This window comes from Procambarus clarkii, chromosome 5, assembly GCF_040958095.1.
Source record: "Procambarus clarkii isolate CNS0578487 chromosome 5, FALCON_Pclarkii_2.0, whole genome shotgun sequence".
Lineage (NCBI taxonomy): Eukaryota > Metazoa > Arthropoda > Malacostraca > Decapoda > Cambaridae > Procambarus > Procambarus clarkii.
Genome location: NC_091154.1, coordinates 5,548,450 through 5,620,538, shown reverse-complemented (window position 1 = coordinate 5,620,538; position 72,089 = coordinate 5,548,450). Strand labels below are relative to the sequence as shown.

Below are 72,089 nucleotides of genomic sequence, written 5' to 3'. Positions count from 1 at the left end.
TAGGCAGTGGAAACATTAGGCCAGACACAGGATACAGAATAGGAGATGAAGTACTTAATGAAACAGACAGAGAGAAAGATCTAGGAGTTGATATCACACCAAACCTGTCTCCTGAAGCCCACATAAAGAGAATAACGTCTGCGGCATATGCGAGGCTGGCTAACATCAGAACAGCGTTCAGGAACCTGTGTAAGGAATCATTCAGAATCTTGTATACCACATATGTAAGACCAATCCTGGAGTATGTGACCCCAGCATGGAGCCCGTACCTTGTCAAGCACAAGACGAAGCTTCAGATATGCCACTAGGCTAGTCCCAGAACTAAGAAGCATGAGTTACGAGGAAAGGCTGCGAGAAATGCACCTCACGACACTAGAAGACAGAAGAGTAAGGGAAGACATGATCACTAACTACAAAATTCTCAGAGGAATTGACAAGGTAGACAAGGATAAACTATTCAACACTGGTGGTACACGAACAAGGGGACACAGGTGGAAACTGAGTACCCACATGAGCCACAGGAACGTTAGAAAGAACTTTTTTCAGTGTCAGAGTAGTTAACAGGTGGAATGCATTAGGCAGTGATGTGGTGGAGGCTGATTCCATACACAGATTCAAACGTAGATATGATAGAGCCCAGTAGGCTCAGGAACCTGTACATCAGTTGATTGACAGTTGAGAGGCGGGACCAAAGAGACAGAGCTCAACCCCCGCCGCCAGCACAAATAGGTGAGTACAATTAGGTGAGTACACACACACACACACACACACACACACACACACACACACACACACACACACACACACACACACACACACACACACACACACACCTACCTGATTGAAGAAGGGTTATTGAACTCGAGGAGGGATACCGATACCGAAAGGGAAACTATGAGGAGATAAGAAAATTCCTAACAGATATAGCATGGGAAACAGAGCTCAGGGGAAAGACGGCCCAAGATATGATGAACTACATCACGCAAAAGTGCAAGGACGCAGCAAACAAGTTTGTCGTAGTCCAAAAGGAAAACAGAGAAATGAAGATGAGAAACCCATGGTTTAATCAGAGATGTAAGCTAGCTAAGCAGCAAAGTAAAAGGGCATGGAGAAACTATAGGAATAACAGGACACTGGAGAGCAGAGAAAGATACCAGAATGCCAGGATGAGAAGAGAGGCAGAAAGACAATACGAAAATGACATCGCAAGCAAGGCAAAGACTCAGCCTAAATTGCTGCATAGCCACATCAGGAGAAAAACAACAGTAAAGGAACAGGTTATGAAATTAAGGATAGGGGCAGAAGGATTCACTACAAACGACAAGGAAGTGAGTGAGGAACTGAATAAGAATTTCCAGGAGGTCTTCACCTTAGAGCAAGGAGAAATCCCAGAGATAAGAGAGAGAATAGCTAACCAGGAACCACTGGAAGAGTTTGAGATTACCAGCGGGGAAGTAAGGAAGTGTTTACTAGAGTTGGATGTGACAAAGTCTATAGGCCCAGATGGAATTTCCCCTTGGATACTAAAGGAAGGAGCAGAAGAACTGTGCCTACCACTCTCCATAGTGTATAACAAATCACTGGCAACAGGGGAACTCCCAGAAATTTGGAAAGCAGCTAACATAGTCCCGACATACAAGAAAGGGGATGGACAGGAGGTACTGAACTACAGGCCAGTGTCCCTAACCTGCATACCATGCAAGCTGATGGAGAAGATTGTGCGAAGAAAGCTAGTGGAACACCTGGAGCGAAAGAACTTTGTAACACAGCACCAACATGGATTCAGGGATGGCAGGTTCTGCCTCACAGGGTTACTTGAATTCCACGACCAGGCAACAAAAATAAGGCAAGAAAGAGTAGGGTGGGCAGACTGCATATTTTTGGATCGTCAGAAAGCCTTTGATACGGTCATACGGTCAACCGTATGATACGGTAAATGGTCAACCATATAAAATCTAGTCCAAGTGCAGTTAAAAGCTCTGTACCTCAGGGTACAGTTCTTGCACCGCTGCTTTTCCTTATTCTCATATCAGATATAGACAAAAATACAAGTCACAGCTTCGTATCATCCTATGCAGATGACACAAAAATCAGTATGAAAATTATCTCAGCTGAAGACACTGAAAAACTTCAAGCTGATATTAATAAAGTTTTCGACTGGGCATCAGAAAATAACATGATGTTTAACGGTGATAAATTCCAGGTACTCAGGTACGGTAAAAATGAGGACCTTAAACATAATACAGAGTACAAAACACAATCAAATGTACCCATAGTAGGAAAACAGCATGTAAAGGATTTGGGAATAATAATGTCTGACGACCTAACGTTTAAGGAGCATAACCAAGCAAATATTGCGTCAGCCAGAAAAATGATCGGATGGATTACGAGAACTTTCAAATCCAGGGACCCATCACAATGGTTGTACTCTTCAAGTCACTTGTGTTGTCCCGTCTTGAGTACTGCTCAGTACTCACTTCCCCCTTCAGAGCAGGAGAGATTGCTGAAATAGAGGGAATACAGAGAACATATACAGCACGCATAGACGAGATAAAGCACCTAAATTATTGGAATCGTCTCAAAGCCCTCCAAATGCACTAGAAAGAAGACGAGAGAGATATCAAATAATATACACCTGGAAGATACTGGAGGGCCAAGTACCAAATCTACACAGTAAAATAACAACGTACTGGAGTGAACGATATGGAAGAAAATGCAGAATAGAACCAGTGAAGAACAGAGGTGCCATAGGCACAATCATAGAACACAGTATAAACATCAGAGGTCCGCGGTTGTTCAACGTCCTCCCAGCGAGCATAAGAAATATTGCCGGAACAACCGTGGACATCTTCAAGAGGAAACTAGATTTATTCCTCCAAGGAGTGCCGGACCAACCGGGCTGTGGTGGGTATGTGGGCCTGCGGGCCGCTCCAAGCAACAGCCTAGTGGACCAAACTCTCACAAGTCAAGCCTGGCCTCGGGCCGGGCTTGGGGAGTAGAAGAACTCCCAGAACCCCATCAACCAGGTAGATACAGTACCACACAAGAGGCTAGTGAAAAAGCTGGAGATGCAGGCTGGAGTGAAAGGGAAGGTACTCCATTGGATAAAGGAGTACCTAAGCAACAGGAGACAACGAGTCAGTGTGAGGGGTGAGGTCTCAGATTGGCGAGACGTTACAAGTGGAGTCCCACAGGGGTCAGTCCTTGGACCTATACTGTTTCTGATATATGTAAATGATCTCCCAGAGGGTATAGAATCGTTTCTCTCAATGTTTGCCGATGATGCAAAAATTATGAGGAGGATTGAAACATAGGACGATAGTAGGAGGCTACAAGATGACCTAGACAGACTGAGTGAATGGTCCAACAAATGGCTGTTAAGTTCAACCCGAGTAAATGCAAAGTAATGAAACTAGGCAGTGGAAACAGGAGGCCAGACATAGGATACAGAATAGGAGATGAAGTACTTAATGAAACAGAGAGAAAGATCTAGGAGTTGATATCACACCAAACCTGTCTCCTGAAGCCCACATAAAAAGAATAACGTCTGCGGCATATGCGAGGCTGGCTAACATCAGAACAGCGTTCAGGAACCTGTGTAAGGAATCATTCAGTATCTTGTACACCACATATGTAAGACCAATCCTGGAGTATGCGGCCCCAGCATGGAACCCGTACCTTGTCAATCACAAGACGAAGCTGGAAAAAGTCCAAAGGTATGCCACTAGACTAGTCCCAGAACTAAGAGGCATGAGTTACGAGGAAAGGCTGCGGGAAATGCACCTTACGACACTGGAAGACAGAAGAGTAAAGGGAGACATGATCACAACCTACAAAATCCTCAGGGGAATCGACTGGGTAAACAAGGATAAACTATTCAACACTGATGGGACGCGAACAAGGGGACACAGGTGGAAACTGAGTGCCCAAATGAGCCACAGAGATATTAGAAAGAACTTTTTTAGTGTCAGAGTAGTTAACAAAGGGAATGCATTAGGCAGTAATGTGGTGGAGGCTGACTCCATACACAATTTCAAGTGTAGATATGATAGAGGCCAATAGGCTCAGAAACCTGTACACCACTTGATTGACGGTTGAGAGGCATGACCAAAGAACCAGAGCTCAACCCCTGCAAGCACAATTAGGTGAGTATACACACACACACACACACACACACACACACACACACACACACACACACACACACACACACACACACACACTGAACTGGCAGAAAGGGCGCAGGAAAAAACTCAGATGTAATAGGACTCACAGAAACAAAATTGTCAGGAGTCATAACAAATGCTGTGTTTTCAAAGGACTACTATATAGTAAGTAAAGAGAGGGAAGGGAGAGGAGGTGGAGGAGAGGCTCTATTAGCAAGGAAGGACTGGAGTTTTGATGAGATGGAAATTCCGGACTGTGACGGATTCAGAGATTACGTAACAGGAACTATAACAATGGGTGGACCTAAGATAATAGTGACAGTCATTTACAACCCTCCCCTAAATGACAGAAGGCCTAGACAGGAGTTTGATAGGAACAACATGGCAACCATTAATATAATAGAGAGAGCAGCTTCAGTTGCCTGCAGGAATGGATCCAGACTCTTAATCATGGGCGATTTCAACCATGGAAAGATAGACTGGGAGAATGGGGACCCACATGGTGGTGAAGATACATGGAGAGCTAAACTCTTGGAAGTGACTACAAGGAACTTTCTGAGCCAACATATCAGGGAATCCACAAGAATGAGAGGGAAAGACGAACCAGCTAGACTCGACCTGATATTCACATTGAATGAGTCAGATATGAGGGAAGTCAAATTTGAAGCCCCCCCCCCCCATAGAAATGAGTGACCACAGTGTATTGACATTTGAGTATCTGGTAGAGGTGGGGATAACCTGTCCAAGGATGGGATTGGAAGGAAAAAGACTAAATTACCGAAGAGGAAAATATGATGAGATGAGAAACTTCGTAATGGGAATACCATGGGAAACAAAACTCGAGAAAATTCTGTACAGGAAATGATGGATTGTGTCACCCAGAAAAGCCAGGAAGCTGCAGACGGTTTATTCCAGTCCAAAAAGAGAAAAATGAAAAGCAACAGAAGAATCCGTGGTTCAATCAGGAATTTGCGGCAGCGAACCAATTGAATAAAAGAACATGGAGAAACTACAGGAATAACAGAACACCAGAGAGCAGGGAGAGGTACCAGAGGGCCAGAAATGAGTACCTCAGAGTGAGGAGGGAAGCAGAGAGACAGTTTGAAAATGACATCGCGAGTAAAGCCAAGACCCAACCAAAACTGCTCCACACCCGCATCAGGAGGAAAACAGCAGTGAAGGAACAAGTGATGAAACAGAGAAAAGGGGAGAACAGATACACAGAGAATGACAAGGAAGTATGTGAAGAACTCAACAAGAGATTCCAGGAGGTCTTCACAGAAGAACAAGGAGAAGCCCCTGCACTAAATGAGGAGGCCGCAAACCAAACCTTGGAGGAATTTGACCTCACCAGTGATGAGGTCAAAAGGTGTCTGCTGGAGCTGGATGTGACAAAGGCTGTTGGGCCTGACAGACTCTCACCGTGGATACTAAAAGAAGGTGCAGAAACACTAAGTTTGCCACACTCTCTATGGTGTATAACAGGTCACTGGAAACGGAAGGCCTACGGAAAAGCTGGAAGACAGCTAATGTAGTCCCAATATACAAAAAGGGTGACAGGCAAGAGAAACTGAACTACAGGCCAGTTTCCCTAACTTGTATACCATGCAAGGTGATGGAGAATATCGTGAGGAAAAAGCTCGTAGAGCGTCTGGAGGGAGACAGCTTTGTAACACACCACCAGCATGGGTTCAGAGATGGTAAATCGTGCCTCACAGGTCTAATAGAATTCTATGACCAAGCAACACAAATTAGGCAAGAAAGAGAAGGGTAGGCAGACTGCATTTTCTTGGACTGTCAAAAAGCCTTTGACACAGTACCCCATAAATGGCTGTTACAAAAGTTGGAGCAACAGGCAGGAGTAAAAGGTAAGGTGCTCCAGTGGATAATAGAGTACCTAAGCAACACGAAACAGCAAGTAACAAAAGTTGTTACACCGAACCTATCCCCAGAGACCCACATCAAAAGGATATAATCAGCGGCATATGCTAGACCAGCCAACATAAGACCTGCCCTTAGAAACTTGTGAAAGGAACCGTTCAGAACCTTGTATATCAATGATGTAAGTCCAGTCCTGGAGTATGCCACTCCAGCCTGGAGTCCATACCTAATTAAACACAAGACGAAGTTAGAGAAGATTCCGAGGTATGCTACCAGACTGGTCCCAGAACTGAGAGGTATGAGCTACGAGGAAAGGCTAAGGGAGCTGAACCTCACATCCCTGGAAAACAGAAGAATAAGGGGAGACATGATAGCCACCTACAAAATTCTCAGGGAAATTGACAGGGTGGACAAAGACAAACTCTTTAGCACGGGTGGAACACGAACAAGGGGACGCAAGTGGAAACTTACCTTGAAGTTACCTTGAAGTGTTTCCGGGGCTTAGCATCCCCGCAGTCCGGTCATCGACCAGGCCTCCTCATTGCTAGACTGGTCAACCAGGCTATTAGACGCGGCTGCTCGCAGCCTGACATATGAATTACTGCCTGGTTGATCAGGTATCCTCGAAGGTGCTTATCCAGTTCTCTCTTGCAGACTGTGAGGGGTCGGCCAGTTATGCCCAGTACCCAGATGAGCCACAGAGACATTAGAAAGAATTTTTTCAATGTCAGAGTAGTTAACAAATGGAATGCATTAAGCAGTGATGTGGTGGAGGCTGACTCCATACACAGTTTACAATGTTGATACGATAGAGCCCAATAGGCTCATAAATCTGTACACCAGTTGTTGACAGTTGAGAGGCGAGACCAAAGAGCCAGAGCTCAACCCCCGCAAACACAACTAGGTGAATACAACTAGGTGAGCATACACTGATGTAACAGTTATGGAGAAGTTTAAAAAGAGTCATTGTAAAAATGTAAAGAGTCATTGTACAATTGGCCGCCCCGACGCAAGTGCTGAGGGAACACTTGTGATGGGAACAGGCACCAAGTCTGATAATATTAGGAAAAGACTAAATAGACTTGAATAGTAATTCTAGGGTTAGGTTGGGTTAACGTTTATGTAATGAAGTCCGTCATTAAGACGGACTCCGCAGTCTCCGCGGACTTCAGCAGTCTCCGTGGTGTAGTGGTAAGACACTCGCCTGGCATTCCGCGAGCGCTATGTCATGGGTTCGTATCCTGGCCGGGGAGGATTTACTGGGCGCAAATCCTTAACTGTAGCCTCTGTTTAACGCAACAGTAAAATGTGTACTTGGATGAAAAAACGATTCTTCGCGGCAGGGATCGTATTCCAGGGACCTGCCCGAAACGCTACGCGTACTAGTGGCTGTACAAGAATGTAACAACTCTTGTATATATCTAAAAAAAAAAAAAAAAAAAAAAAAAAAAAGACAGCTGTCAATACTGTCAATACCAAGTTGAAACTTCTGCTGTTACTCTCATTCAAAATTATTTATATGAAGATCTTAATAATGATAATTCAAAGTTTTAATGTTTGTGGGAAATATAAATAAAGCTGGTGGTAGTAGGGGCCTGACGGCTGAGTGGACAGTGCTCGGGATTCATAGTCCTAAGGTTCCGGATTCGATCCCAGCGGAGGCGGAAACAAATGGAGTTTCTTTCACCCCTGATGCCCCTGTTCACCTAGTAGTAAATAGGTAACTGGGAGTTAGACAGCTGCTACGAGCTTCTTCCTGGGGGTGTGTAACAAAAAGGAGGCCTGATCGAGGACCGGGCCACTGAGACGCTAAGCCCCGAAATCATCTCAAGATAACCAAGAAGATAGTACATGTACAAACCATTTTTAAATTGTTAAATTCTTAAAATTGCTTGAAGGAAATTCATCTAATTAGAAACTCCACATGATTGAGACTGAGGTCATCCTCACATGGTTGCAAGTAGCTAACATAATTCGGCAGTCCCCATGGTGTAGTGGTTAAGACAGTCGCCTGGCATTTTGCGAGCACTTTGTCCTGGGTTCGTATCCTGGCTCGAGGAGGATATACTGGGTGCCAATCTTTAACTGTAGCCTCTGTTTACTCAACAGTAAAATGGGTACCTGGTTGTTAAACGATTTGGCGGGTCGCATTCCATGGAAAAATTAGGATTAAGGACCCGCACGAAATGCTACGCATGCTAGTGGCTGAACAAGAATGTAAGTATGTATATCAATAAATAAAATAAAAAACATAGACATTAATGACGGCTTCTTTGCCACTATCAGTTGCAGTACTTCAAATATGCTTTTTAAAAAATTCAAGCAATGAATGTATTGAAAGGTCTGGTCCTGGTGAGTCCTTAACACCTTCCCAGCCTAAGATTAGCCTTACAAAGATGCAAACATACCCCCCCTCCTCCTCCCCACCACCACCACCTGATTGGCTGTTTGTATTATCTCTTGTAACCCTATTGGCAGTGATCCCCTTCACACCTTTTCATTGGCCGAAGCTTTCAACTCCTGTAACATATTGGCAGCAACATGACATTCTCTCCCCTTGAACCAGAAATGAGCCAAGTATATTCCAGAATCTTTGACAGCCCATCCTCTCCTCTCCCCCCCCCCCCACTACCTCCTTGGCCTTTTCTGTCAAAACTTGACCGCTTAAAGAGCTTTTCCATGTGCAGTTTTGGGTACAAACTTGAATGCCTTGGATGCCTGGAAGCCACCATTTTCACCTCCCTTTCTTGCTTGAAACTTTTGACAGGATTTCTATGCTTAGAAATGGACTTCTAAATGTAGGATTAAAGTGACAGGATTTCTACACTTATCTTGACTAGCAAAGTCATTTAATATAAGGGAAGCTGTCAGGCCCCAATCCCCACCAAATATCAAATGGCCTCTATTCAAGGCATAAACTTTCCACCACAACTTGACGTCTCAACTTAAGAGTGCAAACTCAAGTTCGAGATTCCACACAGGGGAGAGGGATGGGGTGTGTGGTCCCCAGCTCATGGACACAGCCTCCCAAGTGGTGGATCAAGTCCACCAGAGATTCTATCAAACTACCCAGAAGAGCCACGAGTTGTGGTACCAGGAACTGGCCAGATGTCCCCACCCGCCACAGCTCTGTCAAAAGGACAAACCACAAGAGGGTTGGAGTGAAGAATTCTGAGCAGAGCCACTTTTCCATAACATGTAGTTGGAATGTTGAGCAGAAGAGGCATCTGCCACATGAAGCACAAAGGCCCAGGCATCTGACTCAATTCGGGGCCTACCTCGACCAACAGCCGGTAAAGCCCCAACTGTGCTGAACCATCTTCAAGACAGAGAGGACAGAAGCCTCTTGTAGAAGAACCTAAGGGATTCAGATTCCAGAAGTCAAAATGAGCATAGGAACAGCCTCCTCAAGAAACAGGAGAGGGGAAAAAAGGGTGTTTACGGATAAAATGAGCAAGAACCAACTCAAATCGGAAAACTAAACCAGCACAGCCGGCTGAAATGTGAAACAAAGTAAAAAGCCACCAGTGCCTCTTCAAGGATGGGGTGAACAAATTGGGCAGCGCCACCAAAGCCAGAACTGCAGGGCAACAAAGCAGCCAAACCAGAGACAGGCACCAGAACATTCAGGCCACCACAGAACTGATCAGAGCTGAACAACTACCCAGACATGCAAAAAGGCTGCCACGTGGGTACGTGCCCCGTGATCCTCCACCAGTAAGGGCTCCAGACTGCACAGGCTGCTAGACATGGAGCTGCCACCTTCCCACGGCTTTGGGGAAAATAAGAGCAAACAAGCAATTCTCAAACAGCACAAAAAGAAGCATCACCCATGGACACCAGAAAGAAAGATGGAAGTCACTTTTCACCTTTCAAGCTAGAGTGAATCATTCAATAGTGAATCATTTGGGTCCAAGTGAATTGTTTGTGGAAGCTTGTAGTTGTTTGTACTGCTTTGATAACGTTCAGGATATTTTCTCTGTGATGGTGATTGTAACAATTCCCCAGCCCCTGTACCTCCTGGAGGGGTCCCCGAGTTTTGGCTCTGGGGGCCAGATTCCCGAAGCAGTTACGGAAGCACTTACGAACCTAAACATCTTTTCTCAATTTTTGGCGGCTTTGTTTACAATTATTAAACAGTTAATAAGCTCCATAGCACCAGGAGGCTGTTTATAACAATTACAACAGTTGACTGGGAAGTTTTCATGCTTGTAAACTGTTTAATAAATGTAACCAAAGCCGTCAAAGATTGAGGAAAGATGTACACGTTCGTAAGTACTTGCATAACTGCTTCAAGAATCTGGCCCCTGGTTCCCAGTAGGCCAAACAAGACTTCCATAACTGATGTAACACAACAGGGAAGCCTCACCCCTCCTCCTCCTCCTATAATCATATCTCTTCACTCTTCAAAAATTGTGAACTATGATGAACAAGGCAACTCTATTAATCTAAGTAAATAATATGCAGTATTTCTTATTTTATTTGCCCCCCAAAAAAATGAAATTTACATTTTGATTATTGGTGGCGCAGTTCTGTGCCCTCATTTACAGCTCTGTGCGTATAGGAAATCTAGTTCCGAATTACAAATGGGGACGACTTACAAACTTATTTTGCAAACACATTCTGTTTGTAAGTTGTGGCCTCCCTGAACGAACCTCCACACTATTTAACATGCCCATTTAACGTATGACCAACCATTTCTACTAGTGATAACTTCCATACCATTTAAGTATGGAAGTTCAGTAAACCTCTGCACTATTTAACACGCAACCCACCATCTCAAGTCGTGTACGAACCTCAATACTATTTAAGCACAAACCTGCAGACGATTTAACAGCTATAACAGGGACACAAAACTCTTGTGGCTCGTCAAGGTCTTCCCCTAACCAGGGGCAAAACTGCCTGCATCTTCTAAGCTAAGAACACTAAGTTCTTAAATTAAGCATGTTAAAGCCAATTGAGGTTTAACATGATAATGGGCCCAGCATTCCAAAATGTAATCAGGGAAAGTATACAAAACATATACAAGTTGTAACTGAACATAGTATTAACTTACCTGTAGTGAACAAAAGTAGAAATAAACAAAAATAGTAATATTAAAACATGTTAGCTTACCTGAGACGTGTCGACACATTATGGGAGTAGCTCGCCGTTTAATACTCATCCTTCTCACCCTGCAACAAATAAAAACATGAAAACATTTTTTACAGAAAGTCAGCATTGTATTATGACTAAAAAAAAATATCCTTAAAAATGTATGCTCTTGTAGCATAAATGAACAAAATTCATCATACACTGGAAACTAAAGGATATTCTTGACAAACCTATAGTATATTCTGACATGTAACTTACAGACATCATAAATCAAACATATTCTTACATTTTTATGAGTGTGGTGTATGCATATCAGAAGCCAAAAGACATACGAACATAAAAACGTAAGAATGAAGGTAACTGCAGAAGGCCTGTTGGTCCATACGAGGCAGCTCCTCTTTATATCCACCAAATCTCATTCATGTATACTGTACGTCTTACCTAAGCTTGAAACAATCAAGGGATCCTACTTCTATTATGTTATGCGGTAATTGGTTCCACAACATCAACAAATCAACAAAATTAGAATCAAAATATTAAAACAAAGTTAGAACATAAGCACACTAAAGAGTATCATTACCAAATAACACAGTTGTGTGTTTTGAATACAGTAAATGACATAAACAAAGCACTAAAAGCGTATTCCCACGAGAGTTGTATAGAGTGGCCACCAGAAACAATGTGAAACATATATATATGTGAAACCCCATGAATGAAAGTTAACAGCAAGGATACACACAAAGGCCAGTACCAAGAACATCAATATACAGTAGTACATCAAGTACATCATTGACCTGCCCAAAATGCTATGTGTGCTAGTGGCTTTACTAGGATGTAAAAACATCAATGCTATGTACCCTCATAAACCCAATGTACCTTCTTTTATATATATATATATATATATATATATATATATATATATATATATATATATATATATATATATATATATATATATATATATATATATATATATATAAAATAAATAAATAAATAAGAATAGATACACACAAGAGAGGCATTTTAGTAAGGTACACAAATGTCCTCAGCTCACAATCAAGAAACCCAGGATCAGTCCCCAGGCAGGACAGAAGCAGTTGGACACTTTTCCCCCTTCACCCGATGCCTCTGTTTACCTAGCAGTAAATAGGTACCTACAAGTTAGATACTGGTTGTGGGTTGCATCTTGGGGAAAACGACAGTAATTGGCCTAGGGAGACCTTGATAAGTCTAAAGACAGGATTCCTATACCTCTACCTCACAAATGGAAATTATACTGTCATATATAAGAATTAAATGTAAGGACATAAGAATGTTTAACCCTTAAAATACAATTATTGTCATGCGTTGATCCCTTAGGTATATATAAGGGAGCCGGTCGGCCGAGCGGACAGCACGCTGGTCTTGTGATCCTGTGGTCCTGGGGTCGATCCCAGGCGCCGGCGAGAAACAATGGGCAGAGTTTCTTTCGCCCTATGCTCCTGTTACCTAGCAGTAAAATAGGTACCTGGGTGTTAGTCAGCTGTCACGGGCTGCTTCCTGGGGGTGGAGGCCTGGTCGAGGACCGGGCCGCGGGGACACTAAAGCCCCGAAATCATCTCAAGATAACCTCAAGATAGGTAGTGCAGAGTAGTGCGGTTGGCTTCAGTTATCGCCACCCGGTTATCGTACAAATGAAGTACGCGTGGTTATAATACATGTATATGGATGTAATGGCATTATCATACTTTTATAAAGACAAATTATTTTTATTAGTATTATTATTACTGTATTATTACTATTATATTTTAGTACACAGGCAATGAGATGCCTTTGATCACAGCCGAGCTTCAAGGGTTAATGGTTGATGTAATGCAACATTCCTCTCATGGCAGCAGCATTTCACCTCATTGCAATATGGGAAAAAAAAACATCATCAATGATTGTTTTTGTCATCAATGCAAAATTGTTTGCTTTCTAATACATTGGAGAGGATATTATGATTAAGGCCTTTCGATATTCTGCAATTGAAAGAGTGGCAAATTAATCGCAGTTTACACTTAAAATACACATACGGTAACATAAAGGAGGATAGTTACACTGTGCTGAGCTGCCTTGGAATCTTGAGCACTTTTCTCTTGCTTTGGATATAGCAAGAATATCTTTGGATTCTTTGAATAAGAATCTGTATACATTCTTCATGGCATACACTTCCAATTCAACATTTCATCAACTTTATACATTTACACAATGAAATAAGAAATTCTCGACACACGTAAGAATGTGTAATGTGTATTACTCTATTGCATGTAATCATCAGAAAGTAATGTTAAATTTTATGATGAGATAATCAGAAAAAAATAGGGAGCAATATTTTTCATACATTTGAACTATATAAACTTATCATCCACAACAGTTAATTGAGACGGGAAATATTAAGTCATATTTTATCACAATAACAATAGAACAATTTTTTAAATTGTAATTAACTAAAGTTGATTGTAAAACTCAAGTGATTGTATCCACATATATTAATCATTTTATCAAGCATAAGTTCCCCTATATATCCTTCTTGCACCCTACAATATGTGCCTATAGATTATAATTTCTCCAAATATCTACATCATTATACACATTTATGAATATACAGTACAGTGGCACCTCGACATACAATTGCCCCGACTTTCGATAATTTCAAGTTACGGTGTAAATTTGATCGAAAAATGCGACTCGACTTATGATAGTGTCGTCGACTAACGATATTTGTTGGTACATGTTTGGGTCGACCGAGCGCGTGGTTCCCAGTCACACGTGCCGACCTGCCTCAGTTTACTAGAGCTGCCCGCTTAGTGACGATCACGCCTATAAGAAATTCCGTTTTTGTGTTGATTTTTTGCTTTTTGAACATAAAACTGATTATTATATATCACACCATGGTCCCAAGAAAGTCAGTGGTAAGGTTCAACCTAAGAAAATAGTTAAGTAGAGGCAGTAGAGGATGTCCCTTCCTCATTAACAAAATGTGTGAAATATGGGAAGAACTGCAACATTTTGTTAAAAAAACTCACCTAGATAAAGCTGTAGCAGGCCGTAGCATTGACCTTTAAATGACAATATGATGTCTTACTACAGACAAGTGTTAAAATGTAGGGAAAAACAAGTGTCTTTAGACAGATTCTTAGTAAGACAAGCAAGCAGTGAGGCACAAGCAGGTCCTAGTGGTATGCAGGCAAAACATGCCAGAGAGTGTATCCCAGAAAAGTCATCACTGCCTGATGTAATAATGGAAGGGGACTTCCCTTCCAAACAATAACACCTCTCCTCCTCCCTCCTCCTCACCAACTTCCATACGCCATCAAGAGTCCTCCATAAAGGTAAGATAAACATATGTACTGTATTGTAGTTAGAGAAAAAAAATTGTATTCAGTATAAAATGTATTTGTAAGTTAATATTTTGGAGGGTGGGGAACGGATTAATTCAATTCCCTTCATTTCTTATGGGAAAAATCGCTTCGACTTGCGATATTTCGACTTACGATACGTCTCTGGGAACGGATTACCATCGTAAATCGAGGCCCACTGTATTTTACTTATATATGCCCTCGCAATAGTATATTTGAACTTGAAATATTCTACATTGGTACAAATGTTCAAAAAAACAATATAACACATTAGTCAAAGATTAACTGAAAAAGCTGATGTAAGGTTAGTGTACACAGTTAATGGATTTTGGTGATGCAAGCTCTTCACTGTGGCAATCAGCCCTTGAACACTGGGGTACCCGGCACCAGTGTCGGCTACCACCGAACACTGGTCTCTGCATGCACACAGGGCCAAATATAACAGTTAACTGTTCATAGGAATTATGTATTATCTTGTATTAAAAGCTGGGTTTGTTAATTGTTGGATACGTGTGTGAGCGAGTGCGCACCCAGAGACCAGCTACGTTATGTTACTCCAGGAGTTTTGTGTAACACCAGTAGTATGCAAGTGAAGGGAGGCATGATATTGATCATAAAATAAATGGGTAGCCTGGCAAAACTCGTTTTTACAAATGAGGGATATGTCTCGTCGTTTGGAGCTCGGATGTGCGACGAAACACTAGACGCCATGCATTTTTGGTTAAAATTTTTGTGGGTATTGCATGGACAGAAGGCCTACAGTATCCATTACTATATAATTTTATAAAGCATCACCTCAGATTTTTATAAAGCATCACCTCATACCATAAATTTTGCAATAGACATAGTTATGATTATAATTTTGCAGGATAACCACAATTCATAACTTTAATTGCTAATGCATACTGAATAAAATATGATTTGTAAATAAATTATATCAGTGTTTTTATATTTTACTTAATGATTATATAATTTTGGAATTTGTTTTGGGCTTAGGTCAAATTACAAAACCTCCTGATGAAAAAGGAGAAAGAATATGCTTAAAAAATATACTTCGAGAGTTAATAATATTGTTATGTGTAATGACCATGACTGATCCACATTTGGCAATCTCTATTTAATTAAAGTTGGACCAACACTGTGCTTGTTGATTTGACATTAGTTCAGTGTTACCGAAGTTGAATTAGTGTTAATTTAACTGTGAATTTGCAGTGGTGTAGCATGGTCTAATACCCTTAATTAGGTTAAATTTACTAAATGTTTCATTAATTAGGGTTTACTATCCTCTAATTCATTTGCTAGTTGAAAATCTCAGCTCCTTTAATGTTACCTACCATATGACTTTTTTTTTCACAAACGTTGTCTATTCTATAGATAAAATTGGTAACAAAAATTATGTTCAGTAGCTATTTTTAAGAAAAATAAAGCAATTTCCATCATTGTTTCATATAAAAGCGATATATTATGCAATTACAATATATCACATACAGTAATATATTATAGTTTAATGCCCATATAGTCCCAAACAGAAACACTGGCCTATCAGGCCCAACTGAACTTTTCCTCATTATTTACACTTAATAAACAACAATTAAGTAAGCTCTAATGAAACAGACATCTCCTTTAACCCTTAAACTGCGCAATACATATATAGATGATTTCAGTAACAAAACCGAAACCGCGCAATACACTAATAGCTGTTTTAGTGTCTGCTGCCTTAATTTAAATGCCCCGCGTGGACTAGGGGCAGCTATAGTGCTGCCACGACCGATAGTTGACAGATGCCACCTAGAAAAAAAATCATGGCCAACATTCCTGGGTGTGAGAGCGTCAGTATTGAGTGAGCCACCATGGCTGATGCACGCACCATGAGTGCACAGCACTGCTGTTCAGCTTCTGACTACAGCATCGCCTAAAAATGTCAAAATATGTATGTTCATGCTATTATTTAGCGATGATAGTATTACAGAAGACCCCTGACTGTGATAAAACTGACCAGGATTCTGATAATAGCAGGATTGTGGAGATATTTAGTGCTGTGCTCCATGGAGGGAGGAGTAATGATGTGGGAGGGAGGATGGTGGCGTCGTCTTCTGTGTGTGGCCACCTTTTATTGACTGCACTCACCATACTTTATTTATTAATTTATTTATTTATTTATTTATGCATATACAAGAATGTACGTTGGGAATGTGAGGATACATAATATGGTAATTACAGTCTTGTAAAGCCACTAGTACGCGCAGCGTTTCGGGCAGGTCCTTAATCTAAGAAGATTTTAAGGAGGTAAATACTTGCAAATTTTATAAACAAAAAATGATAACAGTTACATGGAATGAAAAAAAGAAGATGAGAGAAAATTGTAGGTACAGTAAATTAAAGCACATAGGTAGCTAAGATTGATTGCAATGACAGCTTGAATGGTAGTTGACAAAAATTGGTAGGCACAATACAGCAGAAACAATATAAGATTGATTGCACTGACAGCTTGAATGGTAGTTGACAAAAATTGGTAGTCACAATACCAGCTGTTGTTCGCTATGGTGAACACAAATGTAGATACTTATATATAACGTGTGTATAGAGTGTAATAACAGCAATAGGAGTAGGTTGGGAGCCGCCATTTTGGTGAGGGAGGTGCGTCGTCTGCACAACTTGTCATGTTGTTTACTGGTGGCCATTATGGTCTTTGGGCACCATACCAGCTTATTTGTACAGGTATGGGGAATAAAAGAGGTAGATACTTATATATAATGTGTGTATGAAGTGTAATGACACCACAAACAATATTGTTGGAGGAGAAATATTAGTGTGTCTGGCCTTGAGGGCGGCCGCCAACAGCTGATTGTGTGAGTAGCTACGTCTTTGTGCCTTTACTCACCATACAAGCTTAGATGTACAGTTATGGTGAACAAAACACGTAAATACTTACATATAACGTCTGTGTATAGTGAATAAATGCAAAAAAGTATTGTGGGAGGAGAATGAGGGTGAGTAAGGTGTTGAGGGAGGGAGTGGCAGTGAGAGGCTCGCTGGTGTGTGGTGGTTACTCCTCGTTGCATTTTGACTCACAATGCCAACTGTGAATATACTTAGCTTATACTTAGTGGTTCGTTATGGTGAGCAAAACATGCAGATACTTATATATAACCTGTGTAATAACAGCAAAACTATTTGTTTATTGTTTTATGAACATAATTGAATCACTAATATGCACACCATAATTTTGAGTACAGCGATGGTTCACACATTTTATTATATAAATATATCACAATACACACTATTGAATAATATTACTGCAAGAAAACTAGGAAAAAATCAATCAGAGACATTGAAATAATTTGGTAATAATATGTTTGTGGCAACTAACACCTGACAGCTCAGGCGGAGTAGACCTCAGGTGATGAAGGCTCTGTCAACGCACCTTTTCTGCCAGACTTCCCTACCCTATTACGGCTAAAATATGCCACCTACGATTTTTTTTTTCCGTGATCAGGGAACACAAATGAACACTTTTATAAGACGAAAGAATTTTTTTTTGTTGCGCCTATGGGTGTTGAAGCCATTTGGACCCCTCGCGGTTTGAGGGTTAAGAAGACACGCAGCAGACAATACCGAGGCAATATGAAATCATGCTATTATTATGTACATGATGTTAAATTTTTACCAAATTTTAATCATAAATAAGAATGAAAATATTTTAAAATAATTATCTTATTCAATTTAGTAATAACCTTACTAATTCACACTTTTTCATGTGATTAGTCATTGGTTTCAATCCATCTTTCCAGAAGGCATGCCTAACATCAATACAAATTATTATGCTGACAAGAAAAAATTAACTGAACTAAATGTATATATATATATAATTATTTTGCATACTTGCTCATTAACTTATAATTCATAAAAGAGGAGGATTTTGAATATATCGCTCTTTGACAGAGCGAGATCCCTCATGACTGGTTCATTTTATATATAAATTTTTATACTGCAAACCAAGAGAGATCATACATTGATCTCCCAAATGAGAGCTAGTTTAAGTCTACTTGCCACAAATGGCTCATTTTATAAAAATAAAATAAAAAAATAAAGCACAGACACTTGGAACCAACACATTCCATATCTCAGTGAAATGAAATAAGTAATGAATAATAAGTAATGAAATAATAAGTAATGAAATAATAAGTAATGAAATCAGTACTCAATACTGAAATAAGACAAGTCCGCCACTTCCATCCACAATTTCAAGAACAAACAACAAGAGCTCTAACAACACACCATCTAAGTGGGGCAATAATGTGCTAACCTCCCTTCCTACAGATACTGGCTGGAAAACCCTTGTTGCATGCTACCTTGAAGTTACCTTCCTTGAGATGATTTTGGGGCTTAGCATCCCTGCGGCTTGGTCGTCGGCCAGGCCTCCTGCACCAGAAAACACGAGCTGCAAGAACTGAACCCTGTGGCACTCCACTAGTAACGCTCATCCAGTCAGATACATTGTCTTTGATTACTGCCCTCATCTGTCTGTCAAATAGAACATTTTTCATCCATGTCAAAAGTCTCCCCTGTCACCCCTCCAGCATGTTTCAGTTTCCAGAACAGCTTTTTGTGTGGGACTTTGTCAAAAGCCTTTTTTTTATGGCCAGATGGACACAGTCAACACAACCACCTCTTTCCTGTAGTATTTCTGTTGCTCTATCATAAAAATTAAGTAGATTTTTACACAGGATCTTCCTGTTTGGGTGTGGCTGGGTGGGTGTGGCTGGGTGGGTGTGGCTGGGTGGGTGTGGCTGGGTGGGTGGTGTGATGTGTGTAGGTGTGAACAGCACTTGGACAATAGTGAAATAAAAGAAATTTTCAGGATTAATGGATACAAGTCACATTATACACAAGGCAATTTGCCAATGAATTTTAAAACCAGGCAAATCTAACCCAACCCAAACCAGCCCGAGCCTCACAAACGGAAAACAAAATTTCCCGAATTGTCTTGTGTAAGATTTGACCATAATCCAAAACGGGGCTCGAACTGGGGTCCGAAGTGTCCATGCTACCACTGCCTCATGAACACACACAAGGACTGAGATCCTGAGACACGTTTACTTCTCCTGGAAGATGCGAGACTGGCACATCTTGCAGGAAGCCTCCAGTCATCAGCTCTGGGATCAGCTGACTTTTGTCTCCACCAACTCCACTTCACTTTACTTCAGGTTAATACTACCTTATCTCACTGAATCATACCTTGTCACGTGAATACTGACGGCAGGGGCGTGTGGATTATAGGTCTGCTAGCCCAAAATGGCCTAACGTCATCCCAAACACAGCCAAAGTCAGCCAAAAGTCAGGCCAAATACTGTCTATCTCCGCTCTTCCCACAATGAATCACCCCGTGTTTACGTTTATCAGCACCCGCTGTCCGATTGTTCAGTTTGGCTTTGACTTCCCACTCACTTATCAAATTAATTATTATTTTACATACAAAATTCAAAATTTATTCGTCTTTAATCTCATGAAAATTGTGAATAAATATATATTTTTTCTGTATATATATATTGGTCTATTAATGTTAAATATTAAAGTTACTAAACTCGAAAAAACAATAAAATAAAATTAGATTAATTTTCTCTAATGATGCATCAAAGAAAGTGTATTTTATGGTAAACTAAAAGTAAATTTAAATACAAATTTGTTGTTTCTAGGGCAATAATACTTCAAGAAATGTTTATATAGGTTTATAGGTTAAAAGATTGTCATGTACATAAACTATGGTCCTGCAGCTATGGTCCCGAGTTGGACATCTTCTCTTACACAGTGACTTACGTTTTCAGTATAATTATATTAGTCTGGAACAAGAAGCCTGTTATGGTTATCCAGGTCCTCGTCCGTCCCCTTTACCACCTAATGGGGACCTTTTCCAGGATGCGACCCATAACAGCTGTCTAACTCCTGGATATCTATCTAATGTGAGGAAAAATGATGCATCATGTCTAAGAAAACGTGCCCAACCGTTTGTGTCACGTCGGGAAATAGAACCTTTGGTTAGTGATATGTATTTAAGGAAAAGAAGATAGTGATTCAGATGTATAAATATCTGGTGAGCGCCCCCACCTGGATTACTGTAGCTAAGCATTATCTTCAGAAGGACTGCTGCTCTGGGGAAAGTGCAATACCGGGCAACAAAAATCATTCCAGAGCTAAGTCAACTCTCGTACCAAAAACGGTTGAGGGCCTCAAAGCTAACAAAATAATAATAGTAATTTTATTTACAAGAAGGTACAATGGGTTTGGGGAAGTACATAATATTTGTATTTTTACATGCAAAGCCACTAACACGCATATAGCGTTTCGGGCAGGTCCTTGATCTAAGATATCAGGAAAGATGGAACAAGTTTTTTTTTACATATAAATAGCACATGAGAATGTGTGGAGTGAGTTCATGTTTAGCATGTTAAGGGACTTAAACAGAGGGTCTGTGTGTTGTCTGAAGACAGTGTATGTTATAGTTCTGATAACAGATCATTGCTGAGTGATGATAGGCTTGAGATAATTTGCAGTGGTTGAACCCCATGCACAGATACCCTATGTAAGATAGGGATAGATTAGCGCATACTATAATGAGAGGAGAGCAGAGTTGGGAATATAATATCTGATATAAGAAAGTATACCGAACCGTTTAGGAGACTTTTTTGGTTATGTGTTGTGTGTGGGTGCTGAAGTTGAGTCTCTTGTCTAAGTATAGGCCAAGAACTTACCCTCATTTGTAGTGCTAATGTTAACATTGTCTATCTGAAGCTGAATTTGCTTTGATGATTTACTTCCATATAAAATGTTGTAGGTCTTTTCTATGTTTAGTGTGAGTTTGTTTTGGTTGAGATCCATAAGTGGAATTATTAAATTCATTGTCTACAATATTATTTAGCGTGTGTGGGTTGGAGTCTGAGCAGATGAAGGTAGTATCGTCAGGAAATAATATATGTTTAATAATGTTAGAAACAGTTGGCAAATTATTGATGTATGTAAGAAATAGGAGACGTCCTAGGATGCTGCCCTGTAGCACTCCAACGGTTAATGGTTGAGTGGAGGAGGTAATATAATTGAATGCTACACATATTGGTGTCTGTCACTGAGATATGATTCAATGTAATTTAGAACAAGGCTTCGAGTTCCATAATAATGGAATTCCAGTAGGAGGTTATTATGGACTACGGTATTAAAAGTCTTTCTCAGGTCATTGAAGAGGCCAAGTGAAAAGTCAGTTTTGTCCAGATGACCAAATTCACTTATAATTAAATTTGTACTGCCTTTCAGGCCCTTAATATCATCAGAAAATTAACAATTGGGCCCCTTCGAGGATGTAATAAGCCCCAGATGTTTCTCTCAAATAAAACAAATTCCGAATTTTAAACATTTTGCATAAATGTTTAAACCAGTAATGTTGCAACATTACACAATGTTTACACCTGTTGCCCCGGGCACACAGCCGGGGCTCACGAACCCAACCACCACACATTTATTTCCAGGAACAATTATCGCTTCGATAGCGGATTTAAGCTAAGATTTAAGATTTAAATCCACCAGCTAGATTGGTGAATTTGAGGCTTCCTCAGAAGCGGCAGTTAACCTGCCATCAGCAAGGCCAAGGGGGCCAGAGACACGTAGAGATATCCGTATCTCAGGTGACCTTGGGGGCTTACCCAGAGATAAAGGGGGGGGGGGGGGGGAGGGGCTCGCGGGGCAGCTGGCTTCGTTCTCGGCTCGTAATCTGGGGGGACACGCCCCCCCTCCCTTCCCCCCCCCCCTCCTTCCCCACCCCTGGTTCAATTCCCCGGGGTTAGGGATATAAGTGGTTGGACGCGTTTTGTTTTCACCTAATGCCTCTGTTCTCCTAGCAGTAAATAGGTACTCGGTAGTTAGTAATGAAGTTAAGACATATATATATATATATATATATATATATATATATATATATATATATATATATATATATATATGTATATATATATATATGTATATATATATATATATATATATATATATATATATATATATATATATATATGTATATATATATATATATATATATATATATATATATATATATATATATATATATATATATATATATATACCTTTATTGTGTATTTAAAGGTTACAAAACATACAAGACAAATGCCTAAAGGTTATGCCTATATATATATATATATATATATATATATATATATATATATATATATATATATATATATATATAAATATATATATAACAAAGAACAAGAACACACACACACACACATATATGCGAACAAGCCATTCAGGCTTGTTCGCAAACGCCTAGCAGGCGGCTTGACGTTTGCGAGGCACTACACATCAAGAAGTCAACACCAGCAATCAACAGCCAATTAATGCACAACTATATTCTACCCACCTCAAGACTCCGCTCCAATATAGAAGCATCAAGAAATATGGACCAATAGGCTTTCTACAAACACTTCTATTCAATATCCATTGTTTCGTGTTCTGTCTTGTGTTGATGAAATTAATACCCTATTAATACTCTTGTTCTGTCCTGTGTTGATGAAATTAATACCCTATTAATACCACATCTTGTTCTGTCTTGTGTTAATGCCACATCACCCCTTCCACCTCACTCAAATGTAGATATAAAATCGGAGATGCGTAAGTTCTATTCAGTTGTGTATTTGTGAACTAAAGTCTTTGAAAATGTAATAAGTTTTACGAAACGCGCTCGTGTCGCGTCAGACTAGAAATAAAAATGAATTTTGGAGAATTGATTTTTGATTTACCTCCAACAGTGAAGCGAAATGTACGAAAGATTGAGAAAATTCGTGTTAGAATTATTAATCTTACTTTTTCGGTCATATTTAATAATATATATATATATATATATATATATATATATATATATATATATATATATATATATATATATATATATATATATATATATATATATATATATATATATATAAATATATATATATATAAATATATATAAATATATATATATATATATATATATATGTCGTACCTAGTAGCCAGAACGCACTTCTATGCCTACTATGCAAGGCCCGATTTGCCTAATAAGCCAAGTTTTCATGAATTAATTGTTTTTCGACTACCTAATCTACCTAACCTAACCTAACCTAACTTTTTAGGTTACCTAACCTAACCTAACCTATGAAGATAGGTTAGGTTAGGTTAGGTAGGGTTGGTTAGGTTCGGTCATATATCTACGTTAATTTTAACTACAATAAAAAAACATTGACCTCTTACATAATGAAATGGGTAGCTTTATCATTTCATATGAAAAAAATAGAGAAAATATATTAATTCATGAAAACTTGGCTTATTAGGCAAATTGGGCCTTGCATAGTAGGCCGAGAAAGGCGTTCTGGCTACTAGGTACGACATATATATATATATATATATATATATATATATATATATATATATATATATATATATATATATATATATATATATATATATATATATATAAATATATATATATATATAAATATATATAAATATATATATATATATATATATATATATATATATATATATATATATATATGTATATATATATATATATATATATATATATATATATATATATATATATATATATATATATATATATATATATATATATATATATATGTCGTACCTAGTAGCCAGAACGCACTTCTCAGCCTACAATTCAGGGCCCGATTTGCCTAATAAGCCAAGTTTTCCTGAATTAATATATTTTCTCAATTTTTTTTCTTATGAAATGATAAAGCTACCCATTTCATTATGTATGAGGTCAATTTTTTTTTATTGGAGTTAAAATTAACGTAGATATATGACCGAACCTAACCAACCCTACCTAACCTAACCTAACCTAAGAAAATAAGAACCTATCTTTATGGGTTAGGTTAGGTTAGGTAGCCGAAAAAGCTAGGATAGGTTAGGTTAGGTAGGTTAGGTAGTCGAAAAACAATTAATTCATGAAAACTTGGCTTATTAGGCAAATCGGGCCTTGCATAGTAGGCTGAGAAGTGCGTTCAGGCTACTAGGTACGACATATATATATATATATATATATATATATATATATATATATATATATATATATATATATATATATATATATATATATATATATATATATATATATATATATATATATATATATATATATATAATTAATGTGAATATGTGTGTGTTGTGGGTCCAAGCAGGTCTGGGCATGTATACGAAGCATGTATTCAGCACCTGATACATCATACACACGCTATACACTTCCATACAGTCAAGCAAGATCACCTTCCCCTAGTATTATCTTTTTAATGAAGAGATATACACAGAGATAACAATTCCAGATAACACCTTGAGGCGGTCTATGGAGTGCATCTTATCTGGAGTATAAGTACAAGGGCCTTATAACCACCCCTGAGTCAGCTTAGGTGAGTGTGGTGGTCACCTGGCCTCTTCTACACCTTCTAGTTAACGGCAGGTGAGCTATCTGGTCAACAAACTGATCCTCATTTGTTTCATTGTTGTTGTTATTGACTCTATTGTCGTCTGGTTCTGCATTGTTTCCCGGGCGTCAGCGGGAGTTCAGCACCATCGTTCAAATGCATTCTTTTGGGGTTTTGGTGTTGGGATTATTATTATGATCTGTCAGTCTCTGGAGGGTTATTATGGTCTGTCAGTCTCTGGAGGGTTATTATGGTCTGTCAGTCTCTGGAGGGTTATTATGGTCTGTCAGTCTCTGGAGGGTTATTAAGGCCAACCAGCAGAGTATACATCAGTTCTGAATACAATACAAATGTAACGTAAAGTCTAAGTTTACGGTGTTAACTAAGAGGAGCTGAGGTATACCTCTGAGTGAATACCTCTCCTCTTTACTGAAGAGAGATTGGACAGAACTCAGAAGACAGAACTCAGATGACAGAACTCAGAAGTCAGAACTCAGATGACAGAACTCAGAAGTCAGAACTCAGATGACAGAACTCAGATGACAGAACTCAGAAGTCAGAACTCAGATGACAGAACTCAGAAGACAGAACTCAGAAGTCAGAACTCAGATGACAGAACTCAGATGACAGAACTCAGATGACAGAACTCAGAAGTCACAACTCAGAAGTCACAACTCAGAAGTCACAACTCAGAAGTCACAACTCAGAAGTCACAACTCAGAACTCAGAAGTCAGAACTCAGAAGTCAGAACTCAGAAGACAGAACTCAGATGACAGAACTCAGAAGTCAGACATTAGAGGACTGAGGTCAGTGGACAGAATCTGGTGGACAGGAAGGATGGATCTAGTGATCAACTGTCCACGGAGAAGGATAGGGGTGTAACTTGATGAAGGGATAACAGACAGACTAAATATGTACCTCGTTCAAGGATAAGCCATTGGATCCTCCAAGACCTCTGATTCCCCTAGATGTTATTCTGATCAACTGCGACGAGTTGGATCAACTGTATGAGGATTCAGGATTCGAACCAGGACCTGGAACCTGTTGGGTTAATTATCCCGTTGTTTGCCCTGGAACACGATTGGCCTTGAGGTTTACACCCACGAGTCTAGCTAACACGGTGCTTGTGTATAGTTAGTGCTAGGTGTTCTATGTTCCGAGGCGGCCCGGGGCTCGAACCTGGGCGGGGCGTGGTGGTGGATGTTACCCAATAGGCCAAAGGATGCTATTTACAATGCTAATTCTGTCGACCAATGGCTGGCCAGGACCAGCTATGACGTCACTAACTTGATGTTGCTGGCGACCAATGGCCGGCCAGGACCAGCTATGACGTCACTAACTTGATGTTGCTGGCGACCAATGGCTGGCCAGGACCAGCTATGACGTCACTAACTTGATATTGCTGGCGACCAATGGCCGGCCAGGACCAGCTATGACGTCACTAACTTGATGTTGCTGGCGACCAATGGCTGGCCAGGACCAGCTAGGACGTCACTAACTTGATGTTGCTGTCGACCAATGGCTGGCGAGGACCTGCTATGACATCACTAGCTTGATGTTGCTGTCGACCAATGGCTGGCGAGGACCAGCTATGACGTCACTAACTTGATGTTGCTGGCGACCAATGGCTGGCCAGCACCAGCCATGACGTCACTAACTTGATGTTGCTGTCGACCAATGGCTGGTCTTATGACGTCACTAACTTGATGTTGCTGTCGACCAATGGCTGGTCTTATGACGTCACTAACTTGATGTTGCTGTCGACCAATGGCTGGCGAGGACCAGCTATGACGTCACTAACTTGATGTTGCTGGCGACCAATGGCCGGGCAGGACCAGCCATGACGTCACTAACTTGATGAGGCTGGCGACCAATGGCCGGGCAGGACCAGCTTTGACGTCACTAACTTGATGTTGCTGGCGACCAATGGCCGGGCAGGACCAGCCATGACGTCACTAACTTGATGTTGCTGGCGACCAATGGCCGGGCAGGACCAGCCATGACGTCCTTATACTTACTCTGAGAATATGGAGGAGTTAAGAGGACTCTCGTCGTTGTCAGAAAGCATCAGGCTCAACCAGGCTACCAGGCAGGGGATATACATATATATATATATATATATATATATATATATATATATATATATATATATATATATATATATATATATATATGTCGTACCTAGTAGCCAGAACGCACTTATCAGCCTACTATGCAAGGCCCGATTTGCCTAATAAGCCAAGTTTTCATGAATTAATATATTTTCTCTAATTTTTTTATGAAATGATAAAGCTACCCATTTCATTATGTATGAGGTCAATTTTTTGTTATTGGAGTCAAAATTAACGTAGATATATGACCGAACCTAACCAACCCTACCTAACCTAACCTAACCTATCTTTATAGGTTAGGTTAGGTTAGGTAGCCGAAAAAGTTTGGTTAGGTTAGGTAGGTTAGGTCGTCGAAAAACAATTAGTTCATGAAATCTTGGCTTATTAGGCAAATCGGGCCTTGCATAGTAGGCCCAGAAGTGCGTTCTGGCTACTAGGTACGACATATATATATATATATATATATATATATATATATATATATATATATATATATATATATATATATATATATATATATATATATATATATATAGAGCCCCCTGATATTTAGACATGATAAGTTCGACAAGATATCGTTGACAAGCCGCCGGCTTCCTCGACGAGATTTTATCGAGGTCACGAGGAGATATGATGGTGGCCCCTTGACCCCTCAGGTAAACTGGAGCCAGATTCATGAAGCAGTTACGCAAGCACTTACGAACCTGTACATCTTTTCTCAATCTTTGGCGGCTTTGTTTACCATTATTAAACAGTTAATGAGCTCGGAAGCACCAGGAGGCTGTTTATAACAATATCAACAGTTGACTGTGAAGTTTTCACGCTTGAAAACTGTTTAATAAATGTAACCAAAGCCGTCAAAGATTGAGGAAAGATGTACACGTTCGTAAGTGCTTGGTGACTCTGACCTTGGTATATGTCAACTATGAGGCACTTCGCCGACCTCAGTCCTTCAGTAATCCTGTTTTCTGTTGTTTATGTTATGATATCTCCTTATCAGCCTTAAATGCTCTCAACTCTTTAAGACATAACTGTAACATGCTCGTGTCCGAAGCTAGACACAAATACAACAAAATTATTAAGGATGGTAACAGAGTCCATTTCATGTGGTCTCCATCTCATGTTGGCCTCCGAATGCCTGATACAGCTGATAAGTTAGCCAAAGAATCTGCCTTTAAAGGAGCCGTTGAGTGTAACCTTGGATTGTCAATGAGCAATCTGAGAGCAGCAGTACACCGAGAACTTCAACTAGATCTTGTAGATCTGAGGCAAAGTGAAATTGACACCAGTAATTCCATCTATCATCATACTATCATGCAAGAGGAGCCACACATCTATGGATCATCCAATAAAATCAGCAGACTTCTAGATGTTACTACTGCTCGGCTTAGACTTGGTTACAAGTATCTCTGGGAATTCTCATTATCTGCTGATGTAGACCTGACCAAATGTAAACTGTGTCAACAAAATTATTCGCACACCCTCCGTCACTATGTGATGGGGTGCGAAAAGATACGTGAATTTAGAAACAATTCTATAACCAATGTTCCAGCGATGTGTCAATATTTCATTCAAAATGATCTGCTACCAGAAATTTTAGCCAAATATCCCCAGTTTGCTAACTGTAGGTAGTAACTAAGTGATTGTAACCTATCCACCGCTGCCCACTGGATGGGGAGCGGTGTAACCTATCCACCGCTGCCCACTGGATGGGGGGCGGTGTAACCTATCCACCGCTGCCCACTGGATGGGGGGCGGTGTAACCTATCCACCGCTGCCCACTGGATGGGGGGCGGTGTAACCTATCCACCGCTGCCCACTGGATGGGGGGGGGGGGGCGGTGTGCAGGACAAACATATCAATTGTGACACTAGCTCTCCACATATGTCAGTTGCTTAATTTAGAACCTGTACTTGTGGTCGATCTCGAACCCATTGTTGATGTGACGACTTATATTGAATTTTGTAACTAGCTCATCAAGACTGTAACTTGCTTAGCTAAATGAATTGTGGGGTTCAGTCCCTGAGCCCATTATGTGCCTCTGTAACCCTCTCCACTACCGCCCACAAGATGGGTATGGGGTGCATAATAAATGAACTAAACTAAACTAACTGTTGTTTATGTTTTCTCTCAAAGATAATATCTCTCACGTGAGAGATAATATCTCTCACGTGAGAGATAATATCTCTCACGTGAGAGATATTATCTCCCACGTGAGAGATGTGTATAAGAGGTTGTTATCAATTTGTCTGATTGTCTTACAATCCTCTTAACTTTTTTGTCGTTAATATAACAATCTCAAGTTCAGTAAGAGGGGGGGAGGGGGAGGACTGTTTATCTTAGTGGTGCCTTCTCGTCATGCCTAGAGGCTGGGGGGGGGGGGTGCTCAGAGGCTGGGGGGGGGGAGTGCCCATACGCTCCATATATACCCCCCCCCCCAGGCTCTCGCACAAGACAGTACATATATGACTTATTGATTGTAGTCACTATTTGACTGATTAATAAGTACGTATGTGGTATATGCCAAGTTATATTTTGTTTTTAAGGTAGAAACTCTTCCTATATGTTTGCTAAACACCAGTTTTATTCTCTCTCTCTCTCTCTCTCTCTCTCTCTCTCTCTCTCTCTCTCTCTCTCTCTCTCTCTCTCTCTCTCTCTCTCTCTCTCTCTCTCTCTCTCTCTCTCTCTCTCTCTCTCTGTCTCTCTGTCTCTCACTCTCTCTCTCTGTCTCTCTCTCTCTCTCTCTCTCTCTCTCTCTCTCTCTCTCTCTCTCTCTCTCTCTCTCTCTCTCTCTCTCTCTCTCTCTCTCTCTCTCTCTCTCTCTCTCACTCTCTGTCTCTGTCTCTGTCTCTCTCTCTCTCTCTCTCTCTCTCTCTCTCTCTCTCTCTCTCTCTCTCTCTCTCTCTCTCTCTCTCTCTCTCTCTCTCTCTCTCTCTCTCTCTCTCTCTCTCTCTCTCTCTCTCTCTCTCTCTCTCTCTCTCTCTCTCTCTCTCTCTCTATCTCTCATATAATTCTGCATTAACAGACAATTTCCAGTGAAGTCATTGTTTTGTTCCCGAACGAGCATCAAACAATCTTATAACACGTCTTAACTGCTAGTGAAGATGACTCAACCATCTTAACTGTTAGTGAAGATGCCTCTCAACCATCTTAACTGTTAGTGAAGATGCCTCTCAACCATCTTAACTGTTAGTGAAGATGACTCTCAACCATCTTAACTGCTAGTGAAGATGGCTCTCAACCGTCTTAACTGTTAGTGAAGATGACTCAACCGTCTTAACTGTTAGTGAAGATGGCTCTCAACCGTCTTAACTGTTAGTGAAGATGCCTCTCAACCATCTTAACTGTTAGTGAAGATGGCTCTCAACCATCTTAACTGTTAGTGAAGGTGGCTCTCAACCATCTTAACTGCTAGTGAACATAACTCCGAACATTTCTGCCGTTTGAATCTTTTTAAAGTTACAATATATTGTGTTCAACCACCTTGGATCGCTGTGTAAGGCTATACAATTATATACAACGCTACGCAAGGCTACGCAAGGCTACGCAAGGCTACGCAAGGCTATGCAAGATTATGCACCGCAACGCTAGGCTATACAATGCCATGCAAGGCTACTCAAGTCTATGCAACGCTCTGCAAGTCAATGTAACGCTGTGCAAGGCTGTGCAACGCTGTACAAGGCTGTACAAGGCTGTACAAGGCTGTGCAACACTGTACAAGTCTGTACAAGGCTATACAAGTCTGTACAAGGCTATACAAGTCTGTACAAGGCTATACAAGTCTGTACAAGGCTATACAAGTCTGTACAAGGCTATACAAGTCTGTACAAGGCTATACAAGGCTGTACAAGGCTATACAAGGCTGTACAAGGCTATACAAGTCTGTACAAGGCTATACAAGTCTGTACAAGGCTATACAAGGCTGTACAAGGCTATACAAGGCTGTACAAGGCTATACAAGTCTGTACAAGGCTATACAAGTCTGTACAAGGCTATACAAGTCTGTACAAGGCTGTACAAGGCTATACAAGTCTGTACAAGGCTATACAAGTCTGTACAAGGCTATACAAGGCTGTACAAGGCTATACAAGTCTGTACAAGGCTATACAAGGCTGTACAAGGCTATACAAGGCTGTACAAGGCTATACAAGTCTGTACAAGGCTATACAAGGCTGTACAAGGCTATACAAGGCTGTACAAGGCTATACAAGGCTGTACAAGGCTGTGCACCGCTGTACAAGTCTGTACAAGGCTGTGCACCGCTGTACAAGGCTGTACAAGGCTATACAAGTCTGTACAAGGCTATACAAGGCAAGTGCAATAAAGGACTCAGTGGTGATGTGTGGGATAGATGACTTACTGTGTGGTGGCGCTGCTCTCCGGCAGGGTGATGGAGTGTGGCAGGAGCGAGGAGGTGCTGGTGGAGACCAGGAGTCCTGGAGAAGGCGTCGGGGCCGTGTGGCGCCGGAGGACGTCCCTGGAGAAGGCGCTGCTGGGGGTGTCCCTGGTGGCTGTGGTCGCGTGCGTCGCCCTCGTCGGCGTGGTGGCCGTCGGGAGCTCCGGGGTCCCGTCTGACAGTGGGGAGGTTGACAGGTACGTCTCATCCTGCACACTCGCGTGGACGGACGGTTGTTTCGCTAAAGTACGCCTTAGCACCCTCAGAGGCAGAGGGAAAAGAGTGGATTCAAATGGGAAAAATACTACAGTATGTGTGTAGGTGTGAGGAAGAGGGTCCCAGTAGTACAGTTGGCTGCGTTCTCCACTTACAATCGGAGGTCCGGTTTTAGGGCAGGATAGAAGGGAAGGGAACTATCAGAGAAAAACACTTTACGTCAATATAACACTTGGACGGGATCAGGATAAGGATTTGGGATGGGGCGGGGGAAGGAAATGGTGCCCAGCCACTTGGACGGTCGGGGATTGAACGCCGACCTGCAAAACGTGAGACCGTCGCTCAACCGTCCAGCCCAAGTGGTTGGGCATCTTTGGTTTAGACATTTGGTGTAAGCTGGGGGGGGGGGGGGTAATTACGCTTGGTGTAATTACCTTACAAGGTCAGATAATTATGAAGAGAACCGTTGAGCCAGTGTAACTGTATAGCACTTAGTAGTAGTGGGACTGAGGACGAGGCGCTGGGAACGGTGCCAGCAGCCTCTTCAACAATCGGTAATCGAACGCCGACCTTGCAGAGCAACCCGTCCTCTTAAAAATAACGTCACTTTTGGCTCGTATGCTCTCTATGGGCAAATTTGGACGTAATTTGAAATGAAATCGACTCACAAAAGTGACGTACTGTTCCGTTTTCTGTTTGAGTCGTCCGGCCCTCCTCGGACAGCTTAGAAGAGGAACTTTCAATTAACGTTTTTCATAACGTTTTGAAACTTTATGAGAATTTCCTGCCCACCTAACCTATCAGAGGACCCTTAACTTACTGTTGTTGAAAAAAAAATCCCAAATTTATTTTCATTTTTTTTTCATTTTCAAATTACGTCCATATTCGGCCATACGGGCAAACGGCCAAAAGCGACGTTCTTTTTAAGAGGACAGGTTTCGCTCGGCATTTGCTCCACCGACCACTCCGAGTGGATGGACCAACAAAATACAAAAGCAAGACATAACTTGCTTCCCTAAGAGCCACTCTGTCTCATTGTGTCCAGTTTCCTTCTGCCTCTGATGATGCTAGGCGCGTCCTCTAGCCTAACCTGCCAGGCTCATTATATGTGTATGATGAACTTATGGAACTTATTTTTTTCCTCTTCCCAAGTTATGAAGAACATAAGAAACATAAAGATTTGTGTTAGAATCATTAAGACAACATTTTTACGTTAGTATATATATATATATATATATATATATATATATATATATATATATATATATATATATATATATATATATTATGTGTGTGTGTGTGTGTGTGTGTGTCCTGTGAATCATTTACATTGCATTATACGATATAAAATGTACATTACAGAGTGTAATGAACATATTACATTACACCATGAATCATGAATCATTTTTTCGATGTATCTATCAATATATACAACTGGAAGGTGGTGTCCTGGGCTGGGGGGCGGGGGGACACTCTTCCAGTGCTGTTGTGAGACATGTCACAGGGGACAATGTTCATGTCACAGGGGACAATGTTCATGTCACAGGGGACAATAATCATGTCACAGGGTACTATAATATGTAAACAAACTTGGCGACGGTGTAAGCTGAGTGGATGACTGATGTCCTCAGGCACGCACTGGTCCAGCCATCACCACAGGAGGCGCGGGATGTCCCGACATCAGTCAAGAACCCGACGTCCTCGGGGAAGAAGAAGTCGACCCGACTGCCAGTGTACCACGCGCGCACCGACCAAGGGGCCGACTTTGACATCTGCAGCAGTGTGGAGTGTACTCTGGCGGCCGCCTCCATCATCGAGGCGATGGATGCCACCATTGACCCTTGTCAGGACTTCTATCAGTTTGCTTGTGGCGGCTGGATAGAGCAGAACCCAGTGCCTGAGGAAGCATCGAGATGGGGCCAGTTTGACCTTCTTGACAGGGAACTCAGCAATGCCCTCAGCGGCATCCTGTCGGAGGCACAGAACCCAGATGACCCCAAGCCCATTAATCAAGCCAAAACGTTTTATGCGGCTTGTATTAACGAACAGCTGCTGGAGACCATTGGCGTGGCGCCGTTGACTGACCTGCTCTCCCAGTTTGGCGGCTGGCCCATGACTTTGACTGACTGGACTGAAGAATCATTTGACTGGCAGAACTCCGTCGCCGAGAGCAAGCGTCAGCTCAATGCAGATTATTTGATAAATGTTTGGGTGTACGCTGACGAGAAAAACACGGACGTGACAGCTATATACATTGACCAGACGTCTCTGGGCATGCCTCGATCAGTGCTCACAACGCCCTTGAACTATGAGACGAGAATCACAGCTTATAAGACCTACATGGCTACCACAGCTTCCATCATAGCCGAAGCTTTGGCACAAAACGCAAGCGCCATTGATGCTCAGGTTTCTGATGTCCTTGACTTCGAAATGGCTCTGGCCAACATCACTTCCCCAGCGGAGGACAGAAGAGACATCAATCGCATGTACAACCCCATGACAGTGTCGGAGCTCAGCCAGTTAACCGCAGGATCGGACCTGGACTGGGTAAAGCTGCTCTCCACAGTCTTCGGCTCGACGGATATTGTCATCGACGACACCACCAGGGTGATCGTCCAAGAGATCGAGTACCTGAAGAAGCTGGCAGCTCTGGTGGCGTCAACGAGCGCTCGTACAGTGTCCAATTACATACTGTGGAGGTATGTGAAGGCCCGCGGTGACGATACCAACCTGGCCATGCGCGAGGCGTCCTTCCAGTACGAGATGGTAGCCAGTGGCGTCACGGCGCAAGAGCCACGCTGGAAGACTTGCGCCGATGAAACCAACAATTTCATGGGCATGGCCGTGGGGACGAAGTACGTGGAGACCTACTTCTCTCAGCAGGCCAAGGACGAGGCCAGCGAGATGGTCGAGGACATCCGCTCAGCTTTCAAAGATCTTCTGGATATCAATGACTGGATGGATGAAGAAACTAAGCCCAAAGCTATTGAAAAGGCCGATGCCATCACCAAGTTTATTGCCTATCCGGACTGGTACGGGAACACCAGTGCGCTTGAGTCCTTCTACAGCGGCCTTGAGGACCTGGCCAGCGACGCCCACTTCCTCAACACACTCAAGCTCAGGTAACAACTATTGTATTTTCTTGGTAACTGTACTTGACTTTTTAGTGGTTGGGAACCATTCCTTTCCCCCCGTCCCATCCCAAATCCTTATCCTGACCCCCTTCCCAGGGCTTTATATTCGTAATGGCTTGGTGCTTTCCCCTGAAAATCTCCTTCGTTGTACATACCTTTTCTTACCAAGCGGAATATGAATAGGTTCCCCTCTATCTCTTGGTTCCCGCCTTTTCAAATGTATGTCGCTTGAGATAATGACTAGTCAATTGTTTTTACATCTCTGTGGCTCATCTGAATGTCTTCTCGTTGCTGCTCACGCTAAACATTATGTCTCAATCTGTTTTAAGGATAAACATGGGTAATTTGTATGTTTAGACTATGTCCCCTCTGTCCTGTAGCCAAAATGACAATAGTTCCATCCACCTCGGCCTTCCTCGTGGGTTAGTTGTGTGTTTTTCTTCTCTAATATTATAAAAAGCATCAGCCTGTTAGACCAATTTATCACAAGAACTGGCAGAACCCTCCACAGGTGCTATACAGGTATACTTCAGGTATTCTGTGGGTAACAATACCTCCAGGTATATCTTGAGATGATTTCGGGGCTTAGTGTCCCCGCGGCCCAGTCCTCGACCAGGCCTCCTTTTCGTTACACATCCAACAGGGAGCAGCCAGTAGCAGCTGGATAACCACAGGGGCCAGATTCACGAAAGCACTTACGCAAGCACTTACGAACGTGTATATCTTTCCTCAATCTTTGACGGCTTTGGTTACATTTATTAAACAGTTTACAAGCGTGAAAACTTGCCATTCATCAGTTGTTATTGTTATAAACAGCCTCCTGGGGCTTCGGAGCTCATTAACTGTTTAATAATTGGAAATAAAGCCGCCAAAGATTGAGAAAAGATGTACTGGTTTGTAAGTGCTTGCGTAAGTGCTTTTGTGAATCTGGGCCTGGCTATCTAAACCGGAGGATGGGTCGAAACGAGGTTCGTATTCCAGGCCGGTGCTGCGTATTCCAGTATTACTCTTTCATAGGCTTTAAAGATTGTCTTGAGTGTAATTATGGTTTTTAAATACTGTACTAATGTTTGCCGGCATCTCGTATGCTGCTGATGTTGTTCTGTTTATGTCTGCCTCTGGTGCTTGTGTTTGAATGATATTCGCACAAAATCTTTTCCTTCTGAAGTTCTTATGTAAATTCTTATGTACCTGTATATGTGTATACTGCATACTGAAAGGATATGTTTATTTATTTATTTATTTATTTATTTATTTATTTATTTATTTATTTATTTATTTATTTATTTATTTATTTATACAAGAAGGTACATTGGGTTTATGAGAGTACATAGCATTGATGTTTTAACATTCTTGTAAAGCCACTATAACACGCACAGCCTTCAGGCAGGTCCTTAATCTAACATAAATTTAAGTAGGTATTTTGTAGCAAAATTAATCTTTTTTAACAGATACATTGTAAGAAAATTAGAAGAAAAAAATTAGTAGGTACATATCAGTAAAATTTGAGGATTATCAACAGGTACATTGTAGCAAAATTTGAGAATTATTTCTAGGTACATTGTAGCAAAATTTGAGAATTATTTCTAGGTGCATTGTAGCAAAATTTGAGAATTATCTCTAGGTACATTGTAGCAAAATTTGAGAATTATCTCTAGGTACATTGTAGCAAAATTTGAGAATTATCTCTAGGTACATTGTAGCAAAATTTGCACTCAACATAGCAACCATGATATGAGATGATGGCACTGAATACAACGGTGAAATTGTATGGTTTAGGCACATATATTGAGGGAGTGGTTAGCACAAGTTACAGTGAGAGTTTAAATCACTAGATAGAAAACTATGAGGATGAAATTAGGTACTTTTTGGTTTTACTCTTGAATAAGGCGTAGGTTGGACAGCTTTTCAATTCATTAGTTAGGGAGTTCCATAGACCAGGTCCCTTCATTTGCTTAAGAGTGTTTACACAGATTAAGTTTGACTCTGGGGATATCAAAGAGATATTTATTTCTGGTGTGGTGATAGTGGGTCCTATTACATCTGTCTAGAGTTTCAGATCAGGATTTGCATCTAGGAACAAGGTTTAGTACATGTAAATGGCACAAGAGACTGTGTGTGTGTGTGTGTGTGTGTACTCACCTAGTTGTGTTTGCGGGGGTTGAGCTCTGGCTCTTTGGTCCCGCCTCTCAACCGTCAATCAACAGGTGTACAGATTCCTGAGCCTATCGGGCTCTGTCATATCTACACTTGAAACTGTGTATGGAGTCAGCCTCCACCACATCACCCCCTAATGCATTCCATTTGTCAACCACTCTGACACTAAAAAAGTTCTTTCTAATATCTCTGTGGCTCATTTGGGCACTCAGTTTCCACCTGTGTCCCCTTGTGCGTGTTCCCCTTGTGTTAAATAGACTGTCTTTATCTACCCTATCAATCCCCTTCAGAATCTTGAATGTGGTGATCATGTCCCCCCTAACTCTTCTGTCTTCCAGCGAAGTGAGGTTTAATTCCCGTAGTCTCTCCTCGTAGCTCATACCTCTCAGCTCGGGTACTAGTCTGGTGGCAAACCTTTGAACCTTTTCCAGTTTAGTCTTATCCTTGACTAGATATGGACTCCATGCTGGGGCTGCATACTCCAGGATTGGCCTGACATATGTGGTATACAAAGTTCTGAATGATTCTTTACACAAGTTTCTAAATGCCGTTCGTATAATGGCCAGCCTGGCATATGCCGCTGATGTTATCCGCTTGATATGTGCTGCAGGAGACAGGTCTGGCGTGATATCAACCCCCAAGTCTTTTTCCTTCTCTGACTCCTGTGTGTGTGTGTGTGTGTGTGTGTGTGTGTGTGTGTGTGTGTGTGTGTGTGTGTGTGTGTGTGTGTGTGTGTGTGTGTGTGTGTGTGTGTGTGTGTGTGTGTGTGTGTGTTAGTGTGTGTGTGTGTTAGTGTGTGTTAGTGTGTGTGTGTGTGTGTGTGTGTGTTAGTGTGTGTGTGTGTGTGTGTGTGTGTGTGTGTGTGTGTGTGTGTGTGTGTGTGTGTGTGTGTGTGTGTTAGTGTTACTAACGAGCATGTGAGTGCCTCCAACAGCACCTGGACGAGCGCTGACGAGCTGGGGGACTTTGGTGAGCCGACACAGCGGGACAAGTGGCTGTCTCCCCCCACCATCGTCAACGCCTTCTACTTGCCGGAGTTCAACTCCATCACCTTCCCGGCCGGCATCCTGCAGCCGCCCTTCTACCGCGCCAACTCCCTCCAGGCCCTCAACTATGGCGGCATTGGTCAGGCGAGTTCTCTTCTTCTCTTCTTCTGGATAATTTATTGATTTTCATATGGAAAGGACCTTTGACAAGCCGCTGGCTTCCTAGGTCCTCGCCGAGGCCATTAGAGTCTATGGCGCTCAGGTAAATTCAGGATAAGTTTATTTGATTTATTTATCTATACACACAACAGTTGTTACATTCTTGTACAGCCACCAGCACGAATAGTGTTTCTGGCAGGTCCTTAATCCGAATTTCTCCCTGGAATACGACCCGCCAAATCATTCAACAACCAGGTACCCATTCACTGCTGGGTGAACAGAGGCTACAGTTAAGGACTGGCGCCCAGTCAACCTTCCCCGGCCAGGATACGAACCCAGGCCAAAGCGCTCGCGAAGCGCCGGGCGAGTGCTTTACTACTGCGAGAGCAGGTGACTGCGCCACGGGGAAATATTTGGGATATTCCCGTGGCGCAGTGGTAAGACATGCGCCTTGCGAGGGGATCATATCCTGGCCGGGGAGGATTAACAAGGCGCAAAATCCTTAACTGTGCTTGATTGATTAAGATTAAGCCACCCAAGAGGTCGCACGGGCAGGAGTTGCCGTAAGTGGAAGATGTTTGGAGTGACTGTGATGTTTGGTGGTGGAGCGACATACTGTGTGCTGAGCGCGCATTTAAACCGTCAGTCCTTACTATGTGGCAGCTATCGCGGGGGAGGACATTGCTTGACACTATTTATGGGGGAGTCCTGCTGCTTTACCTCATCGACAAAGCGGTCAAAGGCAACCTGCTCTCCTGGACCAAGAACTGTCTCACAAACAGAGAAGCAGGAGTAAAACTTCATGACACAGTCTCTGTGTACAAAAGACATGAAAACGGTACACCGCAAGGAGGCGTTCTCAGCCCCCTTCTCTTCAACTGTTTAATGGACAACCGTTCAACAGCTGGACACTCTCACAAACACTGTCAAGCACTATCCTTCCCAACGATCGTTGTTGTTGTTTAAGATTCAGCTACTCGGAACAAAAAGTTCGAAGTAGCACGGGCTATGGTGAGCCCGTAGAGGACTCACCTGGCACAGGAGCGGGGCAGTAGCCCACTTCCCCATGATCGATGGGAACAAGATAAGTATGCCAAGAGTAAAGGGAAGAGGAGGTAGTTGCTAGAAGAAGGTAGGAGGAAGGGGAAAGGGGAAAGGTAAGAACAAGAAGAAGTCTCCACGGAGCAGTCTCCGTGGTGTAGTGGTAAGACACTCGCCTGGCGTTCCGCGAGCGCTATGTCATGGGTTCGTATCCTGGCCGGGGAGGATTTACTGGGCGCAATTCCTTAACTGTAGCCTCTGTTTAACGCAACAGTAAAATGTGTACTTGGATGAAAAAACGATTCTTCGCGGCGGGGATCGTATTCCAGGGACCATAGGATTAAGGACTTGCCCGAAACGCTACGCGTACTAGTGGCTGTACAAGAATGTAACAACTCTTGTATATATCTCTCAAAAAAATAAAAAAAAAGAAGATGGGTACAGCTGGGATGGGTGTAATAATGGAGGAACGGAAGAAAGGGCGAGTAAGAATGTGAGGAGAAAGAAAGAACGGAAAAGAAAGAGAAAAAAAACTATATGCTTACGTTAGGTCACGTTAGAAAGTTTTATTTGTATTTATTTATTTATATATAAACAAGAAGGTACATTGGGTTTATGAGAGTACACACCATTGATGTGCTTACATTCTTGTAAAGCCACTAACAGGTGTAGCGTGTCGGGCAGGTCCTTAATCTAACACATAATTTTAAAAAGGTAATTTCTAGCATAATTGAAAAAATGTTAACAGGAACATTGTAAGGAAATTCGACAAAGATTTGTGGTACATTAAAATAAAATTTGAGGGTTATCAACTGTTACATTGTAGCATAATTTGAGGATTATTTCAAGGTATAATGTTAAAACACCAGGTAGGATTATGAGGATTATTTCAAGGTATAATGCAGTACAATATGCGTTCATTATAACAACCATGATATCAGATGATAGCAATGATTACAATGGTAAAGTTGTAAGGCTTAGGTACATATATTGGGGGATTGGGTAGCACTAGAGACAGTACAAGTTAAAACAACAAGGTAGGAAACTATGAAGATGAAATAAGGTACTTTTTGGTTTTATTCTTGAATAAGGCAAAAGTAGGACAGCTTTTCAATTCGTTATAGCTAGAACATTTGAGTGTGTACTGTGAAAAGGAAGAGTCAACAGCAACAAAGCCAGGACTAAGGTTCATGTTGGGTAGGTTGTGTTCCAGCGCCGATTCGGCAAGACGGCGTCTGTGTAGAGAAGAGGCAGGGAAGATTATTTTAGAAGACCAATCAATATGATGATTAGAATCCCTAACATGACAGAAGAGAGCCTTATTTGTGTTCATTAATTTCCCAGTTGCATCTGTAACCTAGACGTAGTCTATATAACCGAACTGCTATTTCCCTGAGGATTCCTTTCGGGATATGCTTACCAGTATCATAAGAAAATCAAAACTCTCCTTTTATGAGAATAGATTCAAAGAAGCAAAAGGCAACATGAAAAGCACATGGAAAACCACCTCTAATATCCTAGGAACTAAACAACACTCCCACAACCAGATAACATTCTCTAAGGATGGCTGTACACCTGCAACTGATTTAGAAATGACAAATAAATTTAATAGCTTTATTTCATCGGTTGGTGCTAACCTTGCCAGTCAAATTCCAGACTCAGACACATATTAACACATATCTCTCAGGCAGCTATCCAAACTCTCTTCTCCTTTCACCAGTCAGCCCGGCAGATGTTGTGTCCATCATACACTCACTAAAAACCAAAGCTGGGAACATCAGTGAAATCCCATCCATTGTATACAAGAGCGCCTCCCATGCCCTTGCACCACCTATAGCTCTGCTGTTCAACAAATCCCTTGAGTGTCATACCTTCCCTGATATCCTTAAAAAAGCAAGAGTAACGCCAGTTCATAAAGGAGGTAATCCCGCAGACATAAACAATTACAGACCAATATCAAACCTACCCATACTATCAAAAATATTTGAAAAAATTATCTACAAACAGCTCTACTCCTACCTCGTAAAATTCGACATGCTCAGCCCCTGTCAGTTTGGCTTCCGCTCCCAAAAGAGTACCAACGATGCAATTATTAGTCTCCTTGTTATAATTTACTCAACCCTTGACAAAAATGAGTTTCCGATTGGACTCTTCATTGACCTGAGAAAGGCCTTTAATATTGTTAATCACAATTACCTCTTACGTAAACTCCATCATTATGGAATCCGAGGGCCATGCACTGGACTATATCCAATCCTATCTTAGTGATAGACAACAATGTGTAGTCATCAATGATATAACTTCTCCCACTCTACCAATAACCGACATAGACCAATATATATATATATATATATATATATATATATATATATATATATATATATATATATATATATATATATATATATATATATATATATATATATATATATATATATATATATATATATATATATATATATATATATATATATATTAGTATATTTTGGTAGCAGTCTTTCCTGTAGACATATATTATTAAATATGACCGAAAAAGTAAGATTAATAATTCTAACACGAATTTTCTCAATCTTTCGTACATTACGCTTCACTGTTGGAGGTAAATAAAAAATCACTTCTCCAAAATTCATTTTTATTTTTAGTCTGACGCGACACGGGCGCGTTTCGTAAAACTTATTACATTTTCAAAGACTTCACAAATACACAACTGATTAGAACTTGCGTTTCCCTGATTTTATATCTACATTTGAGTGAGGTGGGAAGGGTGATGTGGCATTACATTTGAGTGAGGTGGGAAGGGTGATGTGGCATTAACACAAGACAGAACACTAGGGGATATTAATAGGGTATTAAAAGTATCAACACAAGACAGAACAGAAACAATGGGTATTGAATAGAAGTGTTTGTAGAAAGCCTATTGGTCCATATTTCTTGATGCTTCTATATTGGAGCGGAGTCTTGAGGTGGGTAGAATATAGTTGTGCAATAATTGGCTGTTGATTGCTGGTGTTGACTTCTTGATGTGTAGTGCCTCGCAAACGTCAAGCCGTCTGCTATCGCTGTATCTATCGATGATTTCTGTGTTGTTTACTAGGATTTCTCTGGCGATGGTTTGGTTATGGGAAGAGATTATATGTTCCTTAATGGAGCCCTGTTGTTTATGCATCGTTAAACGCCTAGAAAGAGATGTTGTTGTCTTGCCTATATACTGTTTTTTTTGGAGCTTACAGTCCCCAAGTGGGCATTTGAAGGCATAGACGACGTTAGTCTCTTTTAAAGCGTTCTGTTTTGTGTCTGGAGAGTTTCTCATAAGTAGGCTGGCCGTTTTTCTGGTTTTATAGTAAATCGTCAGTTGTATCCTCTGATTTTTGTCTGTAGGGATAACGTTTCTATTAACAATATCTTTCAGGACCCTTTCCTCTGTTTTATGAGCTGTGGAAAAGAAGTTCCTGTAAAATAGTCTAATAGGGGGTATAGGTGTTGTGTTAGTTGTCTCTTCGGAGTGATTTTTGATTTACCTCCAACAGTGAAGCGTAATGTACGAAAGATTGAGAAAATTCGTGTTAGAATTATTAATCTTACTTTTTCGGTCATATTTAATAATATATATATATATATATATATATATATATATATATATATATATATATATATATATATATATATATATATATATATATATATATATATATATATATATATATATATATATATATATATATATTAGCTGTACCCGCCACGCATTGCTGTGGCTTAGCAACGCATGTGGGTTACTGAGCCACAGTAACCTTCCAGTGTCCACCAGTCCTCCCCACCATGCCCCATTCCTTCGTCCGGTCCATTCCCAAATAATCTGATGATCTCAGAAAATTAGGAACATCAAATGATCTGATGTTCTCATTAGTGAAAAATAAGAACAGTTCAAATAACGAAATGAAAAACAATGAAAAAATAAATAATAAACAATAGTGTCAAAATGAACGGTATGGTAAACAACACAGCTCAATTCCAATGCAATGTCTCAAAATAATTAAATCAAAATGAAAATAAATCGAAATCTATGAAAATTCAATATATCAATGCAATCGGAAACATTTGAATAGAATCCTTATATATTTATTATAAAGTGTGTGTTGCTCCTACGTGCAATAGATGGCCCTGTTTTTCAGAAAACCATGTTATTACCTTTCTCAGATGTGGCATCTATATAGTAGGTATTTTAAAACACGCACGTATTATAATGGAACGTTGTGTAAAAATATCAAAGGAATCGGTGAAGAACTTACGGAGATTACAGCATGTGTTGCTCTTACGTCTAACAAATGGCGCTGTTTTTCACAAAACGCATGTGTTTTTTTCCTGTCACAGATGAGGCATGTATATAGTAGGTATATAAAAACACGCGCCTGTGCAAAAGCAACGTTGTGTCAAAATTTCAATGCAATTGGTAAAGTGGTTTCGAAGATTTCCCTCACATGAAAAACACAGTATTTCAAAATAGCGTGTTTTTTTCCGTCACAGTCGTGACATCTATAAAATATGTATATAAAACCAGCTCGGATGCGAATGGAACGTTGTGTGAAAATTTTAAAGCAATCGGTGAAGAACTTTCGGAGATTAGCGATTTTGAACAAACGAACATTAACATTTTTATTTATATAGATATAGTATCTCTGGCTGGAAGAAGGGGGACCCATAGCCTCGGAGGAAACCACACATAACGCATTGGAGGGAATGTGGGTCCCCTCCAATACAGTTTCTGTGTGCTTTTCTCCTACCACCCTCTTTTTTTTTTTTTTTCTAGTTATAGTATATATAAAGATGCATTCCAATTCTCTAGGTTCAATAATTTCCCAGTTGCATCTGTAACCTAGACGTACTCTACAACAGAACTGCTATTTCCCTGTTTATTCTTTTCGGGATATTTAATCCGTGTAACTTCCCGAAGATACCATATTGTATGAGATGAGCCTGGACCCGGGTTCGATTCCACCGCCAGGTTTTAAAGATTTTCGGAGTTATAGGGATGCAATAACTCGTTCTGCATGTGTTTTATTGTATTTATGTTTAAAACTGTATATAAAGTTTGCTTCAACTTCTAAAACATTCCCTTTGTTTACAACTCTCAAGTTGGCTATTGCAATAGACTAAGAACAGGAGATGCTTTTCCACCCACCGGGTTATAAACCCATGGAACCGCCTACCCGCTGAAGACGTAACTGTCAAAACTTTGTTGAGTTTAAAATATACCTAAAAAAAATCATCAAGGCAAATGGGGGACCTTCGACAAGCCACCGGCTTCCTGTCTTCGTCAAAGACACGAGGGTTTGTGGCCTAAGGTAAATCAGGAAATAACTGAGTTACCGCGTAAGTGTTGTTTACAGAAAATGGTTCAGAAGCGCATGTTTAAGCAATTTACTCACAGCTTCACAAGCAAATACAGTAAGATACAAGCAGAGAATTCTTCTAAATAAAATAATTCTACGGATTAAATGGCGGGGACCAAGAGCTGAAACTTGACTCTGTAACCAAAAACTAAATTAATTTATTTGGCCTAAAATATAAACGGGTGCTAGAAAATAACTGATAACCATGAAAATTTTTAGCAAAGTATAACAGTAACATAAAATTTAATCAAACAAACTATAACTGTATTAAAATCAAAATTATGGTGTAAAACGAAAATCACTGCAGGAGATATAAGCTATTAGTTATTTTTTATAATTACATAAAAAGTTCCAGTTTACAGAATAATATTTTACATTATTGGGTTGTCGCTCGAAACTTACGATGCTCTCTACAATAGGCCGTTGACTTCGCCTTTAGCGAAAATATTTTTAAAGTCGCTTATACAGCTGCTTATAAGTGTTTGTAATTATAGACAATTTTTTTTTAAGATATTAAGTAACAACTGTAGTGTTGAGATGCACTTCATTACATTGACGGAAGCCTCTGTTCACCCAGCAGTGAACAGAGGCTTCCTGGTTGTTAACGATTTGGCGGGTCGTATTCCAGGGAAAAATTAGGATTAAGGACCTGCCCGAAACTCTATGCGTGCTGGTGGCTGTACAAGAATGTCAGCACTCTTGTATTCACATAAAAAAAGATGCATTCCAACTCTCTAGGTTCAAATAATTTCCCCAGTTGCATCTGTAACCTAGACGTTGTCTACAGCACAACTGCTATTTCCCTGTTTATTCTTTTCGGGATATTTAACCCGTATAACTTCCCGAAGATACCATATTGTATGAGGTGAACCAGGACCGGGTTAGGTGAAACAGCATTCCATCGCCACGTTTTAAAGATTTTCTGAGTTGCATTGATGCAATGACTCTTTCTGCTTATATACTCACCTTGTTGTGCTTGCGGGGGTTGAGCTCTGGCTCTTTGGTCCCGCTTCTCAACCGGTGTACAGATTCCTAAGCCTACTGGGCTCTATCATATCTACATTTGAAACTGTGTATGGAGTCAGCCTCCACCACATCACTTCCTAGTGCATTCCATCCGTTAACTACTCTGACACTGAAAGAGTTCTTTTAATGTCCCTGTGGCTCATTTGGGTACTCAGTTTCCACCTGTGTGCCCTTTGTAACGTACGATAATGTTACGTTGTTGGGTAGAGTAGATACACATTGTTTAGTGAGTTTTCATATATATTTAGTAGTCTTGATTACTAAATAATCAAGGCTACTTTAGTAGTCTTGATTACTAAATAATCAAGGCTACTTTAGTAGTCTTGATTACTAAATAATCAAATAATAATTGCTTCTCCCCCGAATCAACCTACCCTGGTTTTGCGCCCTGGTGAGGCCACTCCAGACCAGGCTGACATCAGAGCGCAACTCCAAGATCTCCTGCGGCTGATGGATGCCTACTACTACTTGATTACAGTAGTCGGTTGGTGGCATTGTCGTAGACGTGGAGACGGAGCTTGGAGCAGAGCAGAGAGCTGAGTGAGGCCGGAGTCGCGGAGGTCTATGTGGGAGAGCGTGGCGGCTCAATTGGGAATTGTGAGTGTCTGAACTCGGGGAGCGAGAGCATTGTAGCTGGATGCGGTCGTAGTCTGCTGTCTGCTCTGTGTCGAAGTTGTAGCGTCTTGGGGTCGGTTAGAACTGTACACGCCGAGTGCTACATTGTTGACTGTGGAAATTGTACTGTCCGCTATTCGATTGATTGATGAAGATTAAGCCACCCAAGAGGTGGCACGGGCATGAATAGCCCGTAAGTGGTGGCCCTTTCGAGCCATTACCAGTATCAAAAGATGATACTGGAGATCTGTGGAGGCGCAACTGCACCCTGCGTGACGGGAGATGTCTCCCGGACCAAGTGGTGACCAAATGGTCTCCGCTATTCTCAAATCGCTTGCTTATATACGGTGACTACACCTCACAATAAGATAGGAGGGTGGAAAAACCGTTACCTGTAAATAGGGATTGGATTATAGCTTGTGTAGTTAGTGTTAATTAGTTATGCCTTTAAGATAATGAGATAATGTAGCGAATATAAGTTTACTCGCTACACCTTGTTCGCGTACCCCCCCCCCCTTTCCCCCGTGTTAAGCAATTTATCTTTATCTACCCTGTCTATTCCTCTTAGAATTTTGTATGTGGTAAGCATGTCTCCCCGAGCTCTCCTGTTTTTCGGCAACGTGAGGTGCATTTTACGTCGCACTGGTTCAGGTGTATTACACACAGTAGTGTCTTATTGTATTTGTGTTTGAAACTGTGTATAGAGTTTGCTTCAGCTTCTAAAACATTCCCCTTGTTTACAACTCTCAAGTTGGCTATTGCAAAAAGATTGAGAACAGATGTTTTTTCACCCACCGGGTTATAAACCCATGGAACCGCCTACCCGCCCAAGCCGTAAATGCCAAAACTGTGTTAAGTTTAAAATATCCCCCAAAAGTATAATCAAGGCAAATGTGGGGGGGGGGGGACCTTCGACAAGCCGCCGGGTTCCTGTCCTCGTCGAGGACACTAGGGTTAGTGGCCCTCAGGTAAATCAGGCTAATAATGAAATAGATTATTGATTAGAAATAGATTGACAGTCTCCGTGGTGTAGTGGTAAGACACTCGCCTGGCGTTCCGCGAGCGCTGTCATGGGTTCGTATCCTGGCCGGGGAGGATTTACTGGGCGCAATTCCTTAACTGTAGCCTCTGTTTAACGCAACAGTAAAATGTGTACTTGGATGAAAAAACGATTCTTCGCGGCAGGGGATCGTATTCCAGGGACCATAGGATTAAGGACCTGCCCGAAACGCTACGCGTACTAGTGGCTGTACAAGAATGTAACAACTCTTGTATATATCTCAAAAAAAAAAAAAAAAAAAAAAAAATAGATGAGTTGGCGCGTAAGTGTTGTTGACAAAGAAAATGGTTCAGAAGCGCAAGTTGAAGCAATTTACTCACAGCTTCACAAGCAAATACAGTAAGATACAAGCAAATTGTAAATATAATAATTCTACGGATTGAATTGCGGGACCAGGAGCTGAAACTTGACTCTGCAACCACCAACTAAGTGAGTTTAGTTGTCCTAAAATATAAACGGTTGCTGGAAGGTAACTGATAATCACGGAAATTTTAGCAACTATATTACTGCAAAATAAAATTTAATTAAACAGACTATAATTGTCTTAAGATAAAATTTGTAATGCAAAACGACCAGCAATGAATAATATATGAATTTAAATATATCTTTTTGGAAGTATTGAAGTATACATTGAAGAATCCAATTTATAAAATTATATTTTTATTTGTTGGGTTGTCATTCGAAACAAGATAAAGATAGATTTTGGCAGAATTCAATCCTTGGAAAGTAAAAGTATTTTTAATGTTGGTTAAACAGCTGACTTAAACCTGTATCTTGATTAATTTCTTGTTTTGAGACAAAATCTTTTTGAGGACCAAATTTTACAACTGCATGTTGGTGGTTGAGATGTATTTCATTAACTCAATAAATAAAACCAGTCTTTACCAGTCTCCGTGGTGTAGTGGTAAGACACTCGCCTGGCGTTCCGCGAGCGCTATGTCATGGGTTCGTATCCTGGCCGGGGAGGATTTACTGGGCGCAATTCCTTAACTGTAGCCTCTGTTTAACGCAACAGTAAAATGTGTACTTGGATGAAAAAACGATTCTTCGCGGCGGGGATCGTATTCCAGGGACCTGCCCGAAACGCTACGCGTACTAGTGGCTGTACAAGAACTCTTGTATATATCTCTCAAAAAAATTCCCGTGACGCAGAGGTAAGGCTCTTGCCCCGCGATTGGGCCTGGGTTCGTATCCTGCCGGGGGAGAATTGACTAAGCGCCATTCCCCAATTGAACGCCACTGTTCACCTGGCAGTTAATGGGTACTTGGTTATTTAACGATTAGGCGGATCGTATTGAAGGGAAAATTAGAATTATGGACCTTCCGAAATGTTGTAGCGAAATGATTGATATAGATTAAGCCACCCAAAAGATGGCACGGGCATGAATAACCCGTAAGTGGAGGCTGTTAGGAGCCATTACCAGTACCAATAACTGATACTGGAGATGTGTGGATGGATGGACGGGGTCTTCATGGTGGCTCACAGTTCGTCCTGCAGGAGGCTTGGCCGCCAGGTTGCCGGTTAATGTGCAAGGCGACGCTTTATGTCCGCACAGAACAGCCTGGGTAGTTGAGGACCATCACGGTCGTCGTCCTTGCGAGGATTTACATTTGTCCGTCTGGGAATTTGCGGTGGAACTTTGGGTCGCGGAATTCTTTTGTTTAAGTATTGTGAGGTCAGTGTAAGCGTTCATGGTGTGGGCGTGGACACACATGGGGTGCTGGGACAGGTCAGTGTAAGCGTTCATGGTGTGGGCGAGGACACACATGGGGTGCGGGTGTTTGTTCTGGCTGATTATCTTGTTACATCTGTGGACCAATTGTCGTCTGGTGAGTGCGTTGCCATTAAACTCGCTGGGCGGAATGAACACCACATGGCAAGTATTTTTGTCTTCGTCGTCGGTCGCAAGGCCGTTCTCGTCGACGTCGGTGGCGGTTCTGGAGAGCCTCTTGGTGTTGGTTGTGGGAGTTTCGGGTGGTCCGTTGTCGTCTTTGGATGTAATGTCTTCGTTGGCAGGGGTAGCCAGTGTGGGTGGCGTCCCTGTTACCGGACTGGTTGTGGGTCCTATTGTAGGGTCGGACGCCGGGCCGGCCATAGGTGGAGGAGTTGGGAGAAGGTCGCTTAGTACCGTCACCGTCAGAAGTCCGTCTGGGGTGAGCAGCCTGTTGATAGTGTGGACGTATAGGCTGACGTCGTTGCCTGCCAATTTGTCGGCGAGGTGTAGAAGTACCGGTAGGAGGGTGTTGTTGGTGGTAACTGCTGGCTTGGGTGTTGATAGTGAGGGCTGCGGAGGTGAGGGACCAGGCGGTAGTGAGGTAGCAGCAGCTTCCACAGGTGTGTTCTCGGGCAAGGCTGGGAAAGTGGACGTAGCTGTGGTGAGGTAGTGCTAGCTGTCATCTTTTTTATTTCCTCCTGCCGGTGGAGACAGTCAAGTGAAACTGCAGTGTGCGGCCCATTGCAGAGTGGGCAGCGTCGGTGGGAGGATGTGCAGGCTGTGTAGTGGTGCTCCTGGGTGCAGATGTTGCATTTCTGCACTTACTCGGTGCACTTCCTGGTGTAGTGGGAGTACTGGTAGCACTTGAAGCACTGACGGAGCTCCGTGAAGCGTTCCTTGGTCACGTAGGCAGGTGGAATCGTAATTCCGGTGCACTTAAGGCCATGTTCCGTGGCGTGGGTCGCTGCGATGACCGTGCTGACGGTCACCTTCAGTGTCGGTCTGCGGGTGTTGTTGGAGTTGGTGTTGGTCTTGGCCACTACCGCGGTCAGCGTCGGGTTCACGGCATTGATGCTGGCGAGGATGTCGTCGTCGCTGCCGTCGGAGATCCCTGCGCTGATGTGTCTGGCAAACACAGTCCTGTCTGCCAGGTAGCGTCGTGGAGGAGTGAGGGAGAGGCCGGCGTCTAGCAGGGTGGTCGTGGTAGAGGCGGCGAATAGCTTCTCCAGGTCGTTGTCGCTGGAGAAAAGAAGGTGAACACCTTCCTTCACTGGTCGCCAGGATGTCAGCCGGTGAGACATTTCCGGTGTAGAGACCTTTTCTAATATCTCAGCCGTGGTGAGAATGAGGTCCTCTCGGAGGCGAGCCTTGACTCTGTGCAACATGGTGCAGGTGCCATAGATGCCTCGGTCTGTGCGTCTGTGTCACAACTCAGCCTTCACCTGGGTTGTGATGTGAATGTGCGCGTTGTCTGAGCGAAATGATGTGTGTTCAAGTGTTTTTACAAGATATATATATATATATATATATCCATATATATATTTATATATATATATATATATAGATATATATATATATATATATATTATATATATATATATATATATATATATATATATATATATATATATATATATATATATATATATAGATAGATATATATATAGAAAATATATATATATTTTTTTTTGAAATTATAGAAGGGAGTACCACCTCTAGCTGGAAGAAGGGGGACCCATAGCCTCGGAGGAAACCACGCATAACGCATTAGAGGGAATGTTTAGATCCCCTCCAATACAGTTTCTGTGTGCTTTTCTCCTACCACCCCCTTCCTTTTTTTATTTTTTGTGCTTTATTATGCATTTGATGGTTACAAGATATACATGGGTTGATACAAAAATAATAATGCAAAAAGGTGCTTAAAGGTTATGGATCTCTTGAAAAACACAACAATGGGAAACATTGATGAATGTCACAGACGGGTTCGATCATTGTTGCAAGTCAAACACTTCTTCGAATTCCTCTGAAGTTGGACTAGTGCCCAAGACGCAACAGGCATTTCCCCTCTGAATCGCAACACTGAGGCGCTGGAACAAGAAACTTTTTGCTCTCTGGTCTTTTGTAGCGCTGATCAATTTGTCCCCCAATTCCTTCAGGAACTTCAATGCACATTTTCCCCACGAACCGAGGGTCTCCGAGCCGATCGGAACAAAGCTGTAGCAGTGTGCTAGACCTCTGTATTTAATAATTTTCTGCGATTCCCTGAAAGAAGCAGCACCACCGCTTTCACGTGTGCTGTAGTGGAGGTAGGTACTGGCCAGTGTGGCAGCGCACGTGTAGTCCCATACCACTTGCTTACCATCCTTCCAAGGTAGCAAGGTGACCCCATCAGGGCGCTTCTGAGGGTCGTTAGGTCTGGATAAGTGTGGTTCTCTTTGTGCCGGGCAGCGGGCTGTGGCGAGGCTCCTCTTGATGATGTCGTTGACTTCTTCATGTCTTGCAATTTTACCCTGTGATTTACGACATACCAGACCATGACGACCATATTGGTCTGCCATCGCAGTTCCGCAGATGCACCTATGTTCGGTGAGGATGGGGGCGGCAAGGCGAAGGGCAACTCCAATGCGGAGAGCGTCATGACTGAGGCGAGTTCCCAAATATATATATATATATATATATATATATATATATATATATATATATATATATATATATAAATTATTATTTGGAGGTCCCTGTGCCCTTCTTCACCACCTTCGAGGTCAACCCCGGAACTCACAGTTCCTGCGACGGCGCTGGAACCAATCGTATTGGTGTACGCCTTTCCATTGGAGACTTTCAGCGCCGTGGAGAGGGGGGACCTGCTGCCTGGGTAACAGCTTCTCCCCCGAATCAACCTACCCTGGCTTTGTGCCCTGGTGAGGCCACTCCAGACCGACAACCAGAGCGCAACTCCATAGTCTCCTGAAACTGATGGATGCCTACTACTAAATTATTAAATAAATATTATTATCAATTATTATACAACTATTAAATAATTATTTAATTTTAAATGATTAAATTATGAATGACTAAATTAATAAATATATAAAATATAAAAGGGGTACCACTTCTGGTGCAAGTGTAGGGACCCATACCCTCGGAGAAGAAAATAAAGAGTACTCAGAGAAGACCTTGTGGATCCTCACTGAACGCTTTGATATTTTCTTCTCCTACCACCCCTGTTCTTTTGGTATGTGTGTATATATATATATATATATATATATATATATATAGATATATATATATATATATATATATATATATATATATATATATATATATATATATATATAACTTTATTTTAAAATTTAATTACACAAAAAGGGTTACAACATTAGTTACATACAGGGTACAAGGCTCCACACGTTGTGGAGCCTTGATGGCAGGCAGGAATCATGGATGCAGTGAGCATTACCTCTCTGGATCGCCACACTAAGGCGCTGAAAGAGAAAACTGGCGGCTCTAGCTAGAGGTCTCTAGTTGTTTCAATTATGTTAAAATTATGTTATGGTATCATGCTGTGTAGGTGATAGGGCACGAGATCACGCACGGGTTCGACGACGAGGGCCGCCAGAACGACAAGAACGGCAACGCCATCCCCTGGTGGAGCAACGCCACGCTCGAGGCCTTCCAGCAGCGAGCCCAGTGTATTGTTGACGAATACGGCAGCATTCGTGTCCCGGAAATTGATGAATTGTTGCCGAACGCCACACTTAACGGTGTCAACACTCAGGTGAGTCACACTTAACGGTGTCAACACTCAGGTGAGTCACACTCAACGGTGTCAACACTCAGGTGAGTCACACTTAACGGTGTCAACACTCAGGTGAGTCACACTTAACGGTGTCAACACTCAGGTGAGTCACACTCAACGGTGTCAACACTCAGGTGAGTCACACTTAACGGTGTCAACACTCAGGTGAGTCACACTTAACGGTGTCAACACTCAGGTGAGTCACACTCAACGGTGTCAACACTCAGGTGAGTCACACTCAACGGTGTCAACACTCAGGTGAGTCCCCTCCAAATAATTGTGTCACATTTGTCCTCAGGTGACTCAGGTGCCATATTCTCTGGTGCTTCATGGTGCCATATATTCCCCATCATGGTGCTTCATGGTGCCATATTCTCCATCATGGTGCTTCATGGTGCCATATTTCCCATCATGGTGCCATATTTCCCATCATGGTGCTTCATGGTGCCATATTTCCCATCATGGTGCCATATTTCCCATCATGGTGCCTCATGGTGCCATATTCCCCATCATTATTCTGCGACACTTCCCATCAGTCATCTGACTGGCTTGTGTCACGACTGTACAGTTGCTAACCTGTCACGTCAAGACCACAACCACTCGTTTTCTCTCTCATATAATTTACTTAAAATATTGTTTGGGATTCTCGTGCGTCCGATTGTGATTCACACATGTTTACCTGTGAGTACTCACCAAGTTGTGCTTGCCTAGTTGTGCTGGTGGGGGTTGAGTTTTGGATCTTTGGTCCCGCCTCTCAACTGTTACCTAATTGTTAATTACCTAAGTGTAGTTACAAGATGAGAGCTACCCCCCCCCCCTCGTGGTGTCTGGTTTGTTTGGTGTTCGTCTTCCTATTATCCGGTTGAGGGTTATTAAGGCCACCACAAGACCTTACGGAGTAAACAATAAGTATAAAGTATACCGGAGTATACCGGAGTATACAACAACAAGTATACCGCAGTCCCGAACATTGTCCAGGACTAAAGTATACTCTCAGTGTATATACACTAATGAAAAGTTTACATTTCTTGATGACCAGACCACACACTAGAAGGTGAAGAGACGACGACGATTCGGTCCGTTCTGGACCATTCTCAAGTCGATTGCGAATTCAAGTCATTCACAATCGACTTGAGAATGGTCCAGGACGGACCGAAACGTCGTCGTCCCTTCACCTTCTAGTGTGTGGTCTGGTCAACATACTTTAGCCACGTTATTGTCACTCATCGCCTGCGTTACATTTCTTAGTGTGGTCATCGCCTGTTCTCACGTTCCAAGAGGCCCCTGGAGCAGGTAAGGAGGGGCTGGAAGGCTGGGGCGAGGATGAGGAAATCTTGAGCTAGGAATTGGAGTCGGTGAGGAGGGGAAAAAAGTCGGTGGGCCAACCACTGTGGGACTTACCCCACAACTACCGTGGGACTTACCCCACAACAACTGTGGATAAGACTTGCAGCTGACGCTGTGATTTGGTGGTAGGTTGGACGTCACATAATTGCTGGCTGATGGGCCTTGCAGGAGGCCGGCCTTCTCATCACGTATTTGGTGGACTTTCTGGCAGAGCGACGATGTCAAGGGTCTACAGATATATTATATTCAAATATTTTGTGAATTATTTCATCTTAATATTTGTATACAACATTTTTTAGGAACCTGCTACCTTCATTTGTTCTTTCTCTCCAAGGCCCTCCTCCTAGTGCCTTGTCCAGCTGTGACTTGCTCCATTTGACCGCCACTCTGAGGTCTATGACCCTTTAGATTTGATTCTTGTTCGGTGATTTGTGGACTTGTACTCACAGGACTTGTACGCCCCTTGAGGGACTTGAAGTAGAAGGGGGTAGAAATAGTCTAAGCTAATCTATCCCTTTGAAATGTATTTTTATTGCCTCAATAAATGTATTTTAACTTTGAACCTGAACCCTGTAGAATGTCTAGTATCGTTCATTTCTAAATAAATAAATAAATAAATATGTTTATTCAGGTAAGGTACATACATACAAGTGATGTTACATTAATGGATTGATATATAGATAGAGCTAGTACATACAATGCCTAAAGCCACTATTACGCAATGCATTTCTGCTCTCATTTAACTGATTTGAATGTGTGGGAATGTTATGGTGGTTGACACTGATGTTGCTGTGTGTGTGTGTTCAGGGGGAGAACGTGGCAGACAATGGGGGATTGAGGGAGGCTCTGCTGGCCTACCAGAAGTACATCGAGCGGTACGGGGAGGAGCCCCGTCTGCCCGGCCTCACCGACTACGACCCCTACCAGCTTCTCTTCCTCTCCAACGCCAACATCTGGTGCAACTCCATCACCCGCGAGGCTCTCCTCAACCAGGTCCTCACCGACCCGCATTCCCCCGCCAAGTACCGAGTGATCGTCCCCATGAGCAACATGGAGCAGTTCTCAGACATATGGGGCTGCCCAGCTGACTCCCCCATGAATCCCAGTAGCAAGTGTGTGGTCTGGTAGGCTGTGCAAGCCTCCAGTGTCTCAATATGCTTCACCCAACCTAGCTCTCTCTCTCTCTCTCTCTCTCTCTCTCTCTCTCTCTCTCTCTCTCTCTCTCTCTCTCTCTCTCTCTCTCTCTCTCTCTCTCTCTCTCTCTCTCACTCTCTCTCTCTCTGTTGAAATATATTTGGATGGCCTCATGATATTCTTATTTTATTTTCCTTTGTGGTCATAAGTTTTCATATAGTTCTATAAAGGATACCGTTTGTCCCAGTTTTGAGGTCAGCTGCCTAGGTCTAGACCCAGGCTGGTCAGGGTAAGCCCTGTTTTAAGAAGACTCCGCTGCTGTCCTGCATCCAAGCAACTAACAAAAGTATGAAATAGTATATTTTTTCCCCTGAGAGTTTTTTTTTTAAATTCTCTGCTATTCATAATAGCCTAACTTACAATGTAATGACAAAGTGTTTTCTACGTTGTTACAATGTTAGATCAACGTAACAATTGTGAAAATAATAATGTTGAAGTGACGTTATGTGGTTTTTGAATGAGAGAGAGAGAGAGAGAGAGAGAGAGAGAGAGAGAGAGAGAGAGAGAGAGAGAGAGAGAGAGAGAGAGAGAGAGAGAGAGAGAGAGAGAGACAGACAGACAGACAGACAGACAGACAGACAGACAGACAGACAGACAGACAGACAGACAGACAGACAGACAGACAGACAGACAGAGAGAGAGAGAGAGAGAGAGAGAGAGAGAGAGAGAGAGAGAGAGAGAGAGAGAGAGACAGAGAGAGAGAGAGAGAGAGAGAGAGAGAGACAGAGAGAGAGAGAGAGAGAGAGACAGAGAGAGAGAGAGACAGACCATCAGCGATCATTCATCACTCAACAGGTTGACACGCGGGGGATCAGGTCAACTGACCACATGAAGGCTCTGGCACACAGCTGCCTCCAGCTTCATCTTGTTCCTTATATGATTGTTCCTTCATCATTATTTTTTAATAAATAAAGGCTATTCTTACTGATTCAAATAACAGGCTCATAAAATAAATGGACCTCTAGGAATAGGTTTCAAATGAGCTGAGGTAGGATTACAGCTCTCGCTTGCATTTTCACCAGGTTCCTTATATGATAGTTCCCTTTGTGGTAGTTTCAAAGTATATTGTCATGAAATAAAGAGTTTCTAGGAGCATGCTTCAGATGAGTTGAGGTAAAATAACAGCTCTTACTTGCACTCACGCCTAACTCTTCGCCTTTCCAGTGAATGCAATTTAAGTTTTGTTAATCTTTCTTCATCTGAAAGATTTCTAATTTGGGGAATTAACTTAGTCATCCTTCGCTGGACACGTTCAAGTGAATTTATATCAATTCAACGGCGACCAAAACTGAACTGCATAATCTAAATTGGGCCTAACCAGAGCAAGATATAGCTGAAGAACAACACCAGGTGTCTTCGATGTAGATCTGAGAGTCAGGTGCAGTCACAGTCAGAGGTTGTGTTAGCTAGAGCTCCGATTGTGGTAACATTATTAAAGCAATAATGGAAGGAATTGATGAATCTAGTTGGATCTCTGAGAGCAGAGTTGGATTCCCTACGGGAGGAGGTACGACAGCTGAAACATCGGGAAGAAACGGAGGAGGAGACCAATATTAACAAGACCTCGTCGTGGAAAGTCGTTAAGGACAGGGGTCTTAAGAAGACCTTGACAAGGCCGCCTACAGACGCCCTAAGGACTTCAAATTCATTTGCCGTGTTGGAGGACGAGTGCTGTGGTGAGCCTGCAGTTCACTCGAAAGAGAAATCAACGAAGAGTAACGAAGCGCAGGCCCCTCAAAGTGCTCAGAAAGTTAAGGAGGTACCTAAGCGAATTTTGGTTGTGGGAGATTCCCAGGTGAGGAATTTAGACAGGACATTTTGTGCCAGAGATAGGGGGAACAGGTTAAGGGTTTGCTGTCCGGGAGCTGTTCTAAGGTTGTGTAATCTCTCTTGCGGTGTTTAGGCAAGTTGTGCATTAAGCATAGACACAGAGTTCTCCCATATTAACAGGAATTTGATGAAAGAAAGTGAGTAGCGCCTCACTATGCTCTAGTTGCCCTTGGGAGGTGGTGATCTTTGGAGGTGAAATACTCCGAAATTAACATCTCTTTTAAGGGTCTGAGCTGTGGTGCAGTGGGTTAAAGGCTTGCCAGTTATGCCAGTTGCTGTAAGGCTTCTGTGCTGGCTAGGGTTCGAATCTCCTGGTGGGAAAGTGTTCTAAGGTTGTATATATATATATATATATATATATATATATATATATATATATATATATGTATATATATATATATATATATATATATATATATATATATATATATATATATATATATATATGTCGTACCTAATAGCCAGAACGCACTTCTCAGCCTACTATTCAAGGCCCGATTTGCCTAATAAGCCAAGTTTTCATGAATTAATGTTTTTTCGTCTACCTACCTAAGGATAGGTAGACGAAACCTATCCTTATAGGTTAGGTAGCCAAAAAAGTTAGGTTAGGTAGTCGAAAAATAATTAATTCATGAAAACTTGGCTTATTAGGCAAATTAAGCCTTGCATAGTAGGCTGAGAAGTGCGTTCTGGCTACTAGGTACGACATATATATATATATATATAAAATACGGGATATTTTACCTGTATAACTTCCTAACTTCCCGAAGATACCACATTGTATGAGATAAACCTGGACCCCGAGTTCAATTCCACCGCCACATTTTAAAGATTTTTTGATTTAAAGTGATGCGATGACTCTTTCTGCATGTGTTTTATTGTTTTTGTGTTTGAAACTGTGAAAAGAGTTTACTTCAGCTTCTAAAACATTCCCTTTCTTATCAACTCTCAAGTTGGCTATTGCAAATAGACTGAGAACAGGGGATGCTTTTTCACCCACCGGGTTATAAACCCATGGAACCGCTTACCCGCTGAAGGTGTAACTGCCAATACTGTGTTGAGTTCAAAATATACCTAAAAAAGATCATGAAGGCAAATGGGGGACCTTCGACAAGCCGCTCTGCTGTCTGTCCTCGTCTAGGACTCTAGGGTTAGTTACCCTCAGGTAAATCAGGTAAATCACTAAATAGATGAGTTACCGCGTAAGTGTTGTTGACAGAAAATGGTTCAGAAGCGCATGTTGAAGCAATTTACTCACAGCTTCACAAGCAAATACAGTAAGATACAAGCAGAGAATTCTTCTAAATAAAATAATTCTACGGATTAAATGGCGGGGATCAAGAGCTGAAACTTGTCTCTGCAACCACATACTAAGTGAATTTATTTGGCCTAAGATATAAACGGGTGCTAGAAAATAACTGATAATTTTGAAAACTTTAGCAAAGAATAACTGTAACATACAAATTTAATAAAAAACCCAAAAACTGTATAAAAATAAAAGTTTTTTTGTAAAAGTTTCAGCAATTGGTGAGATTCAAGCTAAAAGTAAATTTTTAGAGTTACATAAAACGTTTCAGTTCATAGAATAATATTTTTATTTGTTGTGTTGTTGCTCGAAATATTACATAACATATCTATACTTTATCTTACCTTTTTTATCAATTGAAAGTATTTTTTTGTTTAGCTAAACCGCTACTTAATAATTTTTTAAGAATAAAGTATAACAACTGAACATTGTTGAGATGCATTTCATTACATTGACGGAAGCCTCTGTCCACCCAGGACATAGGCTTCCGTCAATGATGTTAACAGTTAGTCGGGTCGTATTCCGGGGAAAACTTAGGATTAAGGACCTGCCCGAAACTCTATGCGTGCTGGTGGCTGTACAAAAATGTAAGTACTCTTGTATTTATATATAAAAAAGATTCATTCCAACTCTCTAGGTTCAATAATTTTCCCAGTTGCATTTAACCTAGACTTAGTCTATCACCGAACTTATATATATCTATTTATTCTTTTTAGGATATTTTACCTGTATAACTTCCCGAAGATACTATATTGTATGAACCCGGGTCAGTCAGGACTTGGGATCGATTACATCGCCACGTTTTAAAGATTTTCTGAGTTATATTGATGCAATGTCTCTTTCTGCATATGTACTCACCTAGTTGTGCTTGCAGGGGTTGAGCTCTGGTTGTTTGGTCCCGCCTCTCAACCGTCAATCAACTGATTACAGGTTCCTGAGCCTATTGGGCTCTATCATATCTACACTTGAAACTGTGTATGGAGTCAGCCTCCACCACATCACTGCCTAATACATTCCACCTGTTAACTATTCTGACACTGAAAAAGTTCTTTCTGACGTCCATCTGGCTCATTTGGGTACTCAGTCTCCACTATATGTCCCCTTGTTCGTGTACTCCCCCGTGTTAAGCAATTTATCTTTATCTACCCTGTCAATTCCTCTTAGAATTTCGTATGTTGTGATCATGTCTCCCTCAGCTCTCATGTCTTCCAGCGACGTGATGTGTATTTTACGTCGCACTGGTTCAGGTGTATTACACACAGTAGTGTCTTATTGCATTTGTGTTTGAAACTGTGTATAGAGTTTGCTTCAGCTTCTAAAACATTTCCTTGTCTTACAACTCTCAAGTTGGCTATTGGAAAAAGACCGAGAACAGGAGATGCTTTTTCACCCACCAAGTTATTAATCCATGGAACGGCCTACCCGCCCAAGACATCAATGCCAAAACTGTGTTGAGTTTAAATATACCTTAACAAAGATCATCAAGGCAAATTGGGAAACCTTCGACAAGCCACCGGCTTCCTGTCCTCGTTGGAGACACTAGGGAACGCACTCGAACGCTCATCCGCTCCTGTCGACCCTGCTGCCCCTCCAACTTTATCAGCTGCTCCTTGAGCTCACAACATCCCAAACATGATGTAACATCCACAGAAGGCAGCTAAGTACCCAGTGACCTAAATGTGACCGAAATATAAGACAACACCGACCTACTAGCTCTTCTCGACCTCATTTGTGTTGCTCCCTGGAGGAAGCTAAACCTGACGTTCGCTGCTGCCACATCGAGTCTATCCCAGTTGCCTGTCGACATTTCTCCTGCTACCATGCTAAACAAACCTAAGCTCGGCAAGGCCACAAAGAAAGATAGCACACCGATCAGGATGAACCCAACCAGCCAAGCTAGCAACAGGAATAATGCTGCTGTCTCCCCCTTAGTGGCTGCGAGGGGGGGGGGGGGCGGTTACCGACCCTCCCTGCGTCAACAGTACCAAACCTTCCCAGCTGAGTGGAGCGTCGTCACTGACACGAGCCTTGCAACAGTTATGTAACCCAGCCCGTCCTCCAAACAAAGATCCAAAAGTGATTCCATGCACCTGCCAAACCCCCTGTTTATGAATGAAAAACGGTTTACACACGACTCACAACTGCTGACGTTCGAACATATCCGGAACAAGTGCTTCACTGACGAATTTTGTTCGAATCACAACGCTATAAAGGCTTCACCCACGTACTACAAATACAAATAATCGCCAACAGAATCCTAAACACCTAACCTAACCTATCCTATGCCTATATGTACACAATATGCTAATATATTATAATATCAACTTATACTTGAGAAAATTCCTGTTTTGAATGAACAGCATGTTAAAATTTATGAATGCGTCTGTGGGGTTGACCGCTGAATGTAATGGACTTGAGTCGAGGACGGGTTGATATGGAGCAACTTAAACGAGCTGCCTCCCCATGTTCAGACTTCAAGCGTTTCGCTGATAATCCATGGCTCAAATTATTGACTCAAATACATGATGACCAAATGTCTGTAATCCGTGAGCAGTCGGCCTTGATAAAAGGTATCAACCAGGTAGATAATGAAGCTACAGAGTGATGCTTTGGCCATGCACAAGATTAACCAAGATCTGTCTGCCAGAGTCGGCCACCTCGAACAACAATTAAGCTCTCTACAGAGCTCGGTTACTAACTTTAAATCAGCAGAAACCTCTAGGAAGCAAGAAGAGATGTTACAAAAGTTTGAGAATTATTTTAACAGTAAAATGTGTACTTGGTTGTAACAACGATTCTTCGCGGCGGGGATCGTATTCCAGGGACCTGCCCGAAACGCTACGCGTACTAATGGCTATACAAGAATGTAACAACTCTTATATATATATCTCTCAAAAAAAAAAATAATAATAATTTGGTAGAATTTTCCTACTCAAAATTATCTATTAGATTAAGGACCTGCCCGAAATGCTGCGCGTACTAGTGCCTTTACAAGATTGTAAACACCTTGCTATGTATTCTCACAAACCCAATGTACCTTCTTGTATATAAATAAATATATAAATAAATAAATAAATAAATAAATAAATAAATAAATAAATAAATAAATAAATAAATAAATAAATAAATAAATAAATAAAAGTTTGCAGTTGTTTACCCCATTTACACTCCATCGTAACATCGTTTTCTATTGACATTCCTACAATACATTCTATAAAGATTTTTAAAGCACAGACTAGTGTATATAATGTTGATTGGTGAAACGCTCTTATTATATGTAATAATTTATAATGCTTATTATAATTTACTGAGAACAACTAAGTATTTCTCAAAACAAAACTACGAAGCCTTCAATAGGATGTAGCTGATCTGTAATATACCCAAGAGCATGGACAGTAGCAGGTAAATTTCACAACCCATGTGGCAACTGAAAACTATAATTTTCATTATTATTGAACCCATCACGACTATTTTGCTGTTGACAAAATATATATATATATAAATATATAATATATATATATTATACGCTCCTTAATTTTTTACCACACATAACAGCAGCCATAATACATATATTCACAAAAAAACATAAATTATTCACCCAAACGTCCTTTCTGATCATTGCAGAGATAAATATTAACTAATATTTCATAAACGTATTATTAAACGTGTAAAACGTTCTATCCAGTAACTATATAATCTAAAATTGTCAATGCTGTGTTTAAAATTTTGGCTAAAAATTTTAATTAATACAAAAATTTATATAAATTCCTATTTAAATTAAATTTATGAAATATATTTATAAGGCTTTTGAGCCGAGGATTTTGCATATTGAAAAGCTCTGCGATGACGTCATAACTAATTTGTTTTTGGATGCCCTTTGGGCCAAAAAAAGTATTAATTACATTGTCTGCTGCCCTATTCTATGTGAAAGATTACAAAGTTGTAAGATCATCTACTATCCCCATATAACAGGATGGTTAGTCATACATGGAGTCATGGGATGAACATGATATGTCAGGCTGATCTACCAGCCTGCACTAGCACACTCTGGGTAGTCTAGTCTACCAGCCTGCACTAGCACACTCTGGGTAGTATAGTCTACCAGCCTGCACTAGCACACTCTGGGTAGAGTCTAGTCTACCAGCCTGCACTAGCACACTCTGGGTAGAGTCTAGTCTACCAGCCTGCACTAGCACACTCTGGGTAGAGTCTAGTCTACCAGCCTGCACTAGCACACTCTGGGTAGAGTCTAGTCTACCAGCCTGCACTAACACACTCCGGGTAGAGTCTAGTCTACCAGCCTGCACTAGCACACTCCGGGTTGAGTCTAGTCTACCAGCCTGCACTAGCACACTCTGGGTAGTCTAGTCTACCAGCCTGCACTAGCACACTCTGGGTAGAGTCTAGTCTACCAGCCTGCACTAGCACACTCTGGGTAGAGTCTAGTCTACCAGCCAGCATTAGCACACTCTGGGTAGAGTCTAGTCTACCAGCCTGCATTAGCACACTCTGGGTAGAGTCTAGTCTACCAGCCTGCACTAGCACACTCTGGGTAGAGTCTAGTCTACCAGCCTGCACTAGCACACTCTGGGTAGAGTCTAGTCTACCAGCCAGCATTAGCACACTCTGGGTAGAGTCTAGTCTACCAGCCTGCATTAGCACACTCTGGGTAGAGTCTAGTCTACCAGCCTGCATTAGCACACTCTGGGTAGAGTCTAGTCTACCAGCCTGCACTAGCACACTCTGGGTAGAGTCTAGTCTACCAGCCTGCACTAGCACACTCTGGGTAGAGACTAGTCTACCAGCCAGCATTAGCACACTCTGGGTAGAGTCTAGTCTACCAGCCTGCATTAGCACACTCTGGGTAGAGTCTAGTCTACCAGCCTGCACTAGCACACTCTGGGTAGAGTCTAGTCTACCAGCCTGCACTAGCACACTCTGGGTAGAGTCTAGTCTACCAGCCTGCACTAGCACACTCTAGGTAGAGTCTAGTCTACCAGCCAACACTACCATACTCCTACAATACATTCTATAAAGATTTTTAAAGCACAGACTAGTGTATATAATGTTGATTGGTGAAACGCTCTTATTATATGTAATAATTTATAATGCTTATTATAATTTACTGAGAACAACTAATATTTCTCAAAACAAAACTACGAGCCTTCAATAGGATGTAGCTGATCTGTAATATACCCAAGAGCATGGACAGTAGCAGGTAAATTTCACAACCCATGTGGCAACTGAAAACTATAATTTTCATTATTATTGAACCCATCACGACTATTTTGCTGTTGACAAAATATATATATATATAAATATATAATATATATATATTATACGCTCCTTAATTTTTTACCACACATAACAGCAGCCATAATACATATATTCACAAAAAAACATAAATTATTCACCCAAACGTCCTTTCTGATCATTGCAGAGATAAATATTAACTAATATTTCATAAACATATTATTAAACGTGTAAAACCTTCTATCCAGTAACTATATAATCTAAAATTGTCAATGCTGTGTTTAAAATTTTGGCTAAAAATTTTAATTAATACAAAAATTTATATAAATTCCTATTTAAATTAAATTTATGAAATATATTTATAAGGCTTTTGAGCCGAGGATTTTGTATATTGAAAAGCTCGGCGATGACGTCATAACTAATTTGTTTTTGGATGCCCTTTGGGCAAAAAAAAGTATTAATTACATTGTCTGCTGCCGTATTCTATGTGACAGATTACAAAGTTGTAAGATCATCTACTATCCCCATATAACAGGATAGTTAGTCATACATGGAGTCATGGGATGAACATGATATGTCAGGCTGATCTACCAGCCTGCACTAGCACACTCTGGGTAGAGTCTAGTCTACCAGCCTGCACTAGCACACTCTGGGTAGAGTCTAGTCTACCAGCCAGCATTAGCACACTCTGGGTAGAGTCTAGTCTACCAGCCTGCATGACTCTGGGTAGAGTCTAGTCTACCAGCCTGCACTAGCACACTCTGGGTAGAGTCTAGTCTACCAGCCTGCACTAGCACACTCTGGGTAGAGTCTAGTCTACCAGCCTGCACTAGCACACTCTGGGTAGAGACTAGTCTACCAGCCAGCATTAGCACACTCTGGGTAGAGTCTAGTCTACCAGCCTGCATTAGCACACTCTGGGTAGAGTCTAGTCTACCAGCCAACACTACTATACTCCGGGTTGAGTCTAGTTTACCAGCCAGCACTAGTGAATAGACTTTCTGTCTCCGGCAATTAGAGGGAAATGTAAGTATGTAAGAAATGAAATCGAGTATCATATGTAAACAAAACAATGGTGTGAGTTTTCATCTTTTAAAACGAAGTCAATTTATAAAGTTTATTATTTATTATTTAAATGTTTAAATATAATTGTGTTAATAAAAGAATAGAACGGTAGGGAAACGTTTTGGTCTAGTAATATAAATAATGTGAAATACACAGTTAAGTATATATACGGGGGACACCCATCTTGGAGCAGGTTCTCGGGGAACCTTCCCCACCCCCATGACAGCATGGGGGCGGGGCAGATCCCTTAAAGACCACCTTGTTAGGGCGGCCCTGAGGGAGACTTAATGCTGCCTCGACCCAGGAACCCTAACCTCACCTAAAACCACTAGGAGGTAAGTCACCTAATTAAACTATCCTGGACCTAAGCTTGAAACCTGAGGTCCCCAAGATAAAGGAGGAAGAAGGAGAGGTTAAGATGGACCCACAGACACGAGACATTGTCAGTTAAGCGGCGTCAAATAACAGTATCCCATCACAATGGAAGATCCCATCACAATGGTTGTACTCTTCAAGTCACTTGTGTTGTCCCGTCTTGAGTACTGCTCAGTACTCACTTCCCCCTTCAGAGCAGGAGAGATTGCTGAAATAGAGGGAATACAGAGAACATATACGGCACGCATAGACGCAATAAAGCACCTAAATTATTGGGATCGTCTCAAAGCCCTCCAAATGTACTCACTAGAAAGAAGACGAGAGAGATACCAAATAATATACACCTGGAAGATACTGGAGGGCCAAGTACCAAATCTACACAGTAAAGTAACAACGTACTGGAGTGAACGACATGGAAGAAAATGCAGAATAGAACCAGTGAAGAGCAGAGGTGCCATAGGCACAATCAGAGAACACTGTATAAACATCAGAGGTCCACGGTTGTTCAACGTCCTCCCAGCAAGCATAAAAAATATTGCCGGAACAACCGTGGACATCTTCAAGAGGAAACTAGATTTATTCCTGCAAGGAGTGCCGGACCAACCGGGCTGTGGTGGGTATGTGGGCCTGCGGGCCGCTCCAAGCAACAGCCTAGTGGACCAAACTCTCACAAGTCAAGCCTGGTCTCGGGCCGGGCTTGGGGAGTAGAAGAACTCCCAGAACCCCATCAACCAGGTATCAACCAGTATGTACCGTGCAGATGTCAGTGTACTCCCTGATCAAGACTCCATATCGTGCTTGTCCATCCATAGCTACTGACCCATCACAATAAACATGTTGAGTGTTTTCTGCGGGTAATTTTCTAATTATACAATCATATTTTTCCGTCACTTCTCTCTGGGTAAAATATAATTTAACTAGAAAATTAATTGCCCAAAGGCATTTAAAAATAACATTTATTGTAGACACATTAGTAAATAACAAAATTTCTAAGCACTGTAGTTCCATAAATATTTTTAACAAATAAAAATCTTAGAGATGTTTATATAAAGCATTAAAATATGAAAAAACATTGCCAAAGCTTTCAAAGCTTTCTCAACAATTTAAAGTGATATAAAAACTTGTACTAAAATTATACGAATTTGTTATGAATTTTATAAAATATTAGTTATTAAGCATGTTTTACAAAGAACAAAACGGACTTCTGAAGACGATTAATTCCGGCTTCTTTTTATCAACATTACCGCTGCTATTATGTGTAGTAAAAAATTAAGGAGTGCGTTTGAGGGTGATCTCTATATACAGACCTAAAGCCTCACACAATACAAGAGAACTAAACATTGTATCCATTAGGCCATAGAGAGTCCGTCTTTCTTGAAACTCTTGTGTCGACTCTCAATGTAATAAATGGAAATAATGAAAGAAAACGGAGCATTTTTAAGGCAAACTTAGGTCCGTGAACCACACAAGGACTTTAATACATTGTTTTCTATTACTTGTCGGGAGGTGAGAGTGGACTTGTACTGAGGGATGTATGGAGATAATGCTGGCCAACTTGTCACCTTCCTGGACCATCCCCACTTACCCACCACCATCCTCTTCAGGCTCCCAGTAGTACAGTCGGCTTCCTTAATGACTCACAATCCAGAATTCCGGGTTTGAATCCCAAGGAAGGACGGAAATGGTTTGGGACATTTCCTAACACCTAATGCATCTGTTCACCTAGCAGTAAGTAAGTACAAAGGAGATAGTCAGCTTGTTGTAGGGTTGTATCCTGGGCGGGGTCAGTAATTCCTCCCTGGATGGGTGGGGGGGGGGGACTTGATACAAGACTAACGAGTACATATATATACACTCTGGCTGCCTGTCCCCCAACACAATGAATTATTTTTATGATCTTCAACGATCCTAATGATTCTTACTTACCATTACACAATCGCCACCTATCCTGTCTATCCCCGCCTGTCCTAACTATCGCGTTCTACTCTTCTAAAATTTATACACCCTTACGATCCCTTCTACCTTTATTATCTCACTAAAGTTTACGATTTCCTGGTACTCTGAAGATTCCTACTAATTTAGAGGAACGCAATGAGGGTAAGTGGCTTTACTAAAATGTAAAAACATCAATGATATGTACTCTCATAAACCAAATGTGTTTACTAGTTGTGTTTTTACGGGGGTTGAGCTTTGCTCTTTCGGCCCGCCTCTCAACTGTCAATCAACTGTTTACTAACTACTTTTTTTTTTTTTTTTTTCGACACCACACACACACACACCCCAGGAAGCAGCCCGTGACAGCTGACTAACTCCCAGGTACGTATTTACTGCTAGGTTACAGGGACATTCAGGGTGAAAGAAACTTTGCCCATTTGTTTCTGCCTCGTGCGGGAATCGAACCCGCGCCACAGAATTACGAATCCTGCGCGCTATCCACCAGGCTACGAGGCCCCTTAGGTAATGTACCCTTAGCTAAATGTATCTTAATGTGTATGTATATATATATATATATATATATATATATATATATATATATATATATATATATATATATATATTTATATATATATATATATATATATATATATATATATATATATATATATATATATATATATAAATGTTTCATTTTTCCTCCGTGGTCTGACATTGTCACATTCTTAATCACGTGTTTATTTTCGTGATATACACACACACATATATATATATATATATATATATATATATATATATATATATATATATATATATATATATATATATATATATATATATATATATATATATATGTCGTACCTAGTAGCCAGAACGCACTTCTCAGCCTACTAAGCAAGGCCCGATTTGCCTAACAAGCCAAGTTTTCCTGAATTAATATATTTTCTCTAATTTTATTCTTATGAAATGATAAAGCTACCCATTTCATTATGTATGAGGTCAATTTTTTTTTATTGGAGTTAAAATTAACGTAGATATATGACCGAACCTAACCAACCCTACCTAACCTAACCTAACCTATCTTTATAGGTTAGGTAGGTTAGGTAGTCGAGAAACAATTAATTCATGAAAACTTTACTTATTAGGCAAATCGGGCCTTGCATAGTAGGCAGAGAAGTGCGTTTTGGCTACTAGGTACGACATATATATATATATATATATATATATATATATATATATATATATATATATATATATATATATATATATATATATGTCGTACCTAGTAGCCAGAACGCACTTCTCAGCCTACTATGCAAGGCCCGATTTGCCTAATAAGCCAAGTTGTCATGAATTAATTGTTTTTCGACTACCTAACCTACCTAACCTAACCTAACCTAACTTTTTCGGCTACCTAACCTAACCTAACCTATAAAGATAGGTTAGGTTAGGTAGGGTTGGTTAGGTTTGGTCATATATCTACGTTAATTTAAACTCCAATAAAAAAAAATTGACCTCATACATAATGAAATGGGTTGCTTTATCAGTTCATAAGAAAAAAATTAGAGAAAATATATTAATTCAGGAAAACTTGGCTTATTAGCCAAATCGGGCCATGAATAGTAGGCCAAAAAGTGCGTTCTGGCTACTAGGTACGACATATATATATATATATATATATATATATATATATATATATATATATATATATATATATATATATATATATATATATATATATATATATATATATATATATATATATATATATATATATATACATATATATATGTGTGTGTGTATATCACGAAAATAAACACGTGATTAAGAATGTGACAATGTCAGACCACGGAGAAAAATGAAACAGGAAATTTCCTTAAGTACTTTCGTATATTAAATACATCTTCAGAAGGAATGAAGATGGAATACATCTTCATTCCTTCTGGAGATGTATTTAATATACGAAAGTACTTAAGGAAATTTCCTGTTTCTTTTTCCTCCGTAGTCTGACATTGTCATATATATATATATATATATATATATATATATATATATATATATATATATATATATATATATATATATATATATATATATATATATATATATATATATCATGTCAGACATCTGCAGGAGTTGAAGGAGGCATTTGAGCGAAGTTCCGTGCTGCGTTTCACTTACGAGATGGAAAAGGATGGGAAGCTGCCCTTTCTAGATGTAACAGTCATGGATAAAAGCGGAGGTTTCCACACTGCAGTCTACACTAAGGAAACAAACATAGGAATGTGCCTAAATGCCAAAAGCGACTGCCCAGATAGGTACAAGAGGAGTGTTGTTAACGCATATGTCGACCGTGCTCTCAGCCACAGCTCAGAATGGAAGCAAGTCGACGAAGAACTCTGTAGGGTAAGGCAGGTCCTAGTCAACAACGGCTTCTCCAATGGTTTCGTCGAAGACATCATAAGAAGGAAAGTGAAACGCCATGCAACCTCTGAAGAGAGAACCAACACAACACCTATACCCCCTATTAGACTATTTTACAGGAACTTCTTTTCCACAGCTCATAAAACGGAGGAAAGGGTCCTGAAAGATATTGTTAATAGAAACGTTATCCCTACAGACAAAAATCAGAGGATACAACTGACGATTTACTATAAAACCAGAAAAACGGCCAGCCTACTCATGAGAAACTCTCCAGACACAAAACAGAACGCTTTAAAAGAGACTAACGTCGTCTATGCCTTCAAATGCCCTCTTGGGGACTGTAAGCTCCAAAAAACCCAGTATATAGGCAAGACTACAACATCTCTTTCTAGGCGTTTAACAATGCATAAGCAACAGGGCTCCATTAAGGAACATATAATCTCTTCCCACAACCAAACCATCGCCAGAGAAATCCTAGTAAACAACACAGAAATCATTGATAGATACAGCGATAGCAGGCAGCTTGACGTTTGCGAGGCATTACACATCAAGAAGTCAACACCAGCAATCAACAGCCAATTAATGCACAACTATATTCTACCCACCTCAAGACTCCGCTCCAATATATTATGTATTATGTATTATGTTTAAGGTCCTCATTTTTACCGTACCTGAGTACCTGGAATTTATCACTGTTAAACATCATGTTATTTTCTGATGCCCAGTCGAAAACTTTATTAATATCAGCTTGAAGTTTTTCAATATCCTCAGCCGAGGTAATTTTCATATTGATTTTTGTGTCAAATCCTTTAATTAAATCCTTTAAAAAGGATAAATCCTTTAATTGGTTGAAATTGGTTTTAACATTCGAAATCTAATTTGTTGATGTTAAATAATATAATATGTTGATGTTGATAATATAAGGTTCAAATTTATTAAGATACATACTTTAAAAACTATTTCTATTTGATACCAACAGTATCACGTTAAGAGAAGCGTCTCGCCTTGCTAACCCAAGTATAAAATATATAAAGAAACGGTGCAACTGTACTGGCATCTGCAGTACAAATTTATGTCCCTATTTAAAAAAAAAAATAAACTGCACCAATCACTGCCACTCCTCACACCAATGCAACAATAAGGAGAGTGATAACAGTGCTTCACATTCGACAATGTTAAATTATTTAACAAATGACGAGATAATGAACATTGGAACAAATGTACAGCTCTCTGACCTTCATATAAAATCTGCATGTGACCTCATCAAACAAACTGTGCCAAGCGTAGAAGGCCTTCATGACCCAGCGTGGTAGCGGGACCTCTCCTGGCCAGTTACAATTGGTGAATTTATTCAAATTATCCAAGTTGATGGTTGTCACTGGGCCACCGTTTCCAACATTGGAGTAACTGGACAAATTAACATATACGACACCAGGCATAAATTACCATCCAAATCTACTGAAGTTATCTTGTATGCTCTTGCTAATTGCCAGGATGATAAGCTGATATACAATATAATGAATGTCAGCAGACACAAGGACTCAAGTATGAGTGGGGTATATGCTGTGGCGTTTGCTGCATCACTTGCAAGTGGTGTAGATCCGGTGAACCTCGTATGATATGCAGAATGAGACAACATCTTCAAGAGAACTTTAAAGGAAAGTGTCTCATCTCATTCCCTGCAGCTCAGACACTGAGAAGAAAACGAATCATCCGGTCATGCTCGATGGAAGTGTACTGCATTTGCAGAAAGCTAAATGATTTGAAGCTGATGGTATGCTGTGAACGTTGCAATATTTGGCACCATGGATCATGTGTAGGTGTTACAGAATGTAATGATGATTCGTGGATTTGTTTCTTGTGCGCTAGCAAGTTGTAAATTATAATTTAAAATACTTAATTAATACATTATTAGTATTATTACTATTATTATTATTATTATTATTATTATTATTATTATTATTATTGTTATTATTATTATTATTATTATAACCTTACCAAATGCTTTGCTGAATCAAATAATGTTATTACTTTCAATGTGTTACAATAGCATAATTAAGTGCTGCAAGTGTCAGGTCTTTTATATAGTCGGTATTTGTTATATTCTGTACTCTTTTAATGTTATTTAAATTTCAAATAGAAATAGTTTTTAAAGTATGTATCTTAATAAATTTGAACCTTATATTATTTAACATCAACAAATTAGATTTCGAATATTAAAACCAATTTCAACCAATTAAAAGATTTATCCTTTAATGTTAAAAATTGTTCAAACTGAAATAAATATATAACACTGTACGGTACAGTTGTGTTTAATTATGTTTTGCGATTCCTTTGGAAAAGGTATTTGTGCACCAAGTACTACTAGGTCATTATGAGATATGCTGAATGTTGTCAATATACCATCTGAATACGCCTCACTTTGCGTTAATCATTGAACGTCCTAATGATTAAGGTCCCCAAAAGGACTTAATCAGACCTCAGTGGATATTTTTACTCTCCCTCTCTCTCTCTCTCTCAGAGCATCCCTTTATGTGTTGTATGTGGGTGCTGAA

General features: G+C 40.9%; 1 protein-coding gene across 1 annotated transcript; it reads left to right on the top strand.

Moving 5' to 3' along the window:
* The first annotated feature begins 24,900 nt into the window (after positions 1-24,900).
* On the top strand, positions 24,901-55,462 carry LOC123764281 (neprilysin-1). Its single transcript, XM_045751855.2, has 6 exons — positions 24,901-25,040; positions 31,504-31,710; positions 33,361-34,851; positions 37,955-38,150; positions 52,578-52,784; positions 54,960-55,462. The coding sequence occupies exons 2-6, from the start codon at positions 31,508-31,510 to the stop codon at positions 55,278-55,280; spliced, it is 2,418 nt and encodes an 805-aa protein (XP_045607811.2). The 5' UTR covers positions 24,901-25,040; positions 31,504-31,507; the 3' UTR covers positions 55,281-55,462.
* Positions 55,463-72,089: the final 16,627 nt, after the last annotated feature.

Excerpts from the sequence above, each read along its gene's own strand:
- LOC123764281 (XM_045751855.2), top strand. The coding sequence starts at position 31,508 with ATGGAGTGTGGCAGGAGCGAGGAGGTGCTGGTGGAGACCAGGAGTCCT. Across the intron at positions 34,852-37,954 it reads CTCAACACACTCAAGCTCAG|CACCTGGACGAGCGCTGACG; the intron begins GTAACAACTATT and ends TGCCTCCAACAG. Across the intron at positions 52,785-54,959 it reads TTAACGGTGTCAACACTCAG|GGGGAGAACGTGGCAGACAA; the intron begins GTGAGTCACACT and ends GTGTGTGTTCAG.